Here is a 72,089-nt window from a genome sequence, read left to right as displayed (position 1 = left end):
AAATAGGACACTTCCGGACTGGCAGAATATAGACCCCTCCGGATTGGGACCCCTCTGAGTTAGTTAATATAAGACCCCTCCGGATTTGGACCCCTCCGAATTAGCAACTATAAGACCCCTCCGGATTCGGAACACTCTTAACTTGAAAAAAAAATTTGACCCTTCCGGATTGGGAAAAGTAGCTTTTCGGAGATTTCCTTCTTTCAACCTATACCCCTCCGGATACGTTCTCCGATGCAATTTTGCTCTTTCAATTAACTAGGAAGGGTATGTGCTACTTTCCTAGACCCTTCCGGATTGAAGTTCAGCGGTGAAGGGTCTTGTCGCTCGCCTAACTTCGGCTCGATTAAGGTTTTGCTGAGCCTTTAGCCTTCCCTTTTCGTCTAGCACAGCCTAAAGTTACTTTATTCAACCGCTATTACCTTTTGGTAGGGTTATAAGGGCTTTTCTAAAAATTTTTTGTAAAACGTGAAGGGTGTACCCTTCCAAACTGAGGAATTTGCTAAAAACAACCTCAAAAAATTTTCACGCTTACTTTTCCGAAAAACTTTTGTCCCTATCAGTAAGCTCAGCTAATTTCTGATCTATTGGTACCAAGATCAACTCGATATGCCCAGTAGTTCCAAAGTTATTAACCAAAACGTCTTTTTTCTAAACTCAAAAATTTTTTTCTCTTATAGGTTCCGCCTAACTTTTTCCGCAAATCAGGTCCTTTCGACCTAGAAATTATTGATCCGAGCTCAGAAGCCCTATACTCTTCTAGTTCAATGCAAAAGACCCGATCTAAAACGCTTTTGCTGAAAAATTTTGCGAAAAACTATGCTACCTGTACCCCTCCGGATTGACGAATCCACCAAATCAAACTCGTTAAGTTCGATTTCTCTGCAACCGGGAAGGCTTTCGGGTAGCGGATTTTAAAACTTGTAGATTCACTAGTGGACGTTGTCCGAACAACTATTTTTACTGTTCTAACTCAAAAATTTCAAAAAATTTTCTGAATTTTTAGTGTTTCGGTTTCTCAAAAATCACGAAAATTCGGTTTTTTTTGGTTCCAAAAAAGATCCAACCACTTCCGAACTAAAATCAACCGGTTCTATCTATTATGGTAGTGCAATTACGATGTAACACACTACTTTAGCGCTTTTTTCCGTTTCGAAAATTATCGATATCTCAAAAATCGCGACTTGTGGGGGGATCAAAATATCGCTATTTTGACCCTAAAAACCGGTCTGTTTTCGTTGTTTTTCACTGAAAAACGATATAAGACTATTAATATAGGCTCTATAAGTAATAATAATAGTAATACTATACCCCTCCGGGTTTGTTCAATATCCGAATTAAGGTGCTTAACTCGGATATTCGCAGTTCGGTGAAGGGTCACTACAGTGCAGCACTGTCGAGCCCCCCACTGATTACTATCTTACTTTATGTACCAAAAGGGATACAAAACTTGTTAACGATACCCAACAGTCGATTGTTGTTGTCGTTGAGCCCCTTCCTGTTGCTCCTTGTACTGCTTGCCGGATCAGTCTTCTCACAAGACCCCTCCGAATTCAGCGCAAATCAGCTGACCCTTCCGGATTAGGCGCAATTTATCATTAACGTGCTTAAATGCTTAAAAAACCCTACAGTACAAGCCTCACAAACGGGCTACAAAACTGATCGTAACGATCCTGACTGATATAAATGCCTGTAACAACAATATATCTATCAACAACAAACGGGGGGGTCGGATCACATCTTGTCTGGGGGGATGATTTCTACTGATTTTTTACTTTTTTACTGTTTTTGGTTTTTTCGGTTATTTTTTTATGTTTTTTGTTTTTCTTGGGTATTATACTACTTTTTGTTTGGTTTTATATATATATTTAAGTGTTTTTGGTCACGGACCATTCAGGAAATGACGGGACCCCGAATCCCCCCACCCTTCCTGGTTCGTGAATTTTCGGTCTTAACTAGGTTAAAAAACTATTCACGGTAATCCGGAAGGCTTCCGCGTTCCGAACCACCTTTCCGCCCCGGCGGTTTAGGCCTATTAAGGGCGTTAATGTGAGCATCCGCTCGGCGCGGAGTGCTCGTTAACGGTTCCGCCGGTCATGATGTTAAAAAGAATAACACCCAGGAGCGCCATAAAAACATCTATGTAACATTCGCCCGGAAGATACATATCGACGGAAGACAAAACTAAGTCTTAAGACGACTGGCTAGCGTCTAAACAGAGCTTTGCATGCTTTTCACCGTCTCTACCAAGCCAGTACTTTTCGGTGGTCTTTCTAACATCGGGTCGACAAAAACGTTACTGCTTTCGGCTTCGGTCAAAACACTCAAAATTAACTAGATTACATTCAGATATAGTGAGCTCATGGCTGGGTCTCAGTATCCCCAGACCACGAGGTCACTCCTAAAAACAGGGCTACTACTTATTATATTACTATTGTTTTTGTTCAGTAGATAAAAATCATCATCTCCATCGAAGATGGATCAACCCTTTGCCCCAACTCCTAGCTTCTCATCTTTATCAAAATGAATCTAGATATCAATTAAATTCAAGTCAGGACATGACAGGAAGCTAAAAGTTTACGTAACAGGATAAAAGTTTCAGTTCCTTTACCCTTCCGGATTGATGAATCCGCTGGATCAAGCTCGTTAATCCTGATTTCCCCTTAATCCGGAAGGCCGTCTTTCACCCTTCACCGTTGTCTGCAACGGCCCTGCAACTATTGAAGCAGTACAATAGTTGCAACTCGGAGTGTTCTCTGTTACTCTGTAACTCGCTGTCGTTTTTCAATCTCAATTCCGTAGTTGTTGTTAGCGCAGCTAATGTTGTTCTTGTGCTTTTCTTTTTCTTCTTTGCCAAAATGGCCGTTTCTGACGTTTCTCAGAAATGTTACGTCATCACTTCGAATTTTTAAAATTTTAAAATACCAGAATATTCTAGCCCTCACTGTTTGGCCAATCGTTCCAATAACGTTCTTAATTCTTAATAATCACCAATCCGGAAGGCTCGCTGCTAAAAATTCGAATTCTGCAGAGATTGCATTTTTCACATTCTGGCCGAATGTCACACTAGCGTCTAAACAAAGCTCTACATGCTTTTAACCGTCTCTGAAAATGGTGGTTTTCCTAACATCGGGTCGACAAAACGTTACTGCTTTCCGGCTTCGACCAGAACGCTCAAATTATCTTAATTATATGCAAAAAAGGGAGCTCATGGCTAGGTCTCAGTATCCCCAGACCACGAGGTCACTCCTAAAAACAGGGCTATTACTATTCATTATATTACTATTGTTTTTGCTCAGTAGATAAAAAGCATCATCTCCATCGAAGATGGATCAACTCTTTCCCTCAACTCCTACCTTCTTATTATCTGAAAATGAATCTAGATGTTTTTAAATTCAACTCAGGGCATGACCAGGAAGCTGAAAGTTTATGTAAAACAGTTTGAGTCCCAATCCCGAGACCCCTCCGGATTTTTGAATCCGGGGAAAAAGAATCCTTATTTATTTCCGGAAGGCTGGACACGTCGTCCCAACACCCTTCCTGGTTCTTGTGAACTGCTCTGTAACGATTGTAGCGGCACAATCGTTACAACTCGGAACGGTTCCTGATAATCTACAATTCCAATCTGCTGTCGTTTTTTGGTTGTTGTTTTTCACGGGGACTATTGTTGTTCTCTCTTGAATTCTGTTTTTGTGTGTGTGAAATAAAAAAGGTAACGTGTCCTTTCACGTCCAAATCGAAATTTTAAAAATCAGCATGTCAGTTAAAAGTTGTCCAATCGTTCAAAAAACGTCGCTAATTTATTAAAACCATCAATCTTCCCGACTAGAAGTTCCAATAAAAATTCGATTGCAAAATTGCATTCTCGTACATTCTCGTCGAGTGTCACAAATTGACAGTAGGTACAAACTGGAGTGCAGACTGTTTTAAGGCAACCGCGTTTTCAGACAAATGATCTATGAACCAATCAGAATCGAGATAAGACACAAATAATCCAAAATAAATAATTATTATTTAATAATTTCTTCCTTGTCTCGATTCTGATTGGTTAAAACAGTATTTGGCGAAATACTGACGTGTCTGAATACGCCGTTGTCTAAATACTGCTATGTAACCGTACAAATTATAAAGAATGCTGGTTGGAAATGAGATCTAGAACAAGCTCAAAGCTATCAGTTTACCGCTTTGAGAAGCAACAATTTGAAAAAACGAAACCCATAGCAGTTAAAAAATACATGATAGTAAAAGTGCTCGATGGCAAAATGTCGGAGAGGTTTAACTTGTCATATTTTTTTTGTTTAAATGGTTTTGTTTTAGTTTAGTATTATGTTTTACCGAACCAAAACAAGAGAGAAAGAGAGAGAGAAGGACACTGCAATTAATGTTTAGAGAAAGCATAACGCTTAATATACAAATTAGTGTAACTTATAAAAAGTATACTTTGTAGAACGTAAAAAATTAATGTGGCAGCGCTAAGTTTGTGTAGACAATTGAGTTGATGGGTTACTAATTACGGAAATCCTGCCAAATATGAGCATTGCTTATTTCGACATTTGATTTTAGTTGAATCTTGAAAAAACGTTTTTTCAGTCTACTTTTGAAAAGAAATTGACTTAAACTAATGTCCCGAATATGTGACGGTAGTGAGTTCCAGCTAACAGAAGTCACATAGAAAGACACTGATGTTAGACCTCAAATTAAATTGAAAATTGGCTGTCGGTAAGAACAGGTCATGTTTAATAAGTTCTCTTTCGTTTTTGACGTACTGAAACAAATGACATATTGCATTGTGTTTAAAAGTCTTTCTGACACTTACTTTAACTTTGCTTAGTCTGAGGTCTTTAGACTTGAGTTTCGAACGAAAAAATGCTTGTTTTAATGCGCATATCATCTCTTTTTGAAAGATAATAATAAAGAATTGGACAAATGTTGCATAAAAAGAGATGAAAAATCCAAATCCAAGCTGCAGCCATGTTTCTCAAAATAATTTTAAACTGCCTTTGTAAAGTCAGGTGTTTGTCTAACTTCATGCCCAGATACTTACATTCGTTTTTTTTTGTGGCCAATGTGTTTCCGATGCTAATATATTTGCAAGCTCGTTCCTCATTTTTCTGAGAAATATTTTTGACTTAGGTTTTCAGTGCAATTAGATGCAAAATGTGGTTTCAAAAAGATCTTCGAGGGAAGTCAAGCTTTTCTGCAAATACATAGAGCTGCTGCAGACTTTATGTCACTACAAAAATCGAGACAATCGTCTGCATATTAAACTATTTTAGTTGATCTAATTGGCGCATTCATATATTCTTAACATAAAAATTGTATATTGGAGGTCCGAGAGCAAACTTTGCGGTATTCTTTGTTTAAGTTCTATCCAGTCAAAATTTGTTTCTTTAAGTTTTACACCTTTTTTGTAATAATTTTCTAAAAACCTTCAGTGAAGATAATGAAAAGTTGAGTGTTTTTAACTTACTCAATAAAATTTTGAGGAATATTGAATCGAAGGACTTTGATTGATCTAGTAGATCAGCAAGCTTTATTTTCTTTTATCTGCAATTTCATTCCTTATTGATTCAGTAAAGTAGAGAGCTGCATCTTTTGTCGAGAAGAATAAATAATTTAGATCTGCAATTTTTTGTTTATGGAAAATTTTCTCATAGAATTCACTCTATCAATCTTAGGATTTTAGCTTTTTAATCTTAGTCGAGTCAACTATTGATATTGAATTATCAATAGAAAGAGCCAAATCTTCCAGAAACTTAGCTTGAACTTATTGGGGTTATAACTTTTTTTAATTAGCATTTTAATCTTAGGATTTTTTGAGAAATTAGTAAGACACTCAATCCCAAAGGAATCAAAGTTTGATTTGTCAAAGAAAATCAAATCAAGTCGTTCGCGGCGAGCTTAAATCCTGGGAACAAAAACATATCACCGTCTGCTGTTTTCTTAACATTTACTTTGCTTCTATGACAAAGAAATCTCAGCTGACATTTCTTTTAAATTAATAGAATACTATCAATTTGTGTATTCTGCTTATTCTACCTAGATTTAAAAAAATTATGTTAAAATGATCTACAATGCCTTTTTTGTTGACCAAAAATCTCCTAGTGAGTTTTTCATTTTAATAACTGCTGATGCACTTTCCGAGCATCTCAATTTATTATTTATTTACCAAGGAGAATTCAGTGAGTTTATTTCATTAAAACATGACTTTGAGACATTGATTTGTTCTTATCATTTTACTCAATGGGTTTTTCGAAATGCTATAGGAAGACCAGCTAATTAGACAGAATTAATTTTATATTACTAATAAAACTGTTGGAAATGTTTCAGTTCTGTCTTACACTCGTTATCTAACATTGCTTTTCTATTATAGTAACTCTTTTGTTTCGATATTTGCTTTTACGTATGGAGCATGCTTCTCTAATGCAGAAAGAATTAGTTTTACAAACAAAAACATTTAAGAAACAGAATTACAGGAAAAAATTCGAGTTAATGGGCGCTCTGACAATTTTCTGCAAAAATCATTCATTTCTGTATTTATTTTTGTCAAAATTATAAACTGAATTTGATTTTGTAGCACTCTGAGCTATGTTGGTATTATAAAATTCTGCGAATTGATCAGTTTTGTAAGAGTATCAAACACAATGTATTTGCTTGTGTATTCTGCTTACGATTTATATAAACCGAATGGGGGCTTGTAGATTTACGTACTCGGGTTGTTTCATCAGGACTGGCAATGTTGAGTCCTTAAGGCACAGTTATCGTATCAATATTTTTCTTTTCGCAATCATTTAAGTAATTTATGTTAAAATCACCCATGATCGTAGTCGAGTCAACTACTGACTTTGAATTATCAATATAAAGAGTCAAATTTTCCAGAAACTTAGCTTGAACTTATTGGGGTTATAACTTTTTTAATTAGCATTTTAATCTTAGGATTTTTTGAGAAATTAGTAAGACACTCAATCCTAAAGGAATCAAAGTTTGATTGGTCAAATAAAATCAAATCAAGTCGTTCGCGGAGAGCTTAAATCCTAGGAACAAAAACATATCACCGTCTGCTGTTTTCTTAACATTTTCCTTGCTTCTATGACACCAGAAAAGTTCATGAGAGGTTAATAAAACATTCGAGAATTTTTAGTTGTCGTTGTTTTGTAGCCGGGTTTCCGAATACCAAGAATGACATTGGTCCCATGTCATTGACGAGTCTTTTCAATTGACTGCGTTTGCTTCTTTTATTTTGAAAATTTGGATGCACATAACTCAAATTTTTACGGTATTTATCAGTGAAATTCAAAAAATTTAGTGAGGTAATATTAGGCCCTGAATTAGCTACTACATCACCTTATTTTACAAGAAGGCACGCAAAAAGGCCATTGTCAGAGCTCCAGGTAATTAAGAGAATCACTTGAAAACAACTTTTTCTGACAAATTTCTGATCATTTTCGGTTCCCATCCAAACACAGTTTGTAGATCGAAAAACATCTCACTATCAGTTTTTGAGTTTGGGTGTTTTTATAAAAAAAAAATAAATTTCCATCACGAGTAACAACATTTAACAGACGAGGGTTTTTTTCAGTTGCATAAGTGTTCCCTTTCTAGCGACAGTAATTTCTTCAGAATTAAAAACGTCTATATTTTTATCTTTCAGTTTTGATTTAGAACACAGAAGGGCTTATTTGACCTTTCTTGCGACAAACCACACTATGATTGGAGTATCATTCCTTCTTTTTGGCAGTCTGATGCATAAACAATTGTCACCAATCTTAATGTCCACACCCAGTTCAATCTCACAGTGCTCAGGTACCTTTTTTTTGCTCCAGCTGCGCATTGGTCTCAGCTTCTTGTATTCCAGTCCATAAATTTTCAAACTTTCTCCTCTATTGTAATTTTCGATGTCCTCTGACTTCACATAAGGAGCAATATTGTCAGTTTTTTGTGAATCCTTTACTTCCAGTTTCAGCTGTTGAAACTCAAGCTAAGAAACCACGCAGGAAGTCTCGGTCAAAGAATTCCTTGGTGATTCGTGTTGGCACCTAAAATGGAATCCAGGCTGTGCACGCTTCAGTGTTTTTTTAATTTTCCCAGTGCAAGCTACTTCATGTCAGTGGCAGAAGTTTGTACTCTTTTGCGATATCCCTTCGCTCTTTTGTTAATCTGAAGTTGACATAATAAACAGGGATTTCCTATTCAAAAAGTTTATCAGAACAATTAGGCTTCAATTTTTGTCAAAAACCATTTTAACGCAAAAAAACTATGGCAAATAAAACCTCTCCGACAATTTGCCTCCGACAGTTTGCCTTCGATCATTCTGTACAGATAGTTCAGTTTTTTAAAACCTGGAGGTTCACAAAAATGTGCGAAAACGCTTATTTGAGTTTAATTTTTTAACGCAATTTCAAATATCAAATTTCAGTTCATTACGATGATTGTATTCAAAGACTCTTTCTCGCCTCATAATATTAATTCCAGGACTTATAAACTTAAAATGCAAAAGTATAAATGAATTGACAATTCCGTGCTCCCATACTCATCGAGCGCAATAATTGTCGGTCTCTAGTTCTAAATCCTAACTGGGGTTAACCATTAGCTTTGTCTCTAACTTCCAATGACAATCCCGTCTGCATTTTTGTCCTCACTTCCACACTGCCACAGTGGTTGTCTTAAGCATGAACACTTTTCTCGGTGTTCCTATTCTAAAGGATAGATGTCGAACAGTTTTGTTATCATTGGTGGACTCACATCCAAAACATGATATCTGTTGACTTATTTTTGATATTGTCATAAGAGAAGATTTTAAGGATGGTAGGAAGGTTTTCAACCTTCTGGTTTTGAAAGCAATTGTTTCAATTGACTGCGTTTGCTTCTTATACATTGAAAATTTCGATGCATATGTTTCAAATTTTACGGTACTTATCAGTTAAATTCAAAAAGTTTTGATAGGTGATATGAGGCCCTGATATAGTTTCGACATCACCTTTTTTAAAAATAAGGCATGCAATAAAGCCTTTGTCAGAGCTCCAGGTAATAAAGAAAAACCACTTGAAGGCAACTTTTTCAAACAAATTTCTGATCATTTTCGGATAATATCCAAACACAGTTTATGGATCGAAAAAAACTTTCACAATCAGTTTTTGAGTTTGGGTGTTTTTCATAAAGAAAAATAAGTTTCCATCACGAATAAAAACGTTTAACTGACGAAGGTTGTTTTTTTTTTCAGTTGCGTAAGCGTTCCATTCCTAGCAACAGTAATTTCTTCAGAAATAAAAACGTCTATATCTTTATCTTTCAGTTTTAATTTAGAATATAGAATGGCCTGTTTGACATTTCTTGCGACAAACCAAACTGTGCTTGGAGGATCATTCATTCTTTCTGGTAGTCTCTGTGGCGTACCCGTCTGCATTACGATGATTGTATTCAAGGACTCTTTCTCGTCTCATAATAATAAATCCAGGGACTGATAATATTAAATTGCAAAAGTATAATTGAATTGACAATTCCCTGCTCCCATACTCATCGCGCGTAATACTTTTCGGTCTCTGGTTCTAAATCCGAACTGCGGTTAAAATCATTAGCTTTGACTCTAACTTCCAATGACAATCCCGTCTGCATTTGTGTCCTCACTTCCCCACTGCCACAGAGGTTGTATCAAGGATGAATCCTCTTTTCGGTGTTCCTATTCTAATGGATAAATAACGAACCGTTTTGTCATCATTGTTGGACTCACATCCAAAACATGATACCTGGTGACTTATATTTGATATTGATTCAAGCGTAAAAGAAGTTTTCAAAGATGGTAGGAAGGTTTTCAATCTTCTGGTTTTGAAGGCAATTGTTACCTTGACAATGTTCCGCACCAATATTGCAAAAAACAGACTTACATTACCTGGGTACTGTACCACCATCATGGGTTATGTGTCATTATAATGGAGCACTACCCCCTTTATTTTGACAGGTGTCATGTTGACTTTTCCTTTGATGATTCTGTCGAAAGTCCTCGAGGCAATCTTATCAGTAATTGATTTAGTTTTTCAACCCATGGATTTCTGTTTCTTCGAACGTAATTCAAAATGAAGGGCTTCTAAAATTTAAATACTGTCCCTGTGTCTTTTGATTTTTGATACCATCCAAAGGTAACGTTTTTGCGTGATTTTACGTTACCATTGATGTCGAGAAAGACTATATTGTTTTTCTCGTTAGCCTTGTCCAAATCAAACAAAAGTTAAGGATGTAATTCATTTGCAGCTTTCATCAAATCTTCCGGATCTCCTTGTACAGGTTTTTCAGCAAAACTGAACAATTTTAGCTATAGACGAGCCAAACTAAACAATTTTAGCAATAGACCTATATTCAGTTTCTCGAAAAGTTCTTTATTCCTAATGGGATCATTTTAAACAGTTTTAATCTTCGTGAGAGAGGACAATTAGATATTCCAGGGGATTGCAAATCATGGGAATCGTTTTTGGTAAATGGTCATTATGTTCTTGTAATTTATAGAACAAAATATCCTAGACATTTGTTTGATATAACTAACTCAATTTGAGAAAATTGGATCAACTCGTTCATATCAAATAATTACAGGTAAGAGAAACTTAATAAAATAAATCAGCAAAACATGGGACAAAAAAAATTATTTTTAATAACGTATATAGGAAAGTTATGCAAACGCTTGGGCCATTTTAGACGCTTTTTTTAGTTTATGCTTAGCATTCAGACTAGAAACAGATAGGTTATCTCATAAGTTTTTCTGGTTTTAATTTGGCCAACATTCTGAAAAAAAAACAGTTTCAGCTTTTTTAGACGTTTTTATTCAAGAACCAGTGTAAACGACGGAACGTCTGACTAAGAACTGATCATTTTGATTACTTTCGAGGACCGGGCATGTATACAGATTTTTTGTGGGTTTGCCAAGTGTTAATTGCAAATCAAAATAGCATTATTTGATGATATATAAAACAATCGAAGTATAAGCCAGTCGATTATGCATAATTGTTAACTAATAATTATGTAACACTTATATAATAGCTACGAAAGTTGCGCAAAATATGTTCATATGTTGTAATTTTTTGGCTGGCTTATATACTTTCCGCAATTTCGGTTGGTTTATACTTTAGCTGACTTATTAACACTCCAATTTTTGAGGACATAAATTAGTCCAAGCTTAAGGTGTTGATGAAATTTATCAAATCAAGGATTAATCCAGGAACAACTTCTTTAGCTAGACCAAAAGTGAATGAGCCAAAAACAAATCATGATATTGTTGGCCGAAAACATTGGCACAATTATTGAAAGGAGTTCGAAAAAAAATCTCCCGACTTAAATAAACTATTACTGGCGGAATTTTCGCAATTTACATCAGGTACTATAGGGCTGTTCAGCTGTGTTGAAATTACTTTGTCGTCTATAGTTAGGCCCAAACTATTGTCTACCATTGATGAAATTTGTTACTCTTTTCGTATGTTAGAATTTTTTGAACGACTTGAAACCATTGAAGGAGAACTTTGCATTTTGGGAGATTTCAACATTGACTTGAATGCAATCAGAACAACGGAACAAGAAAATGACTATCTTGAAATACTAGCTGATTATGATTTCATTGTTCGAAATTGTGAAACAACGAGAGTTACAGTTAACACTAAAACGTGCATGGACCATAATATTTCAACCACCATGAATTATGTTCACATTCTGATATTCAAAATTAATTACCATGATTTTGTATTGACTGAAATTGAAATTAATCGAAATTTATAAATAGAAATCTGCAGAAAGAAGGAGAAGCTTAAAAACCTCGAATGAAGCTTTGAAATTTTAATTTTTTATTACCCCAAAAGCTGCGAAAAGTTGCGTAGTTCAATTTCTGATGTAATGTTAAATTTTTGCAGTTTTTCAGAAGGTTTTCTGTAATTTTTTACCATTAGATTGTAATTGTTTAAAGAAAATTGTCCCATGTGAAAAAATTGAATAGGTAGCAAGATGTTGTGCACAAAACTTGGTTGATACATTCAAATGCATAAATAAACTCAAACACACAAATCATGTAGTATAGTAACAAAACCGTTGAGGAATTGCAAGTAGCATTTTTTGACACCTGATTCTCAAAATGCAGAAATAGCAAAAGAAGCCTCAAAGTTTTATTGGGTTTTGAAGAAAAGTAAAAAACTAAAAAATTGATTTGCTCACTTGATAGATTTCATGGTTTTTTAAAAAAAATAGTTCATTATCTAGCTAAATTATGTCAAAAACAATTTAGAAAATTATGTTTTATTAGATTTTAATCGATTTTTAGACAGTTATGTTTTATTTCCGGCTGATGCAATGGAGCTTGAGCAAATTATTGGTACCTTGAAAAACAAGAAAAAATTGTGTTCAAGATGGCTTCAGCACTGATGTGATTAAATTAAGTTCACCAGTCAGCAATCAACTCTTTGTACAATGTTAAAACAATACATTCAAGAGCGTGTTTTCCTGAAACAATGAAAATTGCTGATTTTGTTCCTTTGCATAAATTTGTTCCAAATTCATTTTATTCAGCAAATTGCTTTGAAAAATTGGGTTTTCAAAAGAATGATAAATTTCATTGAACAAATTGGGCAACTAGCAAAACAGTAGAGCGGTTGTTCAAAAAGCACTACTGTGTGCCTGCTGACATCTAAACAAATAATTTTTTGATCAAACCTATTGACAAGAAAAAGTATCAGACACTGTTGTTTGTTGTTTTCAAAAAACCTTCAATACAGTTGATCATACTTGATCAATTCGTTTAAAAATAATGTGCTCCAAAAGACACTACTTTGGCTGGACAAAATTTAGAATATGCGACGAGGTTCAATTATTTTGGAGTCATACTGTGGAATGAACTAAACTTCAGTGAACAAACTGAAGTTGTTTGTAGCAAATTGAGAGAACTTGTTGAAGGGATATATCGTGCGAAAAGTTTTTTTTAAAGTTAACATAATACAATACTTTTGCCTGTAGTTCTAAAAAAAATGATATCGTCTTATTGCTTACAGATGCGTTGCGCAAAACGGAAATGTGGTAAGTTCAAAAAGGAGATGTTGCGGACTTTTTTAAGCGTCAGTTTGAACATATTTGAATCGTTTTCACTGACAAAAAACTGACGCGGTTTTTGAAATGTTTTGTGCTGTTTTCCAAAAGATTTGAACTCAAATAGTTTAGGAATCAGCTTTATATTTTTTGCATTTGGACAGACCCATGACTGCAAAAAAAACTAGCCCAAAAATGAAAGGGTTACTAAATCTACTTGCTGTCAAAACTATGAAAATTAAAAACTTGGTTTCAATGAAAATAATAAGAGCACATAAATTTTTGGTTAATGACAATATGATTCTCTATGACTGAATTTTTCATTTTTTCGAAGATTTTGTAAGTTTATTGGTTGAGTGCTTGAATTCAAAAGTGCCATTTTTTGTTATCTAGGGGTCCACGAGGGATGCTACTGAAAGAATTGAGTAACCCGTATAGCATTCCTGATTTAGCGTTCTTAACTTGACTGATATATGAAAATGAATCTAACATGATTTGTCCACATCAAAATTCAAATTTAGTTCAATTCACTTCGCACTTATTAGGCCTGGGAAGATATTAAATCTTGAAAAAAATCCAGAGGCAAGGGGGCGCGACCCCGAAACCTTCGCCTTGAGGCGTACTGGTTTTATCCATGCATCATTCTTCCTTTCTACTCGCATTTTCACACACGTTCCATAATGAACATGGACAACAGTGAATCCGTTCGTTTTTAGCAGAACACTCCATGCTGCTTAAATAACGCAACCTTTACAGTTAAACTGACGGACGACTTTGTTATTCTTTTGCTAACATAAATCGCACTTTTCATCGCAAAATGTTACTTTTTAAGGAGAATCTAATCCTTATGACATCTTTTCAGGAACTGTCGCTTAATCGTTTGATTTGATAAAAAATCAATTCAGTGAGATCACTTTAATTAACATTCAATGTTTCATTGGAATTTTGAAGAAAATTACTTAATATATAAGCTATGAACCTAGTTATTTATCAGGTAATTCCAGTCACATTTTCATTTTCTGAAATCTATACTACAAAAGGATAAAACGAAACATCTAACGTGTAGTACTAAGAGGAACGAAAACGAAAACCTATCAACAAACAGATTTCGAAATGAAGATAAATTTTTTTCGCTAATTATACAATTGACACGTTCTTTTGTAGATTTAATCGAGTTCTGTTTGTTTTGTTTAGTTATTTTGTGACCTGATGAAAGCGGGGTTAAGTAAGTAGTTAGCATGAAATAAGTAATCACTGTGTGACATCATTTGTATAAACAGAAGATTCTATAAATTTTAGTTTCAATTTTCTATGCCGTTGAAGACGTGGTTGTTGTTGTTTCCGCTGGTAACAGGTTCTCTTTTTCCAGTATAGAGTGGAAATATCCTTTGGACTCCGCGAGTTCAGAGAGCGTTCCGAATTCTTTGACTGAGCCCTTTTCCAGCACCAAAATCCTAAAACAATTGTTTATGCGTAAAGATGAGCTGACACATGTAATCAGTTCAAATTTCGACAATCTTCATAATTCAATTCCATTTCACACTGAGCTCTGAGAAAACTTTATACGAATTAAATATTAGGAAAGCAAACTTAAATACAGGGAAGAACAACAAAAAAATTGGTCCGTTTAGAAAAATAAGTTGAAGACAAGTGAGTTTGTAAAGTTCGTTTCATTTTAAATTGTATAATAAGGAAATATAATGATAAAATCATGGTATTCGCTGCTTTTCTAAATAATTTCAGCAGGATGGGATCTAGGATTTTCTCGAGGGGTGTGTTTTCAAAAAAACTAGAACATTTTGTCGACCTTTTTTTGATTGGGAATATGAAGAAAATTACTTGATATAAAACTACGAACCAAGTTACTTCTCAGGTAATTCATGACCAGACTTTTCGGTTTTATGCGGCGCATAACACCGAAACATTTCCCAGCATAGTAACGCATACTAAGCTGATTTTACTAAAAGCGCAAAGGCCGACCATTGATTTACCGAGCGCTCCCAGAACGCTGAGAAGACCAGGGGCTGATTTAGGGAGGGTTGCGGACGCCCTGCCGGCCCAAAGGGTCCCCCCCCCCCTTCGATATTTTTAAGAAATCCATTTTCACCCGACCGACCCTAAATTTTTCTAAAGGCTCCAGTATATAATAATTTTGGGGGGAAGCGCGCGCCAACAAAAAACACTTTTTTTTTGTCAAACTTTTACAAAAAGTGCCCAAAAACGGCTTTTTTACCTGTTTTTTTTTCAATATTTGCCAGCGACGAAAATTTTTTTTTGTCAGAATAGGATTTTTATAGTGTTCTGGGACCGCTCGGAAACCCAATTTGGTCGACAATTTGGGTTAAAAAATCCCCCCCTCGAGAAAATACTAGATCCGCCCCTGAAGACCCTAGATTGATGAAATTTCCTTGAAAAATAGGTGAAAAGTCGCGTTCTTTTGGCGCGCGCTCCACTTTAAAATTAGCATTAATTGGCGCAAAAGGCACCTTGAGAAAATTTTAGGGTTGTTTGCCGAAAATGGATGTCATCAAATAACACCAAAGGTGTGACCCTTTGGTTGGTGAGGGGATCGAATCTCTCGGGAAGGGGGGCGTTAGGGGCTTCCGCTTCATAACTTTCCATGTTCTTGAAAAAGTTGCCCTAACTTTTCGCAATTTCACTGAATTTCAGACTGGAACGAGTGAAACATGGCATAATAATTTTTGTTCTTAGTTTATAATCCGTTGGTTCCTTGTACATAGTGGAATATCAAATATGGATAAATGCATCCATCCATCTACTGCAGTCTAAACTGCTCTGCTCTAGGGAAGTGTGTACCTATTGGAGTCCATGATGGTGTTTATCCTGTGTGCAATTGTGACTACAGTGGAGTGTTTGAACTCTTGTCTGATTGTGTTCTGGATCAGTTCGTCAGTTGAGAGGTCCACAGAGGCAGTGGCCTCATCTAGCACCAGGATCTTGCTCTTGCGCAGAATGGCACGCGCCAGACATATCAGCTGTCTCTGGCCCACACTACAAACCCAAAACAATCCTCATTAGCCATGAAAACACATAGCCCGCAGCGACAGTTTAAAAATCTCACTGAACTAAAAAACTGAAACCCAAAAATAGAGGTTAAAAGTTCGAGTAAAATATTGACGGGTTTTTTCATTTTCATGAATATTTTATGATTGACATTTCACATAAAATTATCCTAATTAGAGAAAATTGGGTCAATATTTTGTTCCGCTGAGAAATCTTTAAAATGTTAGAACTAAAATCGACATTCGAAAATGAAAGTCAATCACTTTTATGCGCCTTGTCAGCTTTTGTAATTGGATGGCGTCATGAAATGAATTTGAATAAATCGCGTCATTAGAACTGAATTTGAATAAAACACAAAATGAAATCAAAAGCCAAACCACGAATTTGAGAGTCAATATTAAGACAATTTCCAAAAAAAAAAAACCTAAAAACAAAAAACCACATCGCTCCTCAAGATTTTTTAAAGACCCAAATCCAACAAAAGTTTAATTCACTTTTAGTCAACTATAACCCACCTGATATTGGTTCCGCCCTCGCCAAACTGGAACTGGAGCTGGTCCTGCAAATCAGCCACGAATGACTTCAAATGACTCAGCTCCAGAGCCTCCCACAGCTGCTCGTCACTGTACAGTCCAAAGGGGTCCAGGTTGTCCCTAATTGTGCCCACAAAGATCACCGGGTCCTAGGCACACCTTTAGGTCATTGCCTTCCATTTAGCACAAGCACTTGAATTGAAATTCAGAAGAAATCAAAAACGATTCTCGGCGCGTTAAACAGGCTGGATAGCCTCCAGTGTCCGCTCAAGCAGGTACTCTTCGAATGTTAAACTATAATATTTTATACAATTTTGTAGCGCGTATAACTTGAAAACAAATTTATTATTATAAACCGCCAAAATATAAATCATACTAAAAACACGCTCTTTTAATACACGACCATAAAAAACATTCGATTTGCTCATTATCACTTAACCATTTTGACGAAAAAATGTTTTTAATGATTCCCCGGGACATTAGTGAGGGAAAAGATCTAAGTTGGCATTTTCAATTGCCCAACAGCACAGGTAGACAGCATCTCAGGTCAAAAATGTCCCGTATATTACAGTAACTTGCATTTCACATATTGCCAATGAGCAATGTGATATTAAGCATTGTGTGAATCCGTCTCGGCAAAACTTGCGAGTCGAGTTAGAAAAAAGTGAATCTGTTCGAATAGATCGATATCGGCGGTTACAAAATCATCAAATTGTTTTCCGTGTCACCTGTGGTATGATGGTGATAGTGGACCTGAGGTCATGCAGTCCCAGCTTTTTAATGTCCAGACCATCTATGGTGATACTGCCTTTGCTGTTCTCCACTATTCGGAAGAGGGAGATGGTCATTGTACTCTTTCCACTGCCTGTCCTGCCCACAATTCCAACCTAAACGTCAACAGACAAAACATACGGTTTTATTCCCAGAACTAGAGAGCTGCATTAGTATTAGGTGATCAAAAGCGCACTTAGATCTGTTAGGTATTTTTTGCTCCTATGGGGTACGTAGTAAGGAATTGCCACCCTCTAAACTCATCGGTTCAAATGTGAATTTGCTACCTTGTAATAAACCCCCCATTCTGCAATAAGGGAGGGGGGTGTAGTTTAAGATCCGCCAATTCACTTGTTTGCCCTATCAGTAATCACTGGTCATTTCAATCCCATATTCAGATATTATACTATTGTTTGTCTACTTTGACTCCTAAGTGCGATAACGTTCAATGGATGCATTGATAAATTGTTCGTAGCTAAAAATCAGTTCGAAGCTCGAAAAAATATCAACTTCTCTAACATCCATTACTTGCAATACGCTTTACATACAATTGCTTCTACAAATGAAAAACCGGTTTTATTGCATTGTCCTTCTCACTCACTCTCTCGGATGGATTGAAGGTGCACGTGATATCTTTGAGGGCGGGTGCTAGGTCCTCTCTGTACTTGACCTCCAGATTGTTGACCTCTATCTTGCCCTCCTTCGGCCACCCCTCAGGCATCACACCCGCCTCGCTCTCCCACTTGGCCTGGGAAAAGATACACAATATAACCAACAAACAGTTGAAAAAGTGTCAATTGACTAAAGAATTCCAAGAAAAAGATTGATTTCAACTCCTGGTATTTTTGATGCGAACTTTAGTACCTCCTTTAAGAATCTAATACTTTGGACTTGCTTGTTATTATTCGTCTGGAAACTATCCCCAGCTTCGAAATTTCTTCATCAAAATTCATCTTAGCACCAACAAAAACATGCGCTGGCTTTAATACCAAATTACAAACCAAACACTTGAATTCATCAGATGAATTAAACTGATTACTACAATGTATTAAAGGGACTTTTTTCCGCCTCCTGGTCTGATATTGGATCAAGATGACTTCAAAACTGAAATGAAACAAGACAAGTGAAGTAATGGTAAGTAGTTTTTTATACCTCTGGTTTGAGTTTGCAGTACTCTCTGATACGCTCCACAGCCACGATGTTGCTTTCCACTTCCGACCACATTCGACAGAGCCAGTTAAGCACCTGCGAGCACTGAAACAACCAAGGAAATATTAGTTAGCGGCCTATCGCATGATACAATGTGAAACAAAACATTTCAACCGACAGTTGAAGGAAACCGGAAGAAAAAGAACTGATCTATTTTTCAAAGTTTCAAATTTCCAAAAAAAAGTATTTAACTTTGCTTTTTGAACCTCAAACGTTTTTCGATAATGAAATTTTTAGATAAAACTAAGCAATTTGAAAAAAGTGGATTATGAGATAAGTTTTTTAATCCACTGGCAATTCAAACAATGAAACTCTTTTTAAAACTATAACTCATTCACGTTTTTTGCACTATTTTCACTTATGTTCTCGTAGAGTGTAATTTTCCTTCAATATGGCTTACAAATTTAAAACGAATTTCCAAAAAACCCAAGCCGCCAAAACGAGATCGAGCGCAAAATTTTTTTGTCCGATTAAAATAAGCTTTCAAAACAAAAAAATTGATGACTACGTGACTTAAAACAAAGAGGCGAAGCTGCACTTTGCAAAATGCGAGCAAGAAAACGACAAAAAGCAGCTCTACAAAGTGAATTAAGAAAGTAGAATGCCTCGGACTAGTAAATTTTTTTAAGGTTTGTTTTCGATCCGGCGAGTTCGAGATTGTGTGTCTCACGTTCACGCATCTGCACAAACTAATGAAGCGTGAATAACACTATCCACCAATAAAACAGCTACAGATGCTGATAAATTGCCAATGCTACGCAGCAAAAATACCACCAAATATATAAACACAACTAAGGCTAAGAGCGGCTTCCATCTGGGCCACGGTCGCTTAACGATCGACAACCATTAGCCACAAATAAAGCAGAGAACAGATGCTACGAAATCTCCAATGCTACAGATCGTAATTATAGCAAAAGTGCCACCAAATGAGCACTTTTATTTGCGAGTTAGGCTGGGAAAAAATAGGGTCATACTAATACACTACGCTTGCTAGTGTAATCAATTGACTGAAAATGCAACTGATGTAGTGTATGTGAAAGTGAAAACCGACCGATATGGCGTAAGTGAATGCGACTCCAGCATTGCCAGCTGACACTCCCTCGCGGAAGAAGACGAGAATGAGGGCGGTGGAGAAGACGATACCTGTGCCTATGCACTCCAGACGCACAGCCAGCCACCTGAACATAACATTATACGAGCAACAGATAATGGAATTTTTAAGCACAATAACCAGGTCGATTCATTCCTAGTTACACTTTTTCACAGTTAGACTTCCTTTCAGAGCTTTCGTTTGGTTTTCATTTTTACTTTTCACTCTACATCTTCAGATCAATTTTTGGCAATACTTTTATCATAATTGATTAGAAACTAAACGAACTTTTTTTTTATCAGAAGCTAATTTAACGCATTTAGGGGTGGTGGTGGTGAGGGGTGTTGTAACTTTGACAATAACTCAGCCAACATTTGATTTAAAAATAAAATAAAATGACGGTTGTATTTACAGAGTATATACCGTTGAAAACAACATGAGGGGTTGGAGACAGCGAAGTGAAAACTGTAGACTGACCTGTTTATAACCATGTTGCCAAAAGTGGTCCTCACCAACTTATCCACCAATTCCTCATTCTTCCCTATGAAGTAGTCGCTCATCTGGTAAGCTCTAATGTCTGTCAACCCCTGAAGAGTTTCCCCAAAGTTGGAGTAAAGCGGAGACTTCCACATGGATTCTATGCGCTTTATCTGACGAGAGGTGGCTACGTAGAATTTCTAAAAAAAAAGCATTGAAGTCATAAACGAAAAACAGTCATTTGGCTAATTTTAAAGCTGAAAGATAAAGGAAACAAAAAACATAGCCAATGGACAGTTCGGATACAAAGAATTGCTCCTTTCGAAAGAAAAAAATCACGACCTAAACAAGTATGATGACTAACTTTATTCATTAAAACTTGAACAGTTTCACATAAGTAATCCACATGTCCTTTAGCTCAGCGAAACTTTTTATGAACGACATCAAGAGTAGACTTTGATTAACTCACTAGTACTGCAACATAGACTATGACTAGTGGCACGAGCACTGCTAGGAAGGCTGGTATGGCCATGGATATGGCGAAGATAGTGGTCATGACCACCAGGATGCACTGCATGAACGTCTTGATGATACCGGTGAGCACATTGTCCACCACGTCTATGTCCTTGCTCAGTCTACGACACAACAGCAAAAAGGATGAACAATAGACACAGACAGCTGAAAAAACGTCAATGAACAGAGAAAACCAGTAAATTGAAAAAAAAATCGACTTCTTTATGGATGAAGTAAAATGATTTATTTTGAAAAAACTATATGTCCTAAGTGTCTTCACTTCGTTCATTCATACAAAAAAAACAGGAGAATATTTAGAATATACTTTAAGACTGGCGAAATAAACTATGATAAAACATGGTATGTCAAAAAACAGCTTGGATCAGCCTAAAGGTGTAAGATATCAGCATGTGAGTCGATTAGCATGGCCAGGAACAAGAATTTACTTGACTTGCTCCCTCTTTCAAGATTTGTTTACTTAAATTTGCAACTTTAATAAGCATGCAACTCGCCAAAAATTTATTTCGGTGAAAAAGAAATTTGAATTCCTGAACATAGAAGTGATTTTAAAAATTATTCGAAAAACTAAATCTATTAAAAGCAGTTATCTCATGCCAATATGCACACATGCTTATTGATACGCCCAATAACAGAAATTCTGCCTAGGAGATGGTCTGATATGTATGTTTACATTTGTGAAGGTTCTACGAAAAAAAAATAATCTGAAAAGTTTACATTTGTAATATATCAACTGAAAACTACGTCTAAAATATTAAAACTTTTAAGATATTTATTCAAAGAGATCTAATAAAAAACAAGTCAAAAATGTATAAAATTTGTAAGAGATTTTTTCAACAGGTCGCCTGAAAGTTACAAACATTTGCCTATGAGCAGGCGATAAAAGCTCGAATTATGTGTTCATTCGACGCACAAAAAATTACTCTTTTACATGGGCATGCTAATTGGAACGCATGCTAATAGGCTGTTTCCCGTCTGAAACGCTTTTATTTTCCGACAGCAGATTATTTGAAAGATTCAAATAACTTTTAAAAAAATAACCTGAAGTAGGTTAAAGTTTTGAAGTTCAGCAATTGGAATCATTAAATTAAGATGATCATTTAAATCATGGCCAAAACAACATGGAGAAATTTCATTGAATTCAGGGTACCCGACCCAAAAAAATGTCTTTTTTGAACATTTTTGTTCCGACCATTGAAAATGGGGAGGAACTTTGTATTTGTACGGAGTAAACTTTGTGTTTTACTTCTTTTCTTTGCAAAATCAGGTACCACAAAAATAAATGGAATGGGTTGAGATATATATTATATTAAAGCCATTTCAGACGTGATTCGTATGACCTAGAATTTTTTTGAAAAGTTAACCAAGTATAGAGAAAAACAGGTTTAAAAACTTTGATTTTTAGTTTTAATTCGAGTGATTGAGTTAGGACTGGAGTGTATAACTCATAGAGTAATTTCGGATAGGGTACACCGTCTGCTCGTCACGCTATCTTATTTTCGGCCGGATAGATTCGTGCAACTTCTTAGTCTAATACCGATCCTAATCTTACTCTTATACTATCTAGTCTCAGGTTGTTTAACTAGTCTCTGCTAGGCTCAATAGATCTAGGGTATACTGGTTTATTGCGGCTGCTGAAGTGCTCGGGAGAGTCCAACTAATTTCTAAGTTAAATTCAAATCTCTCTGGTGCTGAAATTACAAGTAACTTCAGCACTTACAAATAAGTGGGTTGTTAGTTAGATGGATCATGATTGGTTAATATTAAATACTTTACATTGGTAAAATATCTAATTTATCCAATCATAAAATGTAGTTTAGATCAGGTTCCATGATTAAAGCGAGCGAGCAGACATAAAAATTTTTTATGCTTAATTTAAGCTGTGAAAATTTAGTTCTACTTGAGCAAAGTTTTTTTTGAAATTTTTTCAGCGCCAAATTCAAAAACTAAAAAAAACGAAGAAAAAAATTTTGGTGATTTTTTTTGTTTTTCAAGTCATTTTTCTTTGTTTAGCTGGAAAAAATCTTCACTTTTTTTAATTGGAGAGCGTAATTTGCCTTTCTTGTAAAATTAATTTGAATTGAACTTTTAAAGAAATCAAATGAAAACCGCGAAAAATGAAATTTGAGCGTAATTAAACCAGAAAAAAAATCACACAGCCTAAAGAAGTGTTTATTTATTGAAACTTGAAATTGTATCGAATTCTAGACTTTCTGTGTTTAACTAGAACTTATGCCTCAAGCTCACTCGAAAATTCTAATTAGTGTGCATAATTTCATAGTTGAATTAGCGAAAATCTGGTTTAACCATTTGTTTTTGTTTGCAACTCGGTCAGATGCTTGTGGATTAAAAATAATTTTTCACCTGTTTGTGATTCTGCCAAGTGGAGTTGTTTCGAAGAACGAGAGTGGCGACCTGAGCACTCCATGTAACATGTCTTTGTGCAGAGTGATTGAAGACCGCTTGTTGCCCTCAGCAAATGTGATCGCATTGGCAACCACTATCACTCCTGAAAATGGAACTGTAATCAATCTAGCTAACAAACATTCGCAAAAGTACCAAAGAACTCAAAGAGACCGAAAAAAACGACTGGCTTCGATAGAAAATTTCTAACTTTCGGATTTCAAAGAAGAAAATATTTATCACCTTAAAAGTCTTTTAATTTCGAGATGAGTTTGAAATCAAAACTATCTCTTTCGAGTCCGCAAACTATATCTCAACCATATCTATACATTATTAGCCGTAGCTGTGATCTCTGACAACCCATGGTTGAAATCGATACAAATTCATTAATTTGCGGTTCAAAAGGCGAGAAGCGTCAATTGCCTGAGTTTTGCTAGCTGTCAACCATAAGTGGATTGGATTTTTTTATTTTCGAACTTAAGAACACTTAAGAAACTTAAGAATTATTAAGCGCTTTGCAGAAGAATAAACGGTGCCATAATTGTATAAGCATGTACTGAACTACTAAATACGGACGTACCAAATAGCATTCCAATGAAACCGTACACCATCAACCCCCAGAAATTCTCATCTGCTAACTGGTCGTTCCTCATTTCCAAAGTATAATTTCCCTCCTCCCCCTCCTGGCCAATGACTCGAGCCATGATAGCCTGAGTGTTGTCTGACCACCTAGCGACCCACATCATGCTGACATAAGTGAACAGCTGGATAACGATTAGACCTGCCACGCCTAGAAAACTGACGAGGTAGCCTAAAGAGCGCCAGTATTGCATGTACACATTGATGCTCACCTGAAACAAAAATATAAAATGCTATGAAAATATAAAGAATCTATAAGACTGGATAACTACCAAAAAACAACATGTAGCTCTTTACCAGAGCCATTAACCTTGCACAGAGCCGAAACAAGTCTTTTTATTTATTCCGCCCAAAACTCTTAATTTTGCAATTTTAAATGTATAAACGCAGAGAACAAAACACTGATTGCACTGATTGGTTTGGTTATTACAAATGCAAGCCTTTTCTTGCCGATTTCTAAAAAGTTTGAGTAGAGCAGATGGATGTGAATGTAGTAATTTTTTCCTGGACTTAATTTCTGTGATTTTTTTCTTGTCTGCGTAAAATTCTGCAGCTTATTTGAAAAATATTTTAATAGTTTACCAAGCAATCTACGTTTTCGGCTAATTCATAACTCGACTTAAAATTGTGATTAAAAACTTTTTTTATGAGGCTGAAATTTGTGGCTAATTTTAGCAAATCAGATTGAAGCAAAAATAGTTTAAGTTCATGACGTTGAAATATCGATTTTTGGACGGAATAAGTAAAAAGACCCAAACTCACAATAAATATTGATGTGCAGTCAGCATTAGATTTTATAATTTATTACACAACAAAAGAATCATAATTTCTAATTATGGATGCTAAGCTAATAGTTTTTTCGCTTAAACTTTTTTAGTATTAATTGCCCTGCCGTGTTACTTAACAAGGAACAACGAAAGCGTTTCCTTGTTTTACAATATAAAATTATATAAAATGGTGGCCAGTCAATCAGCAGAATGTTTTAAGAGCAGAAAGAGTATAAGAGCAGAAAAACAGAATAATGTTAAATTATACGGGTTAAGTGAAAGAACATTTATTAAAACGTAAAATCTAACAAAGAAATGAACCATTTAAACATGAATTGAGTTAAATTAATCACGTTTTTTATTGTGTGCTGAAAAAATCTTGATCACATTACTCAAACTATTCATATTAAATTCGTGTTTTGTTTTCGGTAAAATTGACATAATTTCTTATATTTTAGTTTTTCTGCTCTTGGATCCATTCTGCTCTTTGACCAGTCTCCTTATTAATCCGCCTTCATACAAAATACCTGTAACTCCTAGCTATCGTAACCCTTAATCCTGAAAACGAGGACCGCATTAGACTTACTTCACGATCTCGGGCAAAAACTTTTGAACCTTTCTTTAACTCTTTGCTTTAAACCTTTCTAGAGAAAAAGCTCTCCTACAAAACCATGCTAAAGAGAAACTGAGAACACATAGAAAATCATGTTTTTTACCTTGACCTGGATTGTAAATAAGCTACTACAGGAGGACTGTGGCTTCATCTTCAGTTTAAACAGAGCCAACAGACAGTTGGAAAAGAGTCAATGCACGCAAGTAAACAGAAAAAACACTGATTTGTTCATTGGAAAGTTCTCAACTTTCGAATTTCCACCAAAACAAATAGTTGCCTTAAAGCTCTTGGAATTTCTAGAACAACTTATGATTAACAATTTTTTTTGATAAAATAAACCTAATTAGAAAAAAGGGGGATCAATAGATAAAAATTTTATTTCGGTGGGAAATCCGATAACTGAACTCCATTTTCTAAGTTCGAAGTCGATCACGTTTATCTTGACCTTTACACTTTTGCTGTTCGATAGTGCAGTTTGCCTTCCTTTTTAGAAAGGAAATGACTTCACTTAAAAAGAAATCAAAGGTCAAATCGCAAAAAAATTTAGACCCTGGACAAACTTTAGGGACTTCCCCCCCCCCCAAAAAAAAAACGATAAAAAATATAAATCATCGCGACCTATATACAAATCTGAACTACATTCATCGACTCTCAATAAATTTCGACTATTAAGATCCCCATTTCGACTTTGGAAGAAACTGCGGAATATTTATGATTGGGTGGTTTTTTTTTTATTTAGTCAATTTTGGACTTGTTTTTTAAACGTTTTGACAAAATTTACTGGAATCTTTTGAAAGATATAGTTGTCTGAAACTCATACTATAGTTTTTTTCAATTTTGATGAATTTCTAGTAAAGTTATAATAGTATGTGGTTACTTTGTCAAATATAATTCCAAGAATAACTAACGTGCGATATTTGTCGTTCAGTCAAAGCGAAGCGACCAGTTAACCGGCTCATAAATTGTTCCAATTTTATATGAGGCAAGCTTTTTGAAACCATTAATGTATCAATGCTTTGCTAGATGCTACTGGGGAAATAATTGCTTTCAATTTTTTAAAGTTTGATCAAATTCGTAGAAGTATTACTTATTCCTTGAACCTTAAGGATCAATCGGAACATTCAAGGTTTTGATCTGATAAGCGCAGTATTGTAAGTTTCTTTTCCCGTTCAGATTTTGTTTAGTTTTGGTGTGGTTTTGACCAATCAGAATTCAGCATTTTATTTGTCTACTTGATAGCGAGAATGAATGAAACAACGACTGGCTGATTAAAGATCGCACTCCATGTTTAACAAAAAAATTTTAAACGTTTTTTCAATCGAATCGGGGTCATGACTCTTTCAATCGGATAAAAAATTCCATTCGCCATTTAAGTGCTGACAGAAGTCGAAATACGGCAAGAGTGCAAAAACGACACTTGGAACACCTCTTCGAAAAAATTTCAAAAAAAAAAACAAGAATCAGTCATACTTACATGTCCGCTCTCCACTGTTTCCGTGGTCATCAGCTTCTTCCCCGCTGAATCCTTCTTCTTCTCTTTAGAGTCAACCTGAATAACCTCAATGTAGTTTAAATGAAAAAGGATCTTGTTAACTATTCCCTATTTGATTACCAAATTTCGATGTTTTAAAAAATGATCACAATCATAACTAATTAAAACTTTATAATTTGGCTATTCAAATTGTACTGACTTGATTCTGACTTGACTTTATCAAAAATGACTGACTTGTTTAATGAATTTCAAAGAAAAAAATCTATGGCCTTAAGCAGAGGCGGATTTTAAAAAAATTTGGTTTTCTGAGCTCTCCCAAACCACCATAAAGACCCCATTTTGACCAAAATTAAGTCAAACCGCAAAATATCAAAATTTGCGAGATCAAACTTTTCCTGAGAAAAATCAACGCTAATTATATAAGTGCCTCAACGGCGTTCATTGACACTTTAATAATCAACCATCTCCAAAAACCAATCAATCAGGAAGATTTAAATGATGCAAGATACTTATGCCTGAATTTCTAAATTAGAACGAAATTATATTGCCGTTTGGGAGTAGTCGTTGAAAATTCCCCAATAAACCAACACGAATGGATTGCTAAACAAAATTTTCATAGCAAGATTTAACAGACCTCTTTGTCCTCTTCTCCTGCTTCAATATCGTCTGCAGCGATGACGTCATCGTCGCCTTCTGTTTCCGTCTTTCTTTCCACTTGCTGGTGCATGTTGTCTATCTCAATCTCCTTCATCTCTTCGGCCACCTCAGCCGAGGTCAAATCAACTGCAAACCATTATCAGTACATAAAGAAGGACACTGGAAAAACGAATATAGCCAATAGACAGTTTGCAAAATCACAGACAAAAAAAAATATTTTTGTTCCAACCACTTCCTGGGGTCATAAAAAAGTCGCGGAGGAGAGCAAAAAATCATTAGCGATGGCTTAGTTTTTTTCTTCCCAATTCGACTACCTGAACAAAAGCTTGTGAAGGGTCAAGTAGGCAATCCTATTGAAGCCCTTGTAGCCGTGATTTAGACTCCAAAATAAAAATTCAGAAAGGTTTACTGTGTCGAGAAAAATTGAGCTGAATCGAATTTCAGACTTTTTGGTATTCTAAATGTCAACTTCTCTTTTTAAGTCATTAATCCAATACTGCAAAACAGGGGCGGATTTAGGGCAATTGTTTGTGCATTTGCCCATCAACTTACTTTTAAAAATGTGCTCAATTTGAATTGCTTTGGCCAAAATCAGCTCATGCGACAGCCTAGATTGAATTCAGCGTTTGAAAACAAACAGTGAACATAATGCAAACAGTGAGACAAACGCTGATTTTTCTGAGCCAGAAGCTAGTTTTGGCCAATTTTGTTTTTGAATGATGTCCAATTAATTTACACGTGTGCAAGCTGCATTGAGGATCGTTGCAACTCAGATTGGCTGATTGCAGATGTGAGTGCCTCACCACGATTTTGCTCAAATTAATGCGAGGGTCATTATTTTTTAATGCTGCATCTTTTAAACTTCTTTTTGATGTATTCTACGCCATCGCTACAAAATTGCTTGGAACATAATTGAATTACTTGTGCTTTAGGACAAATTGAAAAATGAACTGAAACATAGCCACTAGACAGTTAGAAAGTTAAAAGTCAATGAACGCTAGAAAACAGGAAAAACTGATTTAAAAAAAGCCTTCAAACTCTTTTAATTTCAAGAGTAAATAATTAACACTTTTGATAAAGATTAACTCAATTTGAGAAAACAGGATCAATAGGTAAAGTTTTTATTCCGCAGGAAAATCTGAACACTGAAGTCCATTTTTGATGCTAAAAATCATTCAATTTTTCCTGACATTTTCACGTTTGCCGTTCGATAGTGAAGTTTGCTTTCGTTCAACAAAGCTACAAAAAATCCACTAAGCTTCAAAAAATCAAATCAAACCGCAAAGTTGAGCGTGAACAAATTTTAACACTTGAAAAAAAAATCATCACGACCTATATAAGGGTATTCACTACGCTCATCTCTTAAAAATAAACAATGGTCCCGATTTCTGTCCACTCGTGGTCTCATTTCTTTGCGACTTGAGATTTAAATAGTATGTCTAATAAATTATACAGAGACGAAGTTGTACTTTGCAAACACAAGCGGAAAAATGCCGAAAATGGCATTAACGAGTTTTGAAAAATAAGGAAAAATTATGTATTGAACGTCAATCCTCGGACATTTTATCTTTCCAGGTAATGCCCTACTCAATTAGGCCACTGACGCTCATCGAAACCAAAAACAAGCTAAAAAGCGGCAAAAAAGCTTCAACATTTTCAAAAAGCAAATTTTCTATTAAATAACACCTTAATTAGCACCCAATAACACATTATTAGTTAACTTAACCGACCCCATTAACTTTGCAAGAAAAAGCGGAAAGTATTTGGCCAAATTTTGCATAAATTAATAGATTTCAAAATATTTCCTAACATTTTTTTTCTTTCCTCTTTCTTATAAAAAAAGACCAAGAAAAACAAGTTATACGACTATTTTATAGCATGTAAATACCGTGAATAGAAAGATTTGGACACGTGGGAACTGTTAGGGATATCTACCATAACCTCGCTATAAATAAGAATGAATCATAATAGCTTTCCTAGAAAAATCTAATTCTTGAGTTATTTCATCAAAAAAATTTGTCAACAAGAAAAAACTATTTCTCATGAGCCATTACTACAGGTTGCGTTTAATGCGCTTTAATTGAGTTAATATAGCTCATTTTATTTCAAATCGGAAAATTTATATTAAATAACTCTGATACTCAACGGCACAGAAATGGGTGGGTTAGATAGGTAAAAAAAGGTCGCTCGCCGTTGAGTATCAGAGTAATTTCATATAAATTTTCCGATTTGAAATAAAATGAGCTATATCAACTCAATTAAAGCGCATTCAACGCAAACTGTAGTAATGGTTCATGAGAAACAGTTTTTTCCTGTTAACAAATTTTTTTTGATGAAATAACTCAAGAATTAGATTTTTCTAGGAAAGCTATTATGATTCATTCTTATTTACAACGAGGTTAGGGTAGATATCCCTAACAATTCCCACGTTGTCCAAATCTTTCTATTCACGGTTTTTACATGCTATAAAATATTTGTATAACTTGTTTTTCTTGGTCTTTTTATAAGAAAGAGGAAAGAAAAAAAAATGTCAGGGAATATTTTGAAATCTATAATTTATACAAAATTTTTAGACGAGCGACCATTTTTTTCCTAAAAAGCAGAGTTATTATCATTCGCACCCTGACCAGCGTGCCTACTCGAAGTGATTTGATAGTTAGTGGTAATAATAATTTTCCTAGTGCATCACAATGTGCTTTTTTTATCAGTCTCCCGCCCAGCTCCCACTCCGTTCTACATTGAGAGATACCAACTAATTTGCCGCAGCCGGTCCCACCTTGAGGAGGGGTTGACACTGAGACCCCTCCAGCCTTGACTGAGATTCGAAAACACGACGTTTGTGTTCAAGACCGCGCGTCTCACCCACTCAGTCAAGGCTGCTCCTAACAATTTGTGCTCATAACCTTTTTCAAAGAGCCGTGATCAAGCGACACGAAAATGACAATTGTAGTCACTTATATTAGACTTGAGACCGATCCTATAAAAAATTTCAAATCCAAACTCACCTAAACTCTTCTGAGATGCTCCGAAAATCCTACTGGCTCGTTCTAACAGTCCTTCTACTTTTCCAACATCACCTTCATTCTCGTCATCCAAACTGTCTCCTTTTTTCGTCCCCTGCTCAGCACTTTTCAAGGACACCGAATCCTCAGCTTTGCCCTCTCTTCCATCTTTGACATTCTCACAACCCTCTTCCATTTGCTGTTGGTTCAAATGAACTTTACAGAGTTGTTTGAACGATAATTCGTCTTCTGTGTCCTTGTCTAGCAGTTCGCAATATGTACCTTTTTCTTTGATTTGGCCGTCTTGTAAATTGATAATTTGGTCTGTTTCGCTGAGAAGGTGAAGTTTGTTTGTTACCAGAAGTCGAGTCTAAAATCGATTTTTGGTTCATTTTGAAATTTAACCGCCAATTTTCTTAAAGAAGCTTCTTAACTTAAAGAAGCTTCTTTAAGAAAGAATTTTCTTAACGAATTTTCTTAAAGAATTTTCTTAACCGCCAATTTTCTTTAAAAGCTTCCTTCATAACGGCAAGTATTACAAAAATGCCCCATGCTGGGTATTTTTTGCAGGATCTTAATCCGAGAATTTTAATGTTCTTTGAGCTTCCACAAAAAATTCACTATGAAAGTGAATTTTGACACACAAATCCAGACGCTCGACTACTTCGAAAAAGTTTCAAGCATGGAGGGGTTGTGTCTTTCTATAAAAAATTCCCCTGTCCTTTTTTTGCACTTTTGTTCCGATCACGTCACTGAAACTGACGGCAAAGAACGATAACTTACAGTGAGATTTTTCGACCGATTTTATCTACCGCAAAGAAAGTCCGTAACCAAAATGAAAAAAAAAGGAAATTATACCAAACAGGAGTTGGTAAAATTGAAACCAACATTAAAAAAATAATAATGAATAGAAATGGGTATTTGATAAATTTAATTACCAAAGAGCAAAATTGAGAAAATTATTCTAGCGCAAGCATAATAAACGCATGCCTAATAATTATGTGCACATTAGTAGATGGATTAAAAAGTTTAACAAAAAAAATTTAAAAAAATTTTTTTTTTCAGTAAAACAGTCGTTTATTAAAAAGTTTTAATTAAAAAATCTGTTAAAAACCATAACTAAAAGTCCTCAAGGAAAAGAAAACATTTAGCTCAATAGATTTTACCAATGCAACTTTAGAAATAACGTTCAAAAATTTAGAACAAAACTGAACCTTCAAAAGGAGTCGGGCTGCGGAAGCCACGCCGACAAAAATAAACAGACGAGCAGGAGTCCGAAAAAGCATAAAATTTAAAGTTGGCAAAAAAAACATTCCGACCGGATGCGAAAAACGAACCTTTGTCGTCTCAAGCAGGTGAGTTACCTCTGAGCTGAATGCGTTGGATGGTTGCAAGAATTTGAATTCATTATGAAAAAACTTGAAACACGTGTAACTTTTTCTTATGCGAAAAATTCTTTACGGGGAAAAAGTCTAGTACTCTGTTGCAACACCTTCGCGTATCGAAAGGGTACATAGCAGAAAGTACATCAAATTTCAACCAAAAATCAAAGAAGAACAAGGATAGCCGAATGGCGCAAGTAGCACATAATGTTTCGACCACATTCATAAATTCTTCTTGAAACTAGTGTCAATTATATGCGTGGTGTGACAAAAAAGCTATACGAACGCTCAGAAATGTAGTGATTTATACATAGCAGACAACTGTTGTCTTGCGAAACTGAAAGAAAAGACAAGAAAATTCAGAAAAACTAGCAGGCCCACTGCAGCTAAATCTGCTCCTAAAAATGGCAACGTTTTCCTGTAAAAGTAAAATAGGTTGGATGAATCGATATTAAGCTGACTGTAGGGCTCCCAGGATGGATGAACGATTGGTTGAGTGCGCTTGATGGATTGCAGTCTGGCTAGATGCAATGATGGCTGACTGAATAGCTAGACGGATAAATGGCTGCATGGGTGATAGCGGGATGGAGGGACGACTGAATAGATGAATCGCTTGTTGGATATAGATATGGTTAACTAGATGAATGTCTATACCGATTATGGATGACTGGTTGGATGGATAGATGGATGTATGACTAGATCGATGATGAAAGACTGAATTGATAACTGGCTGAATTTGTGAATGGATTGCCAGATGATTCATGGCTGACTGAGATTGGTGGATCGTTGGATGGATGGATAGATTGCAAGATAGGGTGAAGGCTATGTTGATAGCTGAATGGCTGGTTGACTGTATGGATGCGTGGCTGAATGGCTTGATCGATGTATGGCTAGATGAATGGATGACTTCAATGGATGCGTGTTTAGCCGGAGAAATAAGCGAATGGATGGCTAAATGCTGGTTGGAGTAATGCATGGCTTGAGGGATAGATGATTTGGTGGATGGCTGGTTAGTTTCATGATTGGTTAGTTGGATGATAAAATAGACGGTTGGCTGGATTGCTTGATGACTGGTTCAAGGGATGGATGGCTGCTCAAATGAATGGGTGGTTGGAGGTATGGATGGCGATATGAATGGAAGACTAGTGGATTGATGGATAGATAAATGGTTTGATTAATGGCTTGTTTGAGAGAGAATCGGACGAATGAAAGGCGAGACAGAAGGCTGGATAGCAGTATAGATGGATGGACGACTGTTTGGTTATCTGACTGTATAAAATGCGCGATAAATGGATCGCTGGTTGGATGATGCGATGGCAAGCTGATTCGATAATCGATTAATGGACAAAAGATAGATGGATGGCAGGTTGTTGAATAGATGGCTGGATGTATGAATGGTTGGACCGTTGGTTGGATTACTTTTATAATGAAAGAAAAGATTGATGGATGGGCTGCTAGATGGATGGTTGTTTAAATCGATGAAAGGGTAGATGGATGGATGGCTACATAGACGAATGGTTTGGTAGATGAAAGGCTTGAAGGATCAAAGGCAAGATGGATGAAGGAATGGATAGCTTAATGCATGGAGGGATGAATGAATGGATGGATGGCTTGTTGTATGTATGAATAGATGACCTGATGGGTGGATGAATCGCTTGATGAATAATTTGACGGATGAATGAAAGGCTACATATTTGAATGGATGGCTGCTGGGATAGATGGATGGCTGTTGGGATAGATGGATGGCTATGTGAATGGTTCGATTTATGAATAATTGGCTGGTTGGACGAATGGATTGATGACTCATTGGATCGATGGCTTGATGAAAGGTTGACTGCTTGGATGAATCGCTTGACTCTTGGATGGCGTGGGGATGCAGATTGATCGCAGTATGAATGACTTTATCGACTGATGGCTTGATTAATATATGGTTGGATCGATGGCTGGATCGACCGCTTAAAGCATGGAGGGATGAAAAAATGGATGGACGGCTGGTTGTATGGATGGATTGATGCATGAAAGAATGGATGGCTAGATGAAAGAATGGATGATCCGGATAGATTAAAAAATGGTCCGAATAATGAATTGGCTGGTTGGATGAAATGATGTCTGATTGGACGGATTGCTTGATGGATGGAAAGGCGGATCGATGGCTTGATGAATGTATGAGTAATTAATGGATGGATTCAGGGATTGATGGTTGGATGGACAAACCGCTAGATGAAAGGAAAAGCTAGATGGGTGGATGGCTTGCTGGGGAAGATCGATCATTAAATGAATGGATGGCTGAATGGCTCGATGGATGAATGAATTGCTGGTTGATTTATGCTGAGACGAGTAAAACGATCTGAGCAGTCATTTATTTTGGAGGTGTGCAACTCCTGAGAGTAACTTGACATCGCCCCGCTATAGGGACCAGGCTAATAATATGAATTAAAAAACAGAAATATCAAAACAGCCAATACTCGAAAACTAAACAAATTTAAGCAATCATGCCTATTTAGGCCATATCTCCAACTGCTGAGAGTACCCTGACACAACCCAAACAAAGAGTCGAGAAATTTGAAAGTTTTTTTTTGAAATTCAGATCCTTTGAAAGGTTTGAGAAATCTTAATAAGCTTTATCTTGAAAACTAAAAAGCATCGAACAGTTAGATTTGAGAAAACCTTCAACATGAACATACTTAGATAACTTTGACAAAACCCCACCCTATAGTTGAGAGTTTAAAACTACGTGAATTGTTTTTACACATTCATTTGGAACACTTTTAATAAATAAAAAACGGTATATCTCAGAAACTGAAAAATTTTGAGCAACCATATTTGCATGCAAAAACGAATCTACGGCTATTAAGCTTAAACACCGAACTATAAGGTTGGGATTTTCAAAATTCAGGACGTTTTAGAAATCTAATTATATTTGGAAACTTCTTCAAAAAAATCATGCAAAAACTTCAGATCTCAGAAACTAGGTTTTGAGTAGTCATAACTGCGGGTTAAGATTGAAAATCTTGAGAGTACTTTGACAACATTCAACTATACGGGAGAGAATTTCAAATTTTTGGAAATTTTCAAAATCTAAGGTTTTAAAAATTTATAAAAAAATTATCAAAAAATTTTGAAGCCCTAGGTAAAACCCTGACAGCACCTTCAACACAGAGGTGAAGTTGCACTTCACTACAAAAGCAAAAATATGACCGATAACGCTACTGGGAAAACTGAATGAGTAAAACTTCGAGTCTTCAAAACTTCTTAAGTGACGTGAGCCAATTATGACGCATTAGCAGTACCAGTCAAATTGAAAACAAAGAAAATTACCAACTGACATGCCTCAATTTATAGAGCAGTTTAGGGAGCAGTAAAAACATGAAAAAAAATGGAAGTTAGGAAAATAATTTTTTTTTTAATTTGAGATTTTTTGTGAAACACGCCATATTAAGTACAAAGTGATACATTTCGCTTCTAGTAACAAATCAATTATGGCAAATAAGCTTCTTTCAACCAATATGGAACTATTTCAATGACGGAGAAAATCTCCGCTTCCGCGTTAATAGCTCAAAATATGGCAATTTTTAAACTCCCATAATTTTACGAAAAATCACAAGTAAAATATCTTTCCAAATTTAGGCTCAGAACAACAATACTTTTTTAATGATATAACAAAAACCGTCAAAAATGGCTGGTTAAAAAAAGCAAAGTTTGACTGAAAAAAAACCATCCCGACAAATAATCCGTTACTTTCGTTACGAAACAATCATAGTCTGTGTTAAAATCCTTAGCATTGACTGTACTTTATAGCTGGTAATTGAACAAAATGAACACTTTCAGAATGAACAAACTTTATCGCAAAATTATTTGCGTCGCAACAATATTTGCGACTTAGGTAGGGGAAAAAGATAGTTCATACTATAACACAAGAATTGCTTGTTGAAATATACTACAAGGATTTCAAACCTGACGAAATGAACGCAAAAACGAAATAGAAACCTGTTACATAATGTACAGAATGATGAATTCAACCATGGAACAACATTTCAATCAGCACTCCGCTGCCCTCCACCTTCGTTTACACACTGGTATCCTAGTTTCAACCTTAAATTCAGGTCTTTCAATTGGTTAAGCAGACAGGAAAATAAAAAAACTTGTCAAGCATTGCAAGATATGATATAGTTTCAACGAGCAACAATTCTTGCGTAAACATGAACTAATTAAAATTCTTAACCATAGTGAATTACGTGTCACACCCGGGAGACGAATCGGAGCTTCGCATCACTTATCATGCCACGAAAAAGCACAAAAATAGCCACAAGCTAGCAGACAGAAAAGGAAGCAAGTAAGTCCAAAGAAAACGGAAACTTTTTCGAAGGAACTACAACTTAACACCTTCAAAAAATTGCCCAGAATGATGTTCTATTTGCGAAAAACACGTCCAGAAACAAATTCAACGGCGTTTAATGATTTAAAAAACAAATTTTGAGCAAAAAAAAATTGTTGTAATGAAAAAATTTGAACTATAAATCCTGTTCTGAGATTTTAAACGATTTAAAAAAAAACTTAAGGGCAAAAAAATTTTAGAAAGGGGAAAAAACGAAGTCAAGGTTAGTAGAGTTATAAATTGCAGCAATAAATTAAAACATAAAAACAACTACAATGAAAACTGCACACAGTAAAAAAAAATTCTACGATGTGGCAAGTAAGCTGACAAAACATAAGCAGACAAATAATGAGCCGAAATTTATTTTGAAACGGAATAGTTCCTGTTTGGAAAAACAGGTCCTGATCAGATTCGAACCCAGGACATTTACCGTCACAGGCTTATTTGTTACGTCCAGACTAAGTGTGCCGGAGACGAGTGGAAAATTGAATTCATTATGAACCAAGATACCAACTGATTCTGTTAAAGTTGTCAACCCGAAAAAAAGTATATATTTCGATTTGATAACGCTTGCTAAATTCAAGCGTAAATATAGTATACATAGATAGATAGATAAACTTCAGAAAAATTCCTGAATTAAAGCGAGCGAGTAGATCTTACTAAAGGAAACTTTTTGTCAAAGTTGCGAAACTTTTTGATTAAAACAAAATCAGTTTACTGGCAAGGAAGCTTACAGAACTAGTTTTTTCTCAATTAAAACCAAATGTTCAGAACATAAATGAAAACGTTTTGTTTATTAAGACCTAGTCGCTCGTTTTTCTGGCTCGAAATTATACCATAGGAAACATTTCAAAATGGTTTTTCTTGACACTGGAAGATATTTGCGAAAAATTCTTCACGTCGTTCGAATCACGTCTGAAAGAGCTTCATTATGATATATCACTCGACAGATTCCGAAAAATTGACGTGGTATCTGATTTTGCGTGGAAAAAATCTAAAAGACACCCGAGGACAAAATTCCTCTCCAATTTCAGCTGTCGGAACAAAAAGAGCCGATAAACACTAAAAGACCAACTTTGGTTGCGAGCATGCCCTGTGGTCCTATCACTTTCTCGTAGATATGAGCAGCTACATGTGCGTCTACAGCAGCTAGAGGGTCATCTAACAAGTAGATGTCTCTGTCCGAGTACACTGCTCTGGCTAGACTCACTCTCGCCTTCTGACCCCCACTCAGATTTATGCCCTTCTCGCCTGGAAACACACATGGTGCAAAATCATAACAATGATACCCGGTTGCAAAATCATAACAAGGATACCCGACCACAATATTTAAAAAACAATTTTTTTTTACTTTTTACAAATTGTGTCGTTTTTATTCGTGGTGTGATGTATCTGATCGAAAGTCAATATCTTAGGCTTTATTCACAAGTATTAGTATATTATAAATATTAGACAAATGTTTCCCTGAGAAATAAAAAAAAATAAATGTATATTTTCTTATATTTTTTCTTAAATTTTTTTCCAGAAAATTAATTGATTTTTCTAATTTTTTCTGAAGACTAAAAATTCGAACTGCAGAAACACTAAATTTTCTTTCTTAACTTGAATCATAAGACATGTTAAGATCCACTTGCTAGTTTTACCCGCTCGAAATTAATAACTTTAAAACTTAAAACCTGTTTTTCTCGACACTGGGAGAACTTTTTAAAACTTTTTTAAAATGCCGATCGAATCAGGACTGAAAAGGCCTTAATATGATATATCACTATTTGTGTTACGTGATTTTTCATGGAACGCAAAAACGAAAAAGAAAAAAACACGCAAATGAAAAGTTCCTCCTCATTTTCAATGGTCGGAACAGAAACAGAAGTACATTGATGAGCACAGTCAACGCTAACACTTTTTTGTATACCATTCTTATTATCTCCCCAACTCCCTCCCCGCCCATTAACAAATACGTATTGCCCTATCATAATAGCGCATCATGACATGATTGGCTTAAATTTGCTAGAGGTGACTAAACTGAAAAATAGCCTCAAAATTTTCTCAACGCTTAATTCGGTATATATAAAATACTTTAAACAATATAATATAAAATCCTTGACAACTTTATTTGGGACCGTGAAACAGCGCACAGTTTGGCAATAAAAATGATAAAAGAACTGGAAATAGTAAAAAAAAATTGATAGCGCTTACCAATTTCAGTCATGTCTCCACTGTCTAATATTTTGAGGTCATCCACCAATGCACAAGCCTCTAGTGTCCTATCATACAACTCGGAGTCAAATTCCTTCCCAAATAGAATGTTGTCTTTCACTGTCGCATTTCGAATCCACATTTGCTGACCCACATAAGCTATGCTACCCTGAAAGTACAAGATTTGAGCATATCATGAAGATGAGCACTGAATAGAAAATTGGATTGGACCCCGATTTAATACTATTTTAAGAAATCCATTTTGGTTCGAGCAACCGCTTAACTTTTGAAAAGGCAGCTTTGGTGCCAATATACACTAATTTGGGAGCGAGTCAGGGCACGCCAAAAACACTTTTTTTCTCAAAACCTACCAAAAAAGTCTTAAAAGGTCATTTTTGGCCTGATATTGTTCACCTGCTGTGTGCTCAAAGACCAAAAAAAGTAACCAAAATAACTTCATGAAAATCCAACGCCCCCCCCCGCCCCCCTTACCCACATCTAGAAAATTTCATGAAAATCCAACGCCCCCTTCCTCAAATCTAGAAAATCTAGATCTGCCCCTCCTTGGTATTATGTTAATTCAATTCAAGATAAAAAAAAATTGTTCGCTACAAATCGAAGTATTGTCTGTAGAAAAAAAATCCGGGCAGCCAGCATTCATAAAAACAATGCACCACAAAGGCATTTTATGGAAATAAGAAACGACAAAAAACTAAAACGTTTTGAACTGATGAGCCTCAAATATAAAAACAACAAGAAACTATGTTTCCTCAAATCACAAAAACAGATGAAGGATAGCCGATTATGTGCAAGTAGCACAAAAAATTCCGACCACAATAATACAAAAATTCAAAATAACAAGGATAGCCGGTTGTTGTGTAAGTAGCTTAGACTGTTCCGACCAAAAATTCTTAAAATTGGGTTTTTCGCTCGAAATTGAACTAAAAATCAAACATTTTAAACAGGTTTTTCTCGACACTGGGAGAAATTTTTATGTTGTTGGAATCACGTCTATAAGGTCTTTAAAATGATATACCACTCGACGCTTTCCGATGATTTTGCATGGAAACAAAAAAAACTAAATCACACCCGAATACCAAGTTCCTCCCCATTTTTTTTTTAAATGGCGTCAATTTTTGCTTGTGGTATGCTGAGAGGATATAAACAAAAGAATAGAACTAAGGCATATTTGATAGAAAAAGTAAGTTAGACATATTCGACGACAGTTTTCTTCAGAACAGAAGATTAAAAAATGAACAGAAAATGATTTTTTTAAATAATTTTTTAATTCCCAAGATGGCGCTAAAAAAACTTCAAAAACTAAATTTACTGGAGCAAAATTAAGTTTTCACGGCTTAAATAAAAGCCCTCTTTTAAGCATGCTCGCTCGAAGTAAGACTAAAATGTGTGCGGAATCGGGTAAATACCATGCATGCCAAATATGAAAAAAATCGAGCAACATTAACGTAAGTTTCATGCCAGGTACAGCAAAGAAGAATAATTAAACAGCCCATAAATGAAACAAACTTACATCTACATTGGCACATCCGCACTGTTTCCTCATCTCTCCCAATATGGCATTCAACATGGAACTCTTCCCACTGCCGACATTTCCCAGGATGGCATAGAAGGAGCCCTTCTCCACGTTGAAGTCGATCTTGTCCAGGGTGAATCTACTGGTCGACGACACCTGCAACAATTAATAAAATCTAACAGATGGAACAGATGGATATAATTTGCTGGAGGATTGTAGTAGGAAAGAGTGACTCATTATTCCATCAGCCATATTAAACAATTAATAACAATATTAGCATTATTTGAAGGCCGTTAAAATTCATCACAAGGCATTGGCAAGTAGCAAAAAACTTACCATGGTCGGTAAGCTTCGCCTGAATCTTTGTTGAGAGCTTAATCTACAGTTACGAAATGTCCCGTGGCGCATTTTTCACCCGAATGTCGCATTGACTTCAAATATTGAATAACAAACCTCATATATTGTTTTTTTTTAAGTGGAAATTCAGAAAAAAACCTAGTAAAACCAATCTAAATCAAGTTAGTTAAAACAATTGAAATGAAACTTGGCCAACCTTCGGATTTTTGTCCGTCGTGAGCAGCTGATCTTCTTCATCGCAATTTTTCTCTTCCATTTCTTCCGATTTGACACCGTTTTCCTGCTCCTTATTGCTTTTTTTAAACTTGACTGAAAGTGGAGACCCATTTTTGGGTTTGCCGTCTTTTTTCTTGTCATTTACATCCCAGATGAAAGAACAGTTTTTGAGCTCAATCGCGTTTCCTGAAGAATACATCCGAACTATTTATCAATACCATTTAATAACAAAAGATAGTTACGATACTTAAGACTTGAAAATACCCAACCTTAGCCCTTCTAACCATGCACTAAGTGCAATTGTTATCATCCGGTCTCCATTCACAATATTCTAAAAACGACTAGTTACACCGAAAAACTTCTGGTTATGAAAGTTGGGTGGAGGTGGAATTGGAATAAAGCCCTTTAAACAATTTCATCGGTTTTTTTCCAGTCCCGCTTGATTTTTACTAAATTACGATTTCCTAAATGCCATCATAAAACATAGCCGACACACCAAGAAAAGTATCAAGGAATTCAGTAAAAAAAGCACAAAAATTGACTTTTTGAAATATTCGAAATCCAAAAAAAATATCACGCTGAAGCTCTCTAAATTTATGATGAACATTTATTCTCTGCACGTTTTCTCTGCAACTATCTAAGATATAGCGTTGAAAAGTTCACACCGGCTATGTAAAACTATTTGGAAAGACGGATCAAAATTTGAAAAAGGGGTTAAACAGCCAGTATATCATAATCAGTTTCAGTGATGTCCTTCATGTGGAAACTTCCTCACCAACAACACGAGGAAATTGAATTTATCGACTCAGATGAGCCTAACTTAGCCCTTATATCGCGGAAATGTGACACAAAAGAATAAAGTGAATACTTGGTCCGGCGTCACTAATCGGCATTATACTTATAAGAAACTTCACGCGCTGATGATCGAAATAAGCCAATGAAAGAACTGTTCCAGCCAGTTTTTTGGAAACATGACTCTGCTTTGATCTACGCACAAAGTTCTCATAAGCAGTTAAGTTTTCTCTTAATTTTGTCCAATTTTCTGCTATAAGCACCTAAGACCTTTTAAGGCTTGTTTTGTGAAAACAAAAACGACCGTTTTTTGACGCCGGACCAAGTATAAGGTATAAGTTCTTTCCGCGGTATAAGGGTCAAAATAAGGCGTCTTAAAGTTTTCTCACTCAGATTTCTCGAGCTTCGATTACGCTAGCTTTTTTCAATTAATTTCACTTAATCATGTGTCAAAAGTCATTCCTATCAGTGAACTGACCGCTTTAAGCGGAAGCGGCCGGAAAAAGCGGTAAACCAGTTGAAATAAGCGAAAGCGTAATGATTTTTGTAAATGCGGCAGAAAAGCGCGGCTCATTTTCAGAAAAGCGATTATTCACACATAAAAATTTTGCAGAGCGCTTGTCGAGTTACTTATTCTCGCCCATTGTCAAAATCAACAACCCACTTCGTTTTTGGTCGACTTATCCAGAAAGCATACAAAACTTTGTTTTCAACGCACTTTCTGTGAGCCCTGACACAGGTACTGTCGAGAGGCTTTTTTCTGGCAGCGGAAACATTCTCTGAAAAAATTGTAAACGCTTGGGCGCAAAAGTTCTCGAGAATCTTCTGTACTCTTAAACTAATTGATTTAATTCAATTAATATTTCCTTGTTTGTTTTCTTTAAAAGCGGATATCTATAATTTAGAAAAGCGGTAAAAGCAAAAAGCGGCTTAGAAAAAATCGGAAGCGGCGAAAAGCGGGTTTTTCATAAGCGGTCAACTCACTGATTTCTATATCACAAACAGCGGCAGAGAAAACGACATCAACGAAGGAAAAATTCGTTCATTTGCTCGTTGACATCATAAAGATGCAAATTCTGTGTACCGTGCTTTTATTTATACGTAAAATGGCTTCACTGCGTTCATTGACACTTCACTACGTTAAAATTCGATGCAAATAACCATGCAAAAAACATCACATTTTAATTTTCTAGCATACAAATTCCGCGACAAGCAATCATTAGTTAATTGTTCTGACCATTTGAAAAATGGGGAGGAACTTTGCATTCGCGTGGTTTAGTTTTTTCTTTTTGTTTTCCACACAAAATCAGGTACCACAAATAATGATCGGAATGGGTCGAGTGCTATAACATATCAAAGCATTTAACAAATTTGAAAAACTTACTGGTCGAAAAAAAGCGGTTTGAAATTTTGGATGTTTTGGTCTAATTTCGGGCAAATAAGGTGAGCGAGGCTTACAATAGGCTTACATTTATGCTTAATTTATGCCGTGAAAATTCAGTAATTGAGTAAAGTTAATTTTTGAAGTTAGTTAGCTTCATTTAGGTTTTTTATTTCGTTCTTCTAGTCATTTTTCTCTTAAAAAAACTGATTTCCAATTGGCATATTTTACTATGACTGCCGAAAATACCTAAGTTCTATTCATTCGTTCAGACCTTTTTTATCACACCACGCAGAAACAAACAACAATGAATTTAAAATGCACAGTAATCGACTATCCTTGTTTTACATTGTAGTTTTATGAGGATATGTTTCTACCCTACTTGTGCAACCACTCATCACACTAAAAAATTGATTCTGAATGAAAGTGTGAAGTGGGAGCGTGGAGCTGAGTAAAAAAGAATAACTGCCTTTAGTGTGTGCCCTTGAAATGGCGTCTGTCTGCAGTTCGTCCAGGAGGAAGAAGTTAGTCAGTCTGTCCATTGCCACTTTGGCCTGCACCAGCTGTGAAATGATCATCGGCAGCACAGACATCGGGAACCTACATTCGGCAAATATAAAAATTACTCAGAGGAGAAGCGACTTCATTCGTTTATCTCTGCAGATAGTTTAGACTTAAAACCGGTAGACAATTGCAAATAAGTAACAATAACAACAGACTATTGGAAAAGAAGTGCCAATGAACTCAATGAAGGCCGAAAATAACTGACCTTATATCACTTTTAAAGCTTTTGGAACTTCAAGATACTTGTTTGCTAAAACTAACCCAATTTGAGAAAACTGGATCAATAAGTAATCTTTTTGAGCTGGGAAATAAAGAAATTGAAAAATTAAATTCCATTTTTGAAAATTAAAGTCGATCACGAAGAGCGTAACATGTCTTCGAATTATCGAAGAGCGTAACTTGTCTTCTTTTCTTCAAAAAACACCAACTAATCAAAACATCAATGCTCTAACCTCTCAAAAATGCTGGGGCATGAGAAACGTTGCATGAAGAAACACAAAAGCTTTTCCGCGGTCCCATCCTCCAACAGCAATAAATATCAATTCAATGGTGAACCCGATTAAATTGAGAAAATATGCTATATTAAAAAGGGTAAACTGAAGGACACAAATAGTCAAAAACAACTACATTAAACCTAGACTCACAAACTCCCTCTCAACAACGCGTGGTTGACAGAGACGCATAAAAAATCAGCAGACATTTCGAACCGAAGACATCAGCAGACATTTCCAAAAACTTGCACGCATTTTGAACCGAACTAATTTTTTATTTTTTCAAGAGGTGAAAAAGCATTTCGTATACAAAAGCAGAAATATCACAGATCTGGCTAGGAGAAACTGAGCCTTCGTGAGTTTCGCAGCTCACTTTAAAATATGACTTAAGTGATTTGACTTGGGACCCAATGCTCTAGGACAATTTTTGCATATTCCGTTCCGTTCCTTTTAGCAAATGAATTTCAATTTGTTTAAGAAAAATCTGAAGCCTATTCACTCAAATGAAAACCTGGTCTCTACAGAAAAACCGAAAAAACACAAACCACACAATCTAACAGTTAAACACAATAGCTTGTAATAATATCATTATCACAGATTGTAATTATAGGCATATGCTGTTAAAAAAAACTATAATTGTAAAGAGCCCTCTCATCGATATGACTGACCTCAGAATGTTAAAGAGGGCGATAGAGACGAATGCAGTGGTTGGGTAGAGGGTGTTTCCAGCCAATATATAGGCAGTGAACGCAAACAGAGCAACCTAAAACACATGAACACACACATGATAATCAATGATTTACGCTTAACTTCGTCCATTTGTACAGTAACAGGTTTAAAGGTGATGTTTATAAGCCTCAGGAATTTGCCCTCATCACGACTCAAGGAAACATCCTTAAAAAATATATGACAATTTTAACAGCTGGCTTTGCTTCTATCTGTATATATATACTTGTAAAAAAAAATATATGCTCTCAAAACTTTTTGTATTTCGCGAACAAAATATTTTTGATCATTTGTGATGAAATTTACACATTAAAAAGTGTTATCAAATCGAAACACACTTTTTTCGGGCTGACGACTTGTTTAACAGAATCAATAGAATCATTTGTATCATGGTTCATACTAAAATCAAAATGTTATGCATCTCCAGCACTTTTTTAATTTTGATTTTCGTTCAAATTGTCTTGCGGTAAACATGTACTATTAGTTTTCCGTAACTCAACTTTTACTTACGTAAAAACCGCTTGCTTACGTGGTTTCTGAGAGTTTTTATACTGTAAGGCCATTTTGATCGTTTGTAATAACACTTAGCAAAACTTTGAAAACAAATCAAAACTTCGTAAAAAGTGAAATTTAGTTCCAACATGGATGTTACGTAGATGTTTCATTGATTTCACATCAAGGTATCTAAACATTACTAAAATAGATGTCACATCGATGAAACATTGATGTCACATCAATGTTTTATAATAATTAAGGGTAAAAGAATGAACATAGTTAAAACAGAGTAAAACTACGTATTCGTGCTGGTACATCCCTGAAACATGTCAAAATAATGCATTAACAATGATACCTTTCTGAATTGCAATGCAACTTCAAACTGGGGTGTTTAATATCAGCAAACTCACAATCATAAATTTACCCAACTGTCTTATTGTCTGATGGTAACCGCAAAATAAACAGCAAACTAAAAAGCTGGAACCATTTTTTTTTCAGGAAAAAACCAGGATTAAATCGAGAAGTTCGAAGTTTTGAATTTCGGAGAAAAAAAATAGACGGCCTTAAAGCTCTTTGAATTTGTAAAACAATTTATGATGGACAGTTTTCTGCTTAAATTACCCAAATTTGCGAAAACTGGATCAATAGGTAAAACTTTTATTTCGCTGGGAAAATTTGATAATTGATTTCAATTTTAAATTAGAAGTCGATCATGTTTTCGTGACCTTTACACTTTGCTGTTCGATAGTGGAGTTTGCCTTCCTTTTAACAATGGAAATGCACTGAACTTAAAAAGAAATCACAAGTCAAACCGCAAAAAAAATCAAAATTGAGCGTGAAGAAATTTGAAGGCTTTTTCACGAAAAAAAAATCAAAACTCACTACGGTGATTACTCTTAAAAGTAAATCAAACAGTGAAAAAAAAAACTTGAACATTAAAGAAAAAATTTGCGGTCTAAATAAATGTCTTCACTTCGTTAAACATGTTGAAATTTTTGAAAATACCCCAAAAAGGCTTCATGCAAAAAACTGCGGTTTATATAAAAAAAAATATCCCATTCGGTTTGTGATGAAACATACATGCACGTCAATTGTCAAATACAAACTAAGCAGTGCGAGCGGAGGGGTGTACTGTAAAATAGCACAACTTCTGTTATCAAAAATTCTGCAAAAGTATCATTGTTTTCATTCTCTGCTTATCTTCTGGAAATGCATTTTTTCCGCATGAATTGTTTTCAAATATATAGACAGAATTTGGTGCATGCCATTAATCTAATTGTGGAACAACCTTCATTAACTTCGAGCACGATGTCAAACCAAATTGCTTTTTAAAATCCAGCAGACTGGCTTCTCTTACCATATATGGTCCGCATATCCAAAAGAATCCAGTGACTGCCTGCAGATACATGGTCTTCTTGATAAACTTTATCTCACACTCTCTGATCTTATTCACTTTGCTCATGAATGCATTCTCCCACGCGTACAGCTTCAATACTTTGATCCCATTCAGAATATCAGTCAGCAGTTTTACTCTCCCGTCCTTAGCCTTCATCTGTTTCATCTACACAGAAAATATTCTAGAATATTCTCACTGATAATCTTAATAATCATAATCACCAAACAGATAAAATTGTTTTGTTTACAATTTAGTTCGGCCTGGGAGAATACTAAAAAGGCATCAGCCTGTTGGGTGGCATCTCTATCGGGTGGCTTCCGGTTCAGATAGCATTGTTCGGTTCTTTCCCATTAAAACCCTTCAGCCTAGTACCGAAAAATCATACAGACAGACGGAAAAAAATTATACCAGGGGGGGGGGGGGCAGTACAACAGTGCCGAAGTACAATAATGCCGAAAATGAAAACTTTGTTCAACAGTGCCGAAAATGAAAACTTTGTTCAACAGTGCCGAAAATTTGAATAAATTTCAACATATTAAGTGCGGCAAAAAAACTTTAGGATTTTGAGCGAGAAAATTTGCAATTTAGACGTTTTGGCGCCAAAATAATTGTTTAATTTGCAGTTGCAGAAATATTGGCGCCAAAATTGGAGTGATTTTCTTTGATAATTAGCGTCAGTAATTTCCCGCTCTTTAGAAAATGCGTGAAAATTATTCTGAAATTTTCCCGCCTTTTTCGGCACTGTTGAACGGTGTGCCGGACATCAAGCCGACGGGACTTCAAGCCGAATTGTAAAATTAGGGACTTCAAGCCGAATAATTCCTTATAAAGTCGTTAAATATGAACAATTTGAAAACTTTTTTGAAGAATTTTTGAATTTCATGATCTTTCTTCACTAGTTATTGGCGTTTGCTTATAATTTAAGCCTCCAAATGATGTTCCGGAAAGTTGAAAAGTAAAACATGTTTGAAATCATTTTTCATGTTTATAATTTATGCATTTCAAAAACCGGCTGATGTTATTAACGGATGCGAATCACAAGCGGCGCATTGTCATGAATAACGCTTATTATGGACTTAACTTGCCAAAATTTTAGAAAAGCAACATTTTGCAGATGATAAAAAAGCGTTTTGGGTTGCTTGTAAAGTTTTAATTTCGGCTTGAAGTCCCTTCGGCTTGTTGTCCTAGACCCCTGTTGAACGTCCCCTATCAGGGCGGCCACAGAAGTCGCAGGCACTGACGGCACTGATACTCGCACTGATGAAAACAAATGCCTGGCACTGACATTTTAAAAAAAGAAACCTTTTTTGGCTTTTTGACCCAACTTTTTTTTTCATTGGCCCAACTCATTGGCCGACCTTTTTTTGTGACCCAAATTCTTTGACCCAGCTAATTTCTTCTCAGAGCTACTCATACTACCTGAAAAAAAAACTTATACTGAGTACGCCTGCTTAGATTTTTGATTTTGAACGATTAAGCAACGAAGCGCGATGAAAAAATTTAGCACTGATATTCATTTGCTGGCACTGATCGCACTGACAGATCACGCTTCGCACTGATTTGGCACTGATACCGTGGCCACCCTGTATATTGTTCCCATCTGTTATCATCGCAGCTCGGTTTAACTGCTTCGAAATTATTTGGTTATATAGATATAACTCAAATTTCTTCAGGAGAAATTAGTCGTTGACTTTTTCCCATAACGGCTCTTTTCAAGTTCCCCAAACCCCAATCAAAAAAATACTAAATGAAGGTGTCTAAAAACTGTTCAAACCGCAATTTGCATGCACAAGAAAATCGATAAAACTTTTTAATTTGATAACAATGACAAGTTTTAGGACCATTTAAAACAACAATGTCAGTTTTTTTATTCAACAGAGGCGAATCGGAGTTTCGCACCACTTGGAAACATATTAGGCATTTCATCAAAGACTAAATTCATTATAAAAATGTGATATTCATTTTCATTTTTAGAAAATTAACCGCAATCTCTAGCAAGTTTTAAACAATTAACTCATTTTATTATCATTTGTTCTATAGGTATTAAAGTGACATTTACAAAGGATGATTTCGTCAAAATCTTTACCATATTTCTTAATTCACCTGACATAGTGCAGTTATTGGCTAGTTTAATGTCGACATGACAGCATTGATCAACAGTTAATCATGGTAGCAATCAATTGTTGATAAGCTATGAGAAGACTTAATACCTGAACACTAATCATTCCAACACACAGCCACCTCATTCTAAAGCCCAAAACATTCATTTGAAATTTTCAAATAAAAAAGACGACTTGCACTGCTAAACGGACTCAATCAAGCGTTTTTTGATTAAATACAGACGCCAAGCAAACGTCAACACCAAAGACAGCATTCCGATAATAAAAACAAAGAAAAAATATTCTCACCTGGAACTTTTTCTGCGTATTACCAGACACCACATTTATTGGCATCGTAAGAACCATGTAGCAGAGTCCAGCAAAAGCAGACAGGCCCAATTGCTGATACAACAAGATCATCGCCAACAGGATCTAAAACAGGCTCACGGACTGTTTTTCAGTTAATGCCAAATTGTGAGAATAAATTTGTAGTTGAAAATCTGAATTTATAATAATAATAATAATAATAATAATATTTAATTCAGTTGATGATTATTACAAAACAATATGTATATTTACAATCATCAACAAGGATTGTCTAAAAAGCCTACGGCTTATCTAGTAGACAACCTTAAACTCAAATATCAATGACAATACAGCTGTTTATGAACTTCCTTATTATCAAGCAGATAATTATCAAAAACATCGTGTATAAAAATCTTGAGTTGATGTCTCTGCAAACTTGTCACATCTTCATTCAATAAACCAGATGCAGTTATATAATTATGAATAATGGTTCTTCTAACATTTATGGAATTTTGAAAACATTTCGTTCTTTGTATTTTACTATTAACTTTTCCAGAAGCAACTCTCCTAGTGCAGTACGCCACGTTATTAGTCGTGGTACTATCACAAATATTATTGTAGCAAATATCTTTAAACAGTTCGTAAACGTGAAGATCAAATACCGTTTCAATTTTATGCAGTCTGTACTTTTCAACTGTGCTCTCTCTATAATCAATTCTAAAAATAGCACGTATTATTCTCTTCTGTATTACTAAAATTTTATTTAGATCTGTTAAGTTTGCACAGCCATAAACCAATACGCCATATTGAAGAACAGGTTTGATGTAGGATCTGTATATCAGTAGAAGCATTGGAATATTAAATAATTTTCTGGAACGATATATTACTCGACACAGTTTAGACAATTTCTTAATAACATGTTCAATATGCATCTTGAAGTCTAACTTTGAATCAATGTAGATACCCAAATACTTCGTGCAATTAACCATTTTTATGCATTCACCTTTTATATCAAGACCAATTTCTCCATTTTTCTTGCTGAAATTGAGCAGAACAGTTTTATCAGTATTCAGTGAAAGTTTATTGCAACATAAGTAATTGTAAACTATATCAAACTCGGTTCTTAATTTCTTTCCAGAATTCTTACCAGAAGTCATAATGGATGTATCATCTGCAAAAAGTGTAGTATCTAAACTAGTGCTATCAGGTAAATCATTTATGTAAATCAAAAACAGAAGCGGACCTAGAACAGATCCTTGTGGAACTCCCGTTGAAACATTTTCAAGCGTTGATCTATTATTTCCAATTTCAACATACTGCTTTCTATTAGTCAAGTAGGCTCTAATCAAATTGTTACTTTTACCCCTGATCCCATAATGATCAAATTTTTGCATCAGAATTTTGTGATCAATCGTGTCAAAAGCTTTCTTGAGATCCAAAAAGAAAGCAATTGCATCCGCTCTTTTATTAGTAGCATCTCTTAAAAATTCGGTCAGCCTCGCAACAGCCTGAATCGTAGATCGCTTAGATCGAAAACCATATTGGTTCATGTTTAAAATAGAAAATTTCTCAAAAAAATTAATGAACCTCGAATGTATAAGTTTCTCAACGACTTTGCTCAGGCAAGACAACAGCGAAATTGGTCTGTAATTACCAGGATCTGTTTTATCTCCATCTTTCAACATAGGGACCACTTTGCAAATTTTCAGTAAGTCTGGGAAAACATCAAGGTGAATGCATTCGTTAAAAATATCGGATATTAGTGGTGCAATTACCACTCCTAACTGCCTGATGATTTCATTGCAAATATCATCAGGTCCACATGAGAACTTACTTTTAAGGCTATTGATAACATCTAGAACTTCTCTGTGGTTAGTTTCAAACATTACCATTGATTGCACTTGTTTTGGCGATCTACATATCGGTACTGATGAGTAAGGTATTTGCGATGCAATTTTCGACCCAATGCTACAGAAAAAAGTATTCAATTTATTCGCATCAATATGTGTCGTTGTGTTATTTCCGGTCTTTCCTATTCCTACATTTTTAAAAATCGTAAATAAATCTTTACTGTTAGTCACCTTTTCCACTTTTTTAGTATAAAAGTTCCATTTCTCTAATCGCAGCAAGGCGTTTACTTTATTGCGAATGATTTTATAATTGACATGCGCTTCAGTCGACCAGCAGGCCTGTAGTTGGCAAAGAAGTCTATCTCGTTTAAAAATTAGTTTTCTAATTTCTGGAGTTATCCATTGTGATTTCACTTTTCGTTTTTTACCATATACTTTTAATGGAGCGAATACATCTAGGCAATCGATAATTGTTTTAATCAGAAACTCAACTTTTTCATCACATGTTCCTTCCGGTACATTTTTTAACAGGTAGTTCACATCTGCTAAAAACAATATTTTTTCGGTTGATTTTTTTAGAAAAGACAGATTACGAATAGTCAAGTTATCATCTATGTTTGACACCACGTTAATATCGGCGAAGATAATATTGTGATCACTAATACCAGAAATTACATTATGTGTTGCAACAGGAAAATTTGAAATTATATGATCAATGCAAGTACTACTACGGTTAGTAACGCGCGTTGCTTCGTTGGCGTTATTTATAACAAAATTGTAACTTTTACTTAAATTTTTCAACCCTTTTGAGCAACTATTTTCAACCAGTGTATCAATATTAGAATCCCCAACGAACATTGTTTTTGAATTTACCATCGTTTCTAAGTTGCGTTCCAGAAAACTATAAAAATGATCGATATTTATATTGGGCGGACGATAAAATACGCAAATGTTTGTTGAAGATAGAGATCCATTTTTAAGTCTAATACACAATGCCTCAATCCCATTTTCGCAAACAATATTTTCATTTATAATAAAGTCAATGCCAGTCTTAACATAAAAAGCAACACCCCCCTCCCCTTTTATTTGTTCTACATCTAGAAACTATAGGTTGAAATCCCGGAATATTGTACATTGCCAATGGGTCTGTTTCAGTTAGCCAAGTTTCCGAAAGGCAGATAATCGATAGGTTTTCGTTATAAGTTTCAATAAATCCCACTAAATTGTCAAAATTGCATCGCAAGGATCTTATATTTAGAAAAAGAAGTGTTTTATCAGCTGGCAAAGTCATCGATTAGGTTTTTAAAAATGCTAAGTATCAGTAGGTTCGATCTCACCCGCGTCCTCCTGCTCTATCACATTGACCGGCGCTTTTGCCATTTTTCCAGGTGGTGAGCTTACCACTGCGATTACATTTTCAATTAGACCACACAATTTGTCCAGTTTATCTTCCATATCAACGTTCTCTCGTTGCCTCTTCTCCCCTCTAGGTTTTCCATACATTGCATATTTGTTTTTCGCAGTACCATGTTTCATTTGGAATAACTCATTTCTGGAATAAGAAGACTCGTCGATTATCTGTGTATTTCCCTGAATTCCTGTATCCATTTTGTTACCATCTAATTCTTCCGAAAATCCGCTGGCAACTTTGTCAATCTCACCGCGACTGTTAACTGGAACCCATTTATTATTTATTCTGAGAAGTGGTTGACAATTGTTTGTTTTAAATTTCAAACCTTTCTCTTTTGCATAATTCACTGTATCTCGGTCAATTTCTGGAAGCCTCTCAACGATGAAAATATTCTTCGTCGATTCATTGTCAGTTAACGTAAATCTGTTTCGCCATACATAGTCACGCTGCCCATTGTAAATAAATTTAACAATAATTGGTTTTTTCTCTGCATTACCCGGTAAATAGTGACATGCAGCCAAATCTTCGGGTGACACTTTAGCTCCTAGAACACGATTCATAATATCAAGTACTGGTACCATCGGATCCACGCCGGATTTCACGCCAAGAAATGTCAAACATGATCGTGATAAATATCGTTCAGAGCAAAGTACACGGTTTTGAATAATTACATTGTCCTTGCGCAGTTGAGAATTTTCATACTTGAGATGCTCGATAGTATTGTCCAATGTCTCCATTCGGTGAATAAAGCTTTCGAATAATCCTTTCACTTCTTCTGGGTTTGATAAATTGGCATTCTCTAGGTGTGCACGCAATAATGCCATTTCTGCCATGTGAATACAGCGATGTGATGTCGTAAGAGAACGCGAAGCAAATCGTACTAATCTTAGTTCATTTCGTCTGAAACTATTTAATAAGTTTATCACAACAATTAGGCTAAAACTATTTAATAAGTTTATCACAACAATTAGGATTTTACAGAAATTGTATCTAAATTGAAAACCATTTATTACACAGAGCAGAAGCGAAGCCGAGCTTCGCGCCACTTGCGATGCAGCACAAAATTTGAAAGAAAAAAATCGACTAACTTCAGTTCATTTCGAGGAGTAACACGGGAAGGCAAACACAAAATGTAAACATCTACTGAACTAAATATTTATGAAATTTTTAAGACATTAAATTGAATAATTCAGAAAACTATCCAGTAGATACTTAACCCAACGTAATAACTGAAGAAAACCTAAGTAAAATATCAAAACAAAGAAACCGCATTTAGGACAAAAATTCCTCAGTGGCATCTTTAACTACGGAATAAATTGAGGTTAATTTACCCAAATGTCAAAGCAGCCTCAAACAGAGAGAGCCACCATTTCTTAGATTACTTCATTTTGAACAATGAAGATCTATTGAACATAACAAACAGCTAGAAAATTTAATATAACATGTCAACAGGTTACATGTCAATAGGAGTTTTTTTGCGTTTTGGTCGATACCGATTCAGAAAACAATTTAACTTTTCCGCTCAGAGAAGTATGAAAAGGTGCCAGAAGGTCTCGTGGCTATCTGTCAGGCTATGGTTTAATGGTTGCAAATGTGAATGTATTTGTATAACAATAATTATTGGTTTATTAGCCTGAAAACAATTTATTACACAGGCGAAGCTGCGCTTCGAAAACACTAGCGTGAACACGACAAAAATCAGCTCTAGAAAGTGCAATAAGAAAAAGTATAAATGAGCCTCGAATTCGCGAAAATTCGGCTGGCTCTAGGTTTCGATCTGCGACCTACTGAAATCACGAGAAATTGAGTCTCACGCACTAACCACTCAGCCACGCACGCTTAACTACCGATAAACACTAGCACGAATAAAGCAGCTGTGTGTATTTATATCCATGGAAGAAATATCATTCGGGATATATGATATAAAATAAAATAAATTTTTTCTGATTACTGCTCTTGAAACAAACAAAAAGGCGAATTCCCAGTAAAGAATAAGTAAATACATATCTGTTAGCTGTGAGCATTACATTCTCTTTCATTAACGTGATCAAAATGTACCACCACATATGCTACTTTATCGCACGAAACCTAAGTGCATATGAGACTGAGTACTTATATGCGATTTTGCTGATTTACCTGAAACGGTGCACTCCACAGGAGGTTGATGTAAGTCATGAGATCCATGAACTTCTGCGCATCTACTGACATCAGATTCACTATTTGTCCAATCGTGGACTCCTGACGACCTTGACTGCTCAGAACTAGAGACTAAAACAAAGAAAGGTTCAGCCTTCACTTCTTTTCAATTATACACCTCTGAGGCAATTCATAATCCCCTCTGATATTTCAGATATATCCAAATTTATTCCATCCAAGCCTCCAAATTCAGAAGTGATGGTATACAAAAACCAGAAGCACCGGAGATGGCCGATTCCCAATCAGAGGCCCGATTGTCTGCTTGGAAAATTAAAAAAGTGTTTTTTAATGGATAACGATTGGTTATTTTTAGCATCTTAGAAAAGATTATCTGGAAAAAATAGAATATAAAAGCTTCCAGCACATGAGAAAGAAATCCGCCTAAATTAATTTAGAGGTGATTGTTCACCTAACTAAAAGCTTTGGTTCTTCTTGTTTCCCCTTCACCTCATATGGCTTTTTTTCCGTTTTCCATGGAAAATTTCCTTTTTTTTCTGTCCATGAAATTTCAACAGTATTCATTACGAGTAACTGCTAAATTGACCATTATTTTTATTAGATGATCTTTCAATGTGTTAGTTTATATGGGAAATTTGCCACAGTTATTGAATGAGAAGTTCATCGGACAAATCATACCCAAACAACAACGTCCTTAAAAATTTTGTTAGCTGCCGCTAATATTTTGAAGTATCACCAGTGCTGCAATTTAAATGTTCTGTCTTACAGGTTTTATATTCAATGAAAGAAAACGAAACATAAAACGTTTGAATATATATGCTTATATTTACTATGATCAGCATTATTATCCGAGCCTCAGGTCGTTTTACCTAGAATCTCAGTCGTTCTATCTAAAAAATTTTTGCGGAACTAGAGAGAATGGATCTTTTCCCATCCTTCTCGCGCTTCACATTGCCATTACTTTTTCATTGAATCATTTTAGCGGTGAGGGGTTGAATCATTTTGAGGGGTTGAATCATTTTATTGAATCATTTTAGGGGTTGAATCATTTTAGCGGTGAGCGCTGGCTATTACCTTGCGGTAGACCATGTCGATGAGTGCTGTTCTCTGTCTGATTCCGACAATTGTACCCACGTAGAAGTATCTCTGAAGGAAAGCAGTCTGCATGACGTTGTTGATTAGAAGGAGCAGGGCTAGAGAGACTCCGTAGACAGCCGATCCATCCAGCGCCATGTAGCCCAGGAACAGTCTATCAATTCACATCACTTAATTACCCTTTTCCACTATTCACCATTATAAATTACTGCCATCGTAACTGTCAATTATGACTACATGCGTTATAATATAATTTAATGTATGAAGATCAAATGAAACAAAAAAAGACAATTTTTGACTAACTCCATAATTTTTGGCGCCGTGAAGGTCAAACAATCATTGATGAGCTTGTAAGCCATCGTAACTGTCAAGTGTCCCTTATAAGCCCTCATCATGGCCCAGAAAAGAGACGGCTTCCCCTTGCGCTCACGGTCTTTCCCGCCTTCATTTTCTTTTGTTCCTGTCTTAATTTCGACATCTGGTAAATTATCTGTCTCGTCTTCCTTTCCGTTTTCATGGATTTTTTCATCTGAGGGATTTTGATGGTTGTCGTCGATATGAAGCATTAGCTCCTTGTATCCATTGCTAAAAAAAATCCAATTCGAGATCATTTGAAAGGCGGTAACGACAGAAAAGATGGAATAATAAAAAAACGCCAAGACCTAGAGTGCTGATTTAAATTATTCGGACAAAACGAACAAAAATATTTGCGACTCAAGTTAGAAAAAAGAATAGTCGTAGTATAACACTAACGCTCACTAAATTTTGCTAGTGTAACAAGCAACAAAACTTAAGACGCTGAAACAAGACCGAGACATTATCTTTGAGCAAAGACCAGTTGAGACCAAAAACCGATTTTGTAAAAAAAAAACTATTAAAAGTTTTGAGTCCCCTGAAATTACCCTGTAGTAACTAGTACCCACCCAGTAGTTAAATTTGAATTTTCATGATATTGAGCATGACAGCTGCATTTGAAATTTCACGAAATTGTGCATGTCAGCTGCATTGAGCATGTCAGCTGAAATTGAGATACGATTCAACTGATTTTGTTAAACTAGTCGTTAGCCCGTAAAAAGTCTACATTCTGATTTGATAACGCTTGCTAATCGCAATCGTTAAAACACAAAATGAAATACGGGCAAATTTCAATAGCGAAGGACAAGGTTGGTTACGGGAAAAAATCTAGAACCCGATTGCAACACCATTTGCTATAATTCTGTTGATCGGCAATTTCTATAAGTTGCGGTGGGGAATTGTATGATTACCCTTTATCGAAAGGGTAATCATACGATTCACACACAGAGGCAAAGTAGCAACTTCGAAAACTCGAGCGAGAAAGCGGTAAAGATACGGGAGCTTTAAGCTGCACACAAACTTTATTGTTCCGACTTTCGTATCGAAAGTAACGGAATACTTGGCCACGGTTTTTTTTTCTTCAGTCAAATTTCGAATTTTTAAACTAGCCATTTTTGATGGAAGATAAAAGGTATTGTTGTCCTGAGCCTAATTTCGAAAAAATAATTTACCAATGATCATTTTTCGTACAGTTATGGCGGTTTAAAGATTGCCATTTTGGCCAATTTGGGACAAGTAAAGCGCGATATATGTCGCGCTATTACCGCGTAGGCGGAGATTTAATCCGTCATAAAAATCGCTCCAATTGGTTGAAAGAAGCTTATTTGCCAGAATTGATTTGTTAGCAGGAGCGAAATTTATCACTTTGTACTTAATATGGCGTGTGGGGGGATGATTTTCACAAAAAAACTCAAATTAACAAAAGGCAAGCTTACTAAGTTAGCAGGTAATAATTAGGAAGTATTAGACAAAATTGCTTATAAATTATGCAGTTTAAAAATCTCGCGTTATTTTAATTATAATACTGTTGTATGAAACAAACAGCTTTTTTCGGTTCCATTGATGAATTAAAAAAGCATCAAAAGCGTTAATTTATTAGTAATAAAATTTCGAAGCACATGTAAATATACCGCTAATGAAGCCTTCTAATTCAGATACAGCAAAAAATTTGTAACAGACAACAATTCGTAACATACGACGCTTCGTAACAGTAGATTGAAGCGCACTTTAACCTTGTCGAATGTGAGCGCAGCGGAGCAAGGGGTAATTTTTTGTCAATACTTTTTCACGAATGATCGTCTGTTACGAATTGTCACCCAACCAAATCCACTCACTCTCTGAGCTCTCTGTTCCATTGTCTGGCCAGCACCCTAGTGCACTCCTCAGACCTGTCTTCGTCCCTTACAGCCCAGATGTCATCCAGGACTAGTGCCTTTTTAAACCCAGTGTACATCATGCCATTGGCCCACCACATTGTCAACTGAGACACGAACGAAGCATACTCCTCCGGGTGGAACTTCTACAACAGGGGGTTAGATAAGTACTTAAACCACGAAATTTACTTAAATGGACAACTGTCCAGATCTCTCGATCAAAACTTTCGATAATATCAGATGGCCTTGATAATCGGCTCAACATGATAATTGGATGTTGTAACCATGGCTAAACAGTTAAGCAAGGTAAAAGTTTGCGCATTAATTTCATCTGAATTTGACAAACTTAAAACATTTTTCTTAAGACTTTCAATATCTGCTCGCCGTAAATTAAAATTCCGCAAAAAAATTCATTTCAAACAATTTCACACCCACTGAGGCATGGATATTCGATAAATCTGATTTTATTATAATCAATATTCATAAAAAGATAATCAGATAAGTGCAGTCTTGTGGATCAATTAAAGACTGAGATCATCTTAAAGCAAGAATATTTTATGATTGACCCTTTATCCATAAAACTGACGCAATTTGAAAAAACTGGACCAACATGTATTTTTTATTTCGCTGCGAAACTTAAAATCTAATTTATGGAACAAAGTCAATCATGTTTTTGCGCCATTGTCATTTCTGTTAATGGATAGCGTGAAAGTCAATGACTTTCACATCACGTGAAAAAAATCTCAAGACAAATGTCTGTCCAACAAATGATTATTTAACCACAAATGTTCAGTTAAGTACAGTCCTAAATGACTCAAACCCCGACTTTTGTCGCCCAAAGTGTGGACGCTATCTCAGCGCAAGTATGAATAAACCCATTTTGAAATAACTGACCTTGGCGAATTCGTAGTCCACAGTTGGAGCGGAGTAGAGGAAGAAGTTGATGAGACAAAATGTAAAGAGCACGAGGAACAAGGCATGATTGATCGAACCCATCTGCACGTACTCCTAAAACAAACTATTAGGTTCAAAGTTAAAATACAAAATGCATCCCGTGTAAAGGAGAAAAAACGTTGACAACGTACAATTGAGAAAGCTTGTGTTTAAATAGATTCTATTTCAAAATTATCAGAGAAAAAGTTTCAAAATAAAAACCACCTAAGCGAAACAAGAATTGCGGTTGCCTTCCTAGAATCAGAATGTCGTCGGACCATTTCAAGCAAAAATTCTATCGTTTTTGAGCACAAAGAGACCAAATATGAGGTCTGGCTGCCCTACGGGCTTAGTTATAGCTCTTGAAGGACAATTTTAGCTGATCTAGGGAGATAACGATTCTTCGCTCTAAAATGGTCTAAAAAACCAAAACTTCAAACAGCTTTTTCAGCCAACTTTTCGAGAAACTTTCATTATAGCTCGACTCACGGCTGAAATATCTTTAATAAATTATATTTTTCAACTTCCTTCGAAATTCGGTTGGGGTACATGATTCGGAGTGTAGAAAAAAAACACCTGAATTCAAAGTTCCTTTTCACTTCATGGTTGGAACAAACAAGAGCTCACACAAATGTGAATACTTATTTTAAACAGCAAAAAAAAACAGCTTAAAAGCGATGATGGTGAACCGGTTCTGACCCAATGTAATTTCTTAACACAGCACTATTGCCAAAACAAAGAATATTGACGACTCTCTTATGTCTATCCACATACCTTACCCGTGGTCTTTCATCAAAGAAACAAGGGGCAAAGCTGATGCTGAAACCGCGGCTTGAAGAATTGACTCGCATTTCTCCTGGTTGAAGTATTACATCCAATTGACCCGATCATGCAAAAACTCAAATGCGAAAGTTGCGACGAGTTCAACGCCAAGACTGCCTAAGGAGTGCATAGAAGATACAGGCATGAGTCACAGTTAAGGCAAAGCTGGCCAATAATGACGCAGAGCTGCTTGACTAAGAGAGAGCAAGATTGCCGTTATGAAAAGGTCAAAAAAGATTGCCAAAAACCCCAGGTCTTCATCGAATGTATTATTGATGAAAAAAACGTACCGAGAAAAATACAGGACTTCGAGAAATGAACCAAAGCCCTCATTGAAGAGGCACAAACATTCTGCAGGCATGAAAGTGAGAAAGAACAAATGGGACCGAAAAAAATTGGTAATGCAGTTGAGCACGGTGGCTTTGGACATATTATGATTGCAAGCCTCTGGATAAGACTGACAGAAGGACTTCAGAAGAAGAATGGGGTCGCTAAAAATATAGACCCACGGACTGAATTGCTCAGAAAACACAACAGGAAGGCTAAGTCGTTTGCAATTTCCCTAGTCGAATTTAAAAAAGCGTTCGACTCCGTGAGCCATGAAGCAATTGCGTAACCACCAGAAAGACGAAGGACTGTCGAACTGAATCATAAGCAACTTTTAAAAGGGCAGCAGCACTCCTGGTTGATGGCGCCCAGATACACCCGAAGAAGCATTAGACAATGTGTATCATAACGCCCCAGTCTCGTTTAACCACCTTGCTTTCGATGAGGTCCTCATCGACTGGTACCAGATAATTTTGGCTTGAAAGAAAACGGAAGAGTGACTAAAACTACCGCATATGCAGACGACCTGTTGCTGACCACTGAAGACATACGCTTGTTGCAAGTGATCCTAAAAAAATGATATAGCAGCCCAAAAAGAAATCAACACTCCGGCACAGCACTACTCCAGAATGTTTCGATAGGTACGAAAAAGGATTATTGAACGAATGAGATGGTAAAAAAACACGCGGTCACCTTTATTCCAACAGTCCAGTTCTGCAAACACTTCTAAGTGGATCAGTAGTTTAAAAATGATCACATCAGGCACTGATTTAATCATGGAATTACGGTCAGGACCAACTCAAAAATGACTAAGCAGAGAAAATATACGAGGGCGAAAAGTACCACAGTCATATACAACGGAAGAGATCATCAGAAAGGCCTCAAGCCAGACCTCATTGCTCCGATGGACGAGATGGTCGTGACCTTGGATGTTAGGAGCGTCTCAGATAGTAATGAGCGAGGAATGACAAACACTTTTAAAAAATTTAAGAAGTATCAATTAAAAACACCTGTTGAGAAGACTACTAGAAGCATTACCTAAAACGAATGACGCTAGAGTGATCCCGGTTGCTTTTAGCTGCAGAGAGATTCTACTCAAGAACATAGCCCAACAAGCGTAGCCAAAGAGTCGTGAACGCAAGGAAACAGAACAAAAAACAGACTTTCGAATCTCAAAGAAGAAATTATACTGCCTAAAAGTTCTCTGAATTTCAAGAACAATTTATCATTGATATATTTTTGGATAAAATAAACTCAGTTTGAGAAAACTAGATCAAAAGGTAAAATTTTTATTCCGCTGGGAAATCTGAAAATTTGAATCCACTTTCGAAACTAGAAGTTGATCTGTTTTTTGGGACATTTACACTGTTGCTGTTGAGTTTGCCAATTTTTAGCGCGAATAAATTTTAAGACTTGCCCCTGAGAAAAAAAATCACCAAGACCTATATAAGAGTTTTCACTGAGTTCAAGACTATAAAAAAAGCTCCGATCTAAAGCGAATAGAGAGCAACTTCGAAGTACCTGCAGTCACGACGATTAACCCAGGGAGTATGATCTTCTAGCCATTCAAGTGACCAACTACTAGGCACTGAAGCTACACACCGGAAACGACGACAGGTGACCGATCGAGACACGAAAAGAGCAATTGAAAAACCAAAGGGAACAGTGAACATCTCCCAAAACGATGAAGACAAAAACTTTCGAACTCTGGAGGAAAAACATATCATGTTAAGGCTCTTCTATGATCGACACTAATTTCATTCAAAGAAACCAGCTGGGAAAAATTGAGCCAATTATATAAGAGTCTGATCTACGTTCATCAACTCTCGGACAGTAATTTTCAAATATTGGAGAATAAAATTGCCACGTTAAATTTCTTTCATGATTAACACTTTTTACATTAAAAAAACCCAACTGAAGAATAGGCATCAATTAACAATTTTTGATTCCGTTAAGAACTGAAAAGCTAAGTCCTTTTTAAAACTATAAATGACGTACGCTTTTTTCGCACCACTTTCATTAAGATTGTGACTTTCCATCTAATTAGCCTGCTAATGAAATGAAATTGAACTGAACTTGAAAAATTCAAACGTCAAAGCGATGAAAATTCTTTTGAGCGTGAGCATCTTTATAGACTTTTTCTTGAAAAAAAAAAACCAAAACATTAACTAAATGAGTGATGAATACATTCGCTCATTAACACGTACCTTGTTCTCAACATGGTCATTGAGAATGACATTGAGCGTGACTACAAATGAGGGTATGAGGGAGAGAATGGAGAGTAACCAGAAACACCACAGTCTCCCAGTGGATGAGTACCCCTTCTTGTACTGGTAGTAGAAGAACATCACAACCTCCACCTAAAACATCATCAACACACATTACAGACTTCCATGAGTCTTATTTTCCTTGAATGGAATAAAATTAATTATTCCTCCTTCTAGGGGATACGTAATAGGTCGCAACACTTACTAGTGTCACACCTTTTGTTTCAGTTGATGCAAACCAGGTACATTACTTTTATTGGTTCCAGCAGAATCAAGTGATAATATAAAATTTCTTTGATTATTACGCTCTTTTTTCTCGAGTAGCCGAGCAAACTAAAAACAAGTCGTGAGGCAGTGATCTACGAAGTTCATTTATGACGACCATGAAAGCTTAGAGCATGAGCAAATACAAAAGTTTGCACGCATTTTGACTTCCTAAAAAAAACTAAATAAAACACGACCAAAATAAGTGAAAACTCACTTCGCTAATTAACATTTATCCTTACATTTTAATTGGTTTTCGTGAATGTTTTTTTTTTCTGAACATTTTGTAGACAAACACCACCTTCATCAAAAACTTTTTCTGCACAGCTTTAATTTAGGACTAAATCCAATCCGCGTAGAAAATTTTAAACCCTTTTCTAGCATGAAAACAAATTATTTGACTAACTAACTGAAAATTTTTTACTGCAGCTCAGCGAAGAACAATTTGATTGTACTAAAAAACGGTCTGACTAAGAAAAAAGCAATTATTGTCATCTGAAGCTCTATCAAGTAAACACGCTAGGTGTAACTTCAATACACGCCTCTATTCAACTTTTACCAGATGGTTTGGTATAATGAAGTAGTGCAGTAATTATGATTAGTACAGTGATTACTTCGATTATAGTCTGATTATCGTTGAATTTCGTCAATACAATATGTCAATGCCGAGTTTTAAATTAACTTTACTTCTGATCAGCTGTCGTTTTCCTTGAATTTAGCAAGCTGTAATTTTTGCGATTGTGTCTTCACGTGCGATGCATTGCCAATATTTTCTAGGAAATCCAGATTTCTTGAATTAATTTTGAATTAAAAAAACCTAATTAAGTTTAGGGACTTCCTCAATAAATCTCAGCCATCCTAAATCTTGCTTTGCGTTTAATTACTTCTGATAATGATAGCTCAAAAGAAATATTAACAACAACTAACCATGGCCATAGTCAGCAATCCATAGCCTAGAAACCGTTCTGAGCTCGCGTAGATTGATTCGTCTGCCAGGAAGTCCGCGGCAGCAGAGATAGTCAGGACCAGACTAACTAACACTGTTGTGAGAGTAGATATCTATGAGAAAGAAATATAAATATCTCCGATGAACCATTTGCACAAAAATGAACAAACAGACTTCTCGACTCCAGGCAAATCCTTGAAGCTTTCGACTGCACCTTGAAGTCCAAGGAACAAATCATATTTTAAAAAAATTAAAATTGTAAAAATTCAACACAGGCAAAACGAAGCTTCGCACCACTTGCGATACAATTCAAACATAAGCTAACATAAGTCCAAAAAATGTTTAGATGTTGAAAACTAGAGGAACCAAAAATTTGACTTTTCAGAGGATGATAACTTCTAGTGTAACACTTTTGGTTGGTGACCGCTAATGCAGAGGAGCTTCCTAGTACCCCTTATCTCATTGAACCCACCATATCAGATTTGGGATAGTAGTTTTCAAAAGTCAAGTCTTCACAAAATCAAAAATTTTACTTTTCCGAGGGCTTTTGGAGTCCAGAAATTTGGGCAAAATCTCATGAACAAATGAGCTTCTTGACTCCCGTTCTCATAATTGAACCCAAAACCTCACGCATGGCAGAATAATTTTCAAAAATAATAAAAAAATTTCAAAAAACAAAAAATTTGCCTTTTCAGAGGGCAATGACTTCTTGTGTAAAACTATTCTGAGTGTACGCTAATGCGGAAGATCTTCCCACTACCGCTTATCTCATTGAACTCACAATATCAGATTTGGAAGGTTAGTTTTCCACAAAACAAAAATTTGACTATTCCGAGAACCATAAATTTACGTCCCAAAAAATTGGTCGCAGCCATTTAGGCAGGGGAGCTTTTCAAAATATTTCTTTCCATTGAAACCAAAAACTCATATTTGAGAGGGGTAGTTTTCGAGAAATCGATAAAGTGAAAAAAAATACGGGTCAAATGTTCCCCCCACACTTTTTCGAAGGCTGTAGACAGAAGGGTCAAGTAGAAAAGACTCTAGGGGAGAATGCAGGTACACAATGGAATGATCAGTCTTACAATTGATACTCCTTTCTTGAAAATTAGGATTAAATTCTAAGAAAAACTAAAAATAATGCAAAAAAATGAAAAAAAATCCAAAACGAAAAAAATGAAAATTCAAAAAATAGATTGATAAACATTGAGAACCAGCTTGAAAAGTGCGGAGGGGAGTACAAAAAATTAAGTTGATCTTGAAACGTGCCAAAATTAGGTCATTAAGCCGATGCAAAAATTGGCCGAAATAATTTTGGCCGAGGATTATTGAGAACTTGGCCGAGAAAATGCGCGTAGAAAAAACAATTCCCGGATGTGAGAACTAAGCCGACAACAGATAAGCAGACAAATAATTGACCGGCAATTTTTTTTTGAAACAGAATATTTCCCGTTTGAAAAAGAAAACAGGTACTGGTCAGACTCGAACCCAGGACCTTTGCCGTCCCAGCCATATTCGTTAACTCCACGCTAAGTTGGCCAGGAACGCTAAAAAATTTATATGCATTACAAAACAAGGTAGAGACTAGTCCAGACGTCCAGATGAGTCCTGTGGACAAAGTTGTTTACGGGAAAAAATTCTAGTACCCGGTTGCAATACCCTTGCTTATCGCAAGGGTAAAAAGAATTGAACCACACGCCATGTAAAAGGCAAAACGATGTTATTAACGCCATGAAACATATTGTTAGTTCTAATTAGCTAGCCTTGAATCAAATCGGCAAATGTCTGAACCGGATCAAATCGCCGCTCACGAATATAATCCCCTTTAATTGTCCCAAACTGGCAGTTTTCAAACATTCATGGCTTTACAAAAAAGACCACTGTTGAAACATCTTTTGAAATTTGAGCTCACGGCATCAATTTTCTTCAGATGGTATGAAAACACTAATCAAAAAAGGCTAGTTAAAAAGTCTCAAAAACCACATCGAGCACAAATATTCCATCTTTTCTTCGAAAGCCGGAACAAAAACAAACAATGAGGCTCGGATAGGCAAGGAAACAGAGCCAGTAATCTGCAAGAAACCTCCAATTTACTCAAAAATGGTAGCAATAGCAATGAGAAGGGCAGACAAAGCCAACAGACAGTTGGAAAAAGTAAATGACGTGTTTTTTGAAAATACTTCAACTTTCGAAATCCAAATTTAAAATCATATGGCCTTAGCTCTTGAATTTTACGCAAACGTTGACTGACACGTTTTTCATAAAAAAAACTCAATTTTAGAAAACTGGATAAAGCTTTTTTTTATTTCGCTAGGAAATCTGAAAATTCCAATATAGAAGTTAGAAATCACGCTTTTCGTGACCTTTACACTTAAGCTGTTTGATAGTGGAGTTTGATTTCCTTTTACCAAATGAAATGAACTGAAATTAAAAGAAATCAAAAGTCAAACAGCGAAAAAGTAAATTCCGATAACTTTTTTCTAAAAATTTTTCAGCCATAAAAAAACACACTCCTGAATCTCGTGCGAAAAATGCCGCAAACGTTTGCAGACAAAACAGCCAAGCTGAAATTGCAAAAAAAAACAATTTTGGATTTTTTAAGTAATATTTGGCATATTAAGACACTATTCTTTGCCATCAATGCACAAATAAATTATAAGTAAAACTTATTCCACGCACTTATTTTTTCAAAAAAAATCAGAAATCCAATTCAAAAACAAACTTCAAATTTTGTGCATTTTTTTTAATTTCAAAAAATTTTCCCTTTTTAACTAAGTTTTAGCGTGTATAAAAACCAAGAAAGCATGAACTATAGTTACCCTTTTGAAAATTAAGAAAAAATTACTTATAAAAAAACAAAATAAGCTACAGAAATAGAACAATCGGCCACTAATCCGACAAAAATTAGGAAGAATTCATTAAAGCCGACAAACAAAAAATCGATTTATTTCAGAACATTTTTTCAATTAGAGACCCTGCATTATTTCACTAGCTTTTTACGAGCTATTGAATTACAAATTTGGCTAGAAATTTAGCTCTTGAAACTTGAGGTCTTGTGAACAAAATTAATTACGAAAAAAAGTCGAGGGTATTGCCATTGCTTATCGCAAGGGTAAAAACATTAGGCTTACATAGAAAAACTATAACGGAGGTTGTTGCAATGAAGATTTGACAATCGGTTAAATATCAAACCGCTCAAGAAGAGAGTTAATTGAGCAAAAGATTTTCTAGCTATTAAATTTTGAAAAAAATGTGCGCCCAAAAAGCAATTTTTGGGACAATCTTCCAAAAAAGACCATAAACTGCATTTTTGTCAAGCGCAAACTGCCTTTTTGACAAGCCCAAAAACTGCACTTTAGTCAAGCTTCTCCAAAAAAATATTTTTTTGTCAAACTGCAGTTAATGGTTCTTTAATGGCGACCTTGGTAGAGCAAATTTATACACAGAGGCGAAGCTTAGCTTGGTAACAATTGCGAAACAGAACGCCACCGAATCGTTAAAAAAATTGAAAAAACAACACACTAAATTGTTATATGTTTGTCTCAAATAAAACTCATTATGATAAAAACCTGCGGCGGAACACGACAGTAAGCATTGTATTAGCTTAAAAAGTGTCCGAGTGGCAACTATGCGGACATAACTGGGATAAATCATCATAGAAAATCTAAACGTAGAAATTTTTTATAAGCAAAAATGTAGAGAAATTTTTGATTTTTCTTTCATAAATTCGATGTGGAATTGCTTTGAATCGCTTAGCAACCAAAGTTTTCAGAGATCACGAGGAAACAAGACGACAAATTTCTAGGAACTACGTCTAACGAAACTAGGACGAAAACAAAGTATCCAAAAAAAAATGCTTGCAAAAAACTGTCGTCTATTTCAATAATTTTTAGCTATCAGAAAATTTGGTAGGTATAGAAGCAAAAAGCCTAAATTACATTACATATACTAGTAACAAATAACGAATTTAAATTAAATTACGACACAGGCAAAGCTTCGGCTCTTCAAAAAATTCTGATAAATTAAGTTTAAAATTTAAGCTAAAAAAATTACTTCAAATTAATTTGAACAGTTCAAAAAGATACAGCTACTATAACCATGATTCTACAGAAATAAGATCATAAAGTCTTTGAAAAAAATAGAACATCAATTACCGAGCGGCAACAAATTTTGGGTCGAAACGTGTTCGAGCCGAAAACAAAACTGTTGTCATGAACCATTTCAAAAAATTCTGAAAATTTTACGACCCATCCAATCTGAAACTCAAAACCGCATGCGAATATATTCCCTCCAAAAATATTCAATATAAGTTGACTGAGCCGATACAACAAACTGAAGCTGTTAAAATATTCAAAAAGAAACGAAAAAAATGGAAAAAAAACACCGAAAATCAGACTTGGTAAATTAACAAATTACTGAACTTTCAGTTGTAGTAATAAAATAATTCAATGCGAACAAAACGCATGCTCTGAGATTAAGCCAATAAAAACCCTATTAGACGAAAAATCAAAGCATGTCAGATATGGAGTCAATTGAACAAAGTTAATGACGAGAAAAAAACTAGTAACCGATAACAATACCGTTGCTTACCGTAAGGTTAAAAATATTAAGTGTACTAAAAACAAATCGCGAAAACAGACTAAAATTGCTAATTTGAACTGAAAAACATCCGAAGATTACGAAAAAACATGAAAATTTTTTTTAGTAATTTAAGATCTGACGGCAATTAAGGCCTCCTAAAACCGAGTCTCTTCCGCAGACAAGTTATCGTTCTACAAAAAAATATAGGTTAGAAAAGAGTTACAGCGAAAAAAATCCATTGACGAAAAACCACTGGAAAAATACCAAGAAAACAGCTAATTAACTCATGACTGTTTAAGTATATACCTAACTATATATTGTAAGAGAAAGTCGAGAAGTGATTTTAAAATTTCAAACATACCTTGTAAAAGTGGAATCAATATCAAAAACGACCCATATCAAATGGAAAAAGCATAGATAAATAAGCCGAGACTTAATAAGCTGAAAAACAGCCGAAAACAGTGAAAAAAGTGAAGAAAAGAAGAAAAATGTTGCATCTATCATCAACAAAATGGTTGAGTCTCTTGACTTGAGAAATTATCGTTCTACAATAAATATTGGTAGCAAGTATTTAAAGCAAATAAAAGTCAGTTTACGACAATACTGATTGAAAATAAAAAGAAAATGCGAATACTCATGACTTCAATTACCTTCGCCAAAAAGAAATGATAAGCATCGCTGCTTGAAAAGTATCGAAGAAAAATCCGAACTAAGTTTTTAAAAACCAGAAAAACTTTCAAAAATTGTGATTTTTAAACTTTTTAAGGAAGTTCGAAAAAATTTTCAGAATTAAAAATTTCTTTAGAGAAGTTAGGTCAATTAAAAAAAACTTTTTCAGAGAAAAGTATTCTAAAAATTCACACAAAACTTGGCTTCGCATCACTTGCGATACCACAAGAATACCATTGCAAGCTAGCAAACAGGAAAGGAAAGGAAGCAACTAAGTCCAACAACAACGGCAAAGTTTTCGAAAAAACTTTTAAAAACTTGCTATATAGAATGGTTTTCTATGGATGGAAAACACTTCCAGAAACACATTCGACAAATGAAAAACTTTTAACTATATATTCTATTCTGAAGTTTTTCTCGTTTTGTGCGATCCGAGGAAAGCAAGCAAATTATGGTTCTCTTGAACGACCCAAAATTAGATTAGTAAGCCGATAAAATATAAGCCGAAATCATTTAAACAGAAACACAACTGCAAGATAGAACTGCAAACAGCAAAAGAACTGTACGATGTGGCAACTAAGCCGACAAAACATAAATGGGCAAATAATACGCCGACAATTTTTTTGAAACGGAATGTTTCCCGTTTTGAAAAAAAAGACCCGGTCAGATTCGAACCCAGGGCCTTTGCGGTCCCAGGCATATTCGTAACCTCCAAGCCGGAGACCCTCGGAAATTTGAATTCATTATGAACCACAAAAAAGAAATTTTCTTTTTCCATAGGAAAAGAAATTAACCACAGAGGCGAAAAGGAGCATTGCATATTTTTTTGTAATAACACATAAATAGCATTGCAAGCTAGCAGACAGAAAAAGAAAAGAGCCACTAGGTCCAAAGAAAACAGAAAAAAAATCCAAAAAACCACAACTAAAATTCGAAAATGAATTATTGAGCGAAAATAAATATGCTGTTACTAAAAACTTTGAACTGTAAACTCTATTCTGAGACTTTAAACCTCTTGTGTGATCTCGCAATTATGGTTCCCTGAAAAACCCAAACCTAAGTTAGTAAGACGTTAAAATATAAGCCAAAACTATTTAGGCCGAAAAAAATTCAAGGCAAAAAAATACGTAGTCAAGGTTAATGGAATTCCGAATGGCAGGAGTTATGTAAAACATAAAAAGCAACTACACTGAATCTGCATACAGCAAAACAATTCTAAGATGTGGCATTTAAGCAAAAAAAAACATAAGCAGACAAATAATCAGCCGACAATTTTTTGAAACGTAATATTTCGTTTGAAAAAAGGTCATGGTAAGATTCGAACCCAAGACCTTTGCCGTCTCAGGTGTATTCAATACATCTAGAGTTAGTGTCCCTGAGACGCTTTGAAATTACAATTCAATACACAGAGGCGAAGCTGAGCTTCGCACCACTTGCGATACAAATAAAATGCAAAAGTTCAAAAGATAGGTTCCAAACGAAAAGTAAGAAATCGTAGTTTAAAAATGAAAGAACATCTTATTCCAATTCTTATAGAAATCAGTTATCTAAAATATAAGAAGGAGTGGGGCTACACAAAGTCCTTTCATTTCTCTCTGATAACAAATAGATGGAAACGATAAGAAAAAAAAACTCGGTCAAATGATCAAAAACTAATATCATACAAACAAACAACCTGCATAATCTACAGTCAAATTTGAGGATAAGAAAATTCCCTATCCACTGCTTGCTTGCTATAAACTTAAATAAATTCAAACAAAAAACGAAATTGGAAAACCAAAATTTCTAAAACAATGATCGCAAAAGTTAAAAAATTTGCAGAAAACCATGAAAACTTCAAAGAGCTATAAAAATTTAACTCAAAATTATCAAATGTGAATAGTCGATAAGAAAAAATGCAACAAAAGTACGCCCGTTAATGAAACAAAAACCACGAAAAATTTTTTAGTTTCAAAAACTTCAGCCGGAACTAACCAAATTCTTGAATATCGTAAGAAGCTCGCCTCATTCTTTCGTACACAAAAAGTCATGTCAAAAATAACATTCCGGAAAAATATATAAATTTTTTGAAATCTATTAATTTTTTCCGAAACATGATTTTTTTCACAAGGTTTTTGACAAATTAAAGCAATACGCTATTATATCGTATTCAATTGAACTTCTGTGAGCCTAAAGCACATCAAACTGAACAAAACTAAGACTAGCTCCACGGATTTTTAGTACAAAAACAATCAAAAACTATAAATTCGAACAATTGAAAATTGAATTCAAAAAAAAATTTCAGAAAAATTCTTATGTTTTTTTTTATACCAGAAAGTTTTGGCGTGTAAAAATACCTAAGAAATACATGATCTACGTTTACCCTATTGTAAAAGAATGGAAATAACTGAACACTTTTATTTGGCAGTTAGGTTAGAAAATAAGAATGTTCGTACTAGCACAATAACGCTAGCAAGCTGGCTAGAGTAAATAAACTGAAAATGTAAAAATTCAGTTAAAATTTTAGACGGAAAAACCTTGCATCGACCACCTATCTTGCATCTACTACCGTCTCTGAAAAAAGGTTATTAACGGGAAAAAAGCGTAGTACCCTGTTGCAAAATCCTTGTTTATCGCGTTTTTAACCGGTTTTTTTTTAACCGGTTTTTTTTAAACCGGAAGTATATTTACCGATTAGAAGAAACTAGTTTCGACATTTCTTAATGAATTTCTACTCACGAGTTGAACAATGAGCACCGAGTTGAACTTTATTGCCCTCGTGGAGTCATACTTTCTCAGTAGAATATCTAGTATGACCAGATTGATCATCACGAAAGGGACAGCTGGGAATACAAAGTAGTGGAGACATGGCGGCAGAGACAGCTGTTCCGGAAAGTGTCGATTGGGGTCCTGAAAATGAAACAAATAGCATAATTAAGATAAGCCAAGAACTGGATCAAGATTAAAATCATTTATCCAAGAGGAAAATGACCAAAACAGGGGCAATTCAGCTCTTTTATGAATACTGATGTTGTTCTGCTGGTTTAGGAACTACATGATGATAAAAATTGAGCTCTCGCAATAGTATTTTATTTCGATTATAAAAAGTAAGGGGTGCCTGAAAACAGGTTGCAAAAATCCACCCTTTCCATGCTTCGGAATATTGGAATAGCTGTGATATGTCTTGAGCAATTTCTACGGTTAGTTCAAAATTTAAACAGAGTCCGAAAATTGAGAAATAAGTTTTGTAATACCAAACAGTTTTTAACAAATTCTTTCACGGGTTCTTTAATAATACCATTTCTAACAGTTAACACGTTACTCAAGCTGGGCAAAAATGTTGTGGGAAACATCAAAACATCTCACCGGAAAGCAACTGCCACAAAACTGCAAGTCCAACTTCATTGTTTCAACTCTGAAATAAAATTAGAAAAATAATAACAGCACAGATATTGTTTAACTAACAAATCAGCCAGCAAACAAGTGTAAAACTCAATTTATTTGTGTTTACAGTATCTGCAAAATGCATTTAAGCAATTCAGTCGTCTAAAATTTTAACAACGTTGGTAATAATCTAAATACCAACACAGTGATTTTCAGAGCTATCCAAAATATTTGATATAATTTTAAAAAAGCTCAGTTAGAGCTATTTAAAAATGAAGTAACTTCCATAAGATTTCAAAAACAAAATGAATTTTATGGACTGTAACGGCTCGCTCAGCCGAAGGACTAATGAGTTCGACCCAAAGTGTGCTATTTTTCGACCGACTTGACCCAATGTGGCTATCTTTCGACTGAAGAAGAACGCATTGGCGGTGTTCAAATCAGGCAAGATGAAACATCTGCGAAATCTAGTGAACAAAGAATGTTTTTGACGTATCAAAAAACCTATAAAACGATTGCAACAGGATAAAAAAAAACTTTAAAAAGTTTTATATTTAATTTAGTTCACACTCGCGTCGTTTTCGGTGCAAGGTGTGATTAGAGAACTATACAAACGG

General features: G+C 35.4%; 1 protein-coding gene across 1 annotated transcript; it reads right to left on the bottom strand.

Annotated features, from left to right (window-relative positions):
* Positions 1–14,041: 14,041 nt before the first annotated feature.
* Positions 14,042–71,587, bottom strand: LOC134857317 (multidrug resistance-associated protein 1-like). Its single transcript, XM_063873709.1, has 31 exons — positions 71,455–71,587; positions 70,828–70,998; positions 62,844–62,975; positions 61,593–61,745; positions 58,198–58,311; positions 57,265–57,449; positions 55,379–55,660; positions 55,055–55,229; positions 53,963–54,094; positions 48,569–48,691; positions 46,122–46,325; positions 44,212–44,306; positions 42,958–43,088; positions 40,296–40,501; positions 39,740–39,898; positions 38,209–38,377; positions 37,088–37,263; positions 30,259–30,625; positions 27,231–27,379; positions 26,579–26,653; positions 23,666–23,936; positions 23,047–23,191; positions 20,621–20,786; positions 20,152–20,351; positions 19,636–19,762; positions 18,528–18,629; positions 17,977–18,123; positions 17,333–17,491; positions 16,587–16,753; positions 15,865–16,059; positions 14,042–14,501 (listed from the first exon to the last, which is right to left on the bottom strand). The coding sequence occupies exons 1-31, from the start codon at positions 71,491–71,493 to the stop codon at positions 14,357–14,359; spliced, it is 5,061 nt and encodes a 1,686-aa protein (XP_063729779.1). The 5' UTR covers positions 71,494–71,587; the 3' UTR covers positions 14,042–14,356.
* Positions 71,588–72,089: the final 502 nt, after the last annotated feature.

This window comes from Symsagittifera roscoffensis, chromosome 1 (assembly GCF_963678635.1).
Source record: "Symsagittifera roscoffensis chromosome 1, txSymRosc1.1, whole genome shotgun sequence".
In the NCBI taxonomy this organism is placed as follows: domain Eukaryota; kingdom Metazoa; phylum Xenacoelomorpha; order Acoela; family Convolutidae; genus Symsagittifera; species Symsagittifera roscoffensis.
The sequence above is the reverse complement of the archived record's forward strand: the minus strand, read 5'-3'. Positions and strand labels throughout refer to the sequence as shown.

Coding starts and splice junctions, on each gene's coding strand:
- LOC134857317 (XM_063873709.1), bottom strand. CDS start 71,493: ATGAAGTTGGACTTGCAGTTTTGTGGCAGTTGCTTTCCG. Junction 70,999..71,454: donor TTTGTGGCAGTTGCTTTCCG/GTGAGATGTTTT, acceptor TTTCATTTTCAG/GACCCCAATCGACACTTTCC. Junction 16,754..17,332: donor CTATCACCATCATACCACAG/GTGACACGGAAA, acceptor AGGTGTGCCTAG/GACCCGGTGATCTTTGTGGG.